Source organism: Arvicola amphibius, chromosome 1 (assembly GCF_903992535.2).
Source record: "Arvicola amphibius chromosome 1, mArvAmp1.2, whole genome shotgun sequence".
NCBI classification, from domain to species: Eukaryota; Metazoa; Chordata; class Mammalia; order Rodentia; family Cricetidae; genus Arvicola; species Arvicola amphibius.
In genome coordinates, this window is record NC_052047.1 from 12,332,122 (window position 1) to 12,404,210 (window position 72,089).

At 44.6% G+C, this 72,089-nt stretch overlaps 2 protein-coding genes and 1 long non-coding RNA gene across 5 annotated transcripts in view; 1 reads left to right on the top strand and 2 right to left on the bottom strand.

The window, feature by feature from the left end:
* Positions 1-2,601: 2,601 nt before the first annotated feature.
* On the top strand, positions 2,602-8,287 carry LOC119801873 (cyclin-K-like). Its single transcript, XM_042054521.1, is given in 4 exon segments — positions 2,602-3,091; positions 3,094-4,273; positions 7,450-7,895; positions 8,133-8,287. Coding segments are annotated over 4 exon segments (2,271 nt in total).
* Positions 8,288-19,818: 11,531 nt separating this feature from the next.
* On the bottom strand, positions 19,819-50,181 carry LOC119815518. 3 transcript variants are annotated; one of them, XR_005285526.1, is made up of 7 exons: positions 50,069-50,181; positions 41,753-41,842; positions 37,805-37,908; positions 23,883-24,071; positions 22,189-22,889; positions 21,844-22,088; positions 19,819-20,104 (listed from the first exon to the last, which is right to left on the bottom strand). It is a non-coding gene; the product is annotated as an uncharacterized LOC119815518 (long non-coding RNA). The 3 variants fall into 3 exon arrangements; XR_005285525.1 differs by lacking the exon at positions 19,819-20,104 and having other exon boundaries at positions 20,944-22,088; XR_005285527.1 differs by lacking the exons at positions 19,819-20,104; positions 23,883-24,071 and having other exon boundaries at positions 20,944-22,088.
* An 18,718-nt stretch (positions 50,182-68,899) lies between these two features.
* Ccng2 (cyclin G2) overlaps positions 68,900-72,089 on the bottom strand; it is a 9,000-nt gene continuing 5,810 nt past the window's right edge. Inside the window, exons 7-8 of the mRNA XM_038334739.2 lie at positions 72,008-72,089; positions 68,900-70,223 (exon numbers count right to left, since the gene is read on the bottom strand). The exon at positions 72,008-72,089 is cut by the window's right edge and continues 124 nt beyond it. Coding sequence (XP_038190667.1) covers positions 70,100-70,223; positions 72,008-72,089 — 206 coding nt within the window. The 3' untranslated portion in view covers positions 68,900-70,099. The remainder of the gene's footprint in view (positions 70,224-72,007) is intronic.

Sequence of the window (72,089 nt, forward strand, 5' to 3'; positions counted from 1 at the left end):
TATCCAGGTTTAATAGGATTCCTGAACTCTTGGGTGGCCCTGAGGGGGAACCAGGAGGCTACAAATGATACCATGGGAGGTGGGGGAGGGGAAGAGACCACACTTGTTCCTCCTCTGGGAGCTTTCTTAAATACCCTATGGGAGTTTTCCTGACCCCCCCCCCAAGGGAGGGGTCAGGACCTGGCATGCTGGGATTTGGAGTCCAGACAAATACAACTCTCAGGCCTGGGTGCTAGGCTCACAACTTCACAGTCAGGTATTGTGGTCCAGCCTCGACAAAAAGGGTAGGGATATTGAGATTTAGAAATGTAGTAAAGAGTATGAAGATGTAAAAAGAATAAAATGAAGACATATAGAGTAGTATCAGGAGGGAGTTCCCGTGACGACTAAAATCGCCCATGTTTAATTTCCATTTGTTTAAAAACCCTTTACCCCAAAAGGTAGGAGTAAGAGAAAAAAAATTGCATTAACATGACACCAAATGAGAATCGAGCTGCATTTTTGGAGCGGCCACAGGAGCCTTTTAGAAGGCATTCACCATGTGACCCAGAGTCACAAGAAAGTGCAGAGGCTTTGACTTTGGCATTCCTTAGTCAGGCATCTTTAGATATCAAGAGGAAATTACAAAGGCTTGAACGCTTAGGAAAAAAGAATATGGAGAGTTAGTTGCAGTGGCAGAGAAAGTGTACAATGGAAGAGAATGTGCAGAAGAGAAGGAGATGAGAAAGAAGCAGAGCAAGAACCAGATTCTTACTGGTCTCCTGCTACCTGCTATGGCAGGGTGAGAGGAGACCAGGATGCCACTGAGTAGCCTGGATGCTGGAGAGGAAGACAAGAAACTGAGAGGCAATAAAGAAAGGCCCCTGCTGGGAAAGAATTGATGTGCATACTGTAAGGAGCAAGGGCACTGGGCTAGAGACTGCCCAACGTTCCCAACCAAGAGGACTAAGGGCAATGCCAAAATCCTTAGCCTGGGAATGGACAGTGATTAGGGAAGATGGGGTTCAGTACCCCTCTCTGAACCCAGGGCAATTCTGAGAGTGGAGGGGAAAAAGGTCAATTTTTCAGTGAATACAAGCGCTGAAAATTTAGGGCTATTGAAGGCATATGACAAATATAAAGACCCGAGTCCAAGGGCCACAAGAGCAAAGCCCTGCTTATGGACTACCCAAAGAACTGTGGACTTAGAAGTGGGCCGGGTAGCCCACTCATTTCTTGTAATCCCAGACTGTCCATACTGTCAGGGACCATTGTCCTAAAGAACGGATTTGTCAGGGACCATCATCCTTACAGGGATAGCAGAGGTCATTGCCCTAAGGATGTTTACAGAGATCCCACCCCTTATCCCAACTATCTTGAGAGCTATCTGTTAACGGAACCCACCCCTTACTCCAATGCTAATGGATCACATCTGTTAACTGAACCGCCCCTTTCTCCAATGTTAATGGATCACATGCTTCCGCTTACACCAAATGCTGGCTGATGACCTTCAGTTACCCCGGCAGAGTAACTGCCTGCCCCTACCTCCACCCCATTCAAGGGGTATATAAGCTGTAACTTTCACCCCAATAAACAGAGACCTTGACAATAGAATCTTGCTTGGTTTCCTTCTTCTCTCCAGATCAGGTCTTGCAGGTTAGCGCCCCTTCAGAGGACCCTGAATAGCTGACCCGCCAAGTGGGGGTTACACCATACTCCTTGTTGGACTGTGATCTATTGGCCAAGATGAAGGCTCAGATACATTTTTCTGATGAAGGGGCATAGTTGCTCCATAAAAATGGGAAACCTATTCATGTCCTGGTGGTAACTAGGCACTTGACTGAAGAACACAGGCTCCATCAAGCAGCTTGATCCCAAATTGGAAAAAAAGATTCCATTGGCATGGGCTAAAACAGGGTGAATGGATTGGCAGCACATCATCCCTCCATTTGTGTAGAGATCAATTGGGGGCAGATCTGGTTAAAGTCTGCCAATATCCCATGCCCCTAGAAGCCAAGAAGGACATCACCCCACATATCATGTGATTATTAGACTTGGGCATCTTCCAGCCTGTGCAGTCAGCCTGGAACACACCTTTGCTACCTGTTTGGGAACCACACACCAATAACTATACACCTGTTACACTTCAGTGTAACAATTTTGTTCACCTAAACCACTGAAGAGACACACAGCAGGGGTATAACTAATGACTGGAGAGACAGGTCGTTTTCCTCTTTACGGCAAGCAGACCCAAAGATGGTCTGCCTATCCTAGGTACAGCATCAATGACATATTGTGCCGACTCTTGTAGGAAACGAGACACTATAGGGCTGCCTTGTGGCACGGAGTGTATCCATGAGCTCTGAATTAAGTTGAAGAAATCTCTCATTGAGGACATAACCCTGAGGATCATACCACTCCAGAGGTGCAGGTTAATGTCTATACTCAATCATCTTTTCAGGTTCACTGTGTGTTGTAGATAATTACATTCACCAATTTCTGACAGAGTCGTTGGTATGGGGTTTGCCTGAAGTGAGGGGTTGTTGCTGGCCTGAAGAAAGATCTTCAGAGCACTGTTGTATTCCAGAGACCATTTTGGGAAGAACAAGGCTACTTCAAAAAATGAAGGCGAACAAAGAGAATTCAAGCCCTTCAGTCCCATCAGCAAACATGGACCACATAAAGCCATGTTGGTACTGGGATAAGAAGGACTTGGCTCATACACCCTCCCAGCTTGAAGGACTTGATCCAGCTACTGAGGCCCAGTACCGCCGAGAGGGGGCTAGCTTCATACTTGATATGGGCACACATTTGGGCTTACCCTATGGCACCATAGCAACAGGAATCAACTATTTTCATCGATTCTATATGTTTCACTCCTTCAAGCAATTCTCACGCCATGTAACAGGAGCTGCCTGTCTCTTTCTGGCTGGGAAAGTAGAGGAGACACCAAAAACATGTAACGATATCATCAAAGCAGCTCATAGTTTATTAAGTGATGTCAAGTGTGGTGAGTTTGGAGATGAACGGGTGAAAGAAGCCTTGGTGCTGGAGCAAATCTTACTACAGACCATACAGTTTGATTTAGAAGTAGAGCATCCATACCAGTACCTATCAGATATGCAAAGCAGCTCAAAGGTCATAAAGAAAAAATTCAGAAGTTGGTTCAAATGGCATGGACCTTTGTAAACGACAGTCTCTGTACCACCCTATCACTGCAGTGGGAACCAGAGATCATAGCTGTGGGGGTAATGTATCTTGCGGAACATTTGTGCAAATTCAAAATTCAAGCGATGACCTCCAGACCCATGTACAAAAGGTGGTGGGAATAGTTTGTTCAAGATCTCTGTGTTGACATTCTGGAAGACATCGGCCACCAAATCCTGCATCTTTACACACAAACAGAACAAGAGAGGCCTCATCATGCCCTTCCTCAGCTGCAGCAGCCCCCATCCCTTCAGCCTGCACCACAAGTCCCACAGCCACACCCATCGCGAGGCTCTGAGGCAGCACAGCCCCAGCAGAAGGACCAGCAGCAGCACCAGGAGCAAACACCGAAGCCCAAGACGCCGCCCCCACAGCCTAGTCCTCCAAGAGAAGCTGAGCACACCATGGTGGATTATCCCGAGGAAGAGAACAAAGCCACAGCACCACCACCTAAAATTCCCAGACATGAGACCACTCCCCTACCCTTGCCTCCAGACTGGAAGCCTCCCATTGCTCCTGCCTTAGGTGAGGCTGATGCCGGCAACCCAGTGGCAGCAAGTGACCTCCCCAAAGTCCAGATTCCTCCTCCAGCCCACCAGGCCCCTGTGTACCAACCACCATCACTGGGGCCTCCACCGCCACTGCCCTACAGCTATGTGACTGGGATGTCTAGCACCAGCTCTTATATGTCTGGAGAGGGCTGCCAGGACCTGCAATACATAATGGAAAGTGAGGGTCCCCACTACAGTGCTCTGTGCCCAGCCTATGGCCCACGTGCTCACCTTCCCTACCAGCCCCATGTCTACTCCCCCAACCCACCTCCACCTCCACCCCCTGTTCTTCCACCTCCAGCTTCCTTCCTCCCACCCAACATTCCTACCCTCATCCCAGGCTACCCTTCCACTCTCCCTCCCAACAACCCCAATTTCCCACAGCCACCCATTCATGTAGGCCCTCCTCACCCTCTTCGAGGTTTGGTTTTTCCACGAGTCAGCTACCTGCCTGCTGCTATTCCCCCTGAGGGGCAGCGCGCTGTTACCACACTTATCCCCCACCTGGCACACTGCCTGTCAGGGGGACAGGATGGGCAACTGGATGAGATAACAGGAAGTCCCTTTCCTTTTTTTTTATTTATTTTAACCCTGGTATACCATTACGACAGACTCATCAACAATACTAGGTTAAAGACTGGACTTGGACGGCCCACTCAATTTTTCTCCTGTGCACGCAGCTGCCTTTCTCTCTTGCCTCACTGCACCTGCCATTCGCAACACGTGTCCTCTTCTTCTGGGGGGGGGGGTGAGAGGGAAAAGGTGTCACCTCAGTGTGAAAATAGAGAATGACAAATACATGTTTTTAGATACTATGAAAATAAATTCTGTTATATGCTAAGCAGTGTTGTCTCCATGAAAAAACAGCAAAATAAAAAATGAGTTTCCACTGAGTTGGTAGTAGCAGCAGGGTGCCTTGTATGTGCCAGACACTTTCAGGGTAAGAGGGTCGGGCTAGGATGAGAGCAGTGCACCCTGGGTAGTGCCTGTTGTGGTGTGACCACATCCAGTCTCGGTTGCTTTCTGTGGCTATCACAGGATTACTTTTACTAGTGAAGATGGTAAGTAGCCACATTGGCTCAGTAAATCGCTTCAGAACCTTTCTTTACTGTCAAGCAAAAGAACCGATGATAAGGAGACCTGGTCAGCAGGAAGGACAGAGAAAGGATCACTCCTCTCAAGATCTGACAACATCCCCAAGGGTTCACTCACTCCTTCCACCTCAGCGCAGACTCCTTCCTGTCCACAGTGCCTCACCTGGACTGTGACCCACAACTGCAACGCCACGTGTGTCCTCCGTACTCATCCCTGCTGTGTTCAAAACAGACAAAGCTGAGTGTGGTGGTGCACACCTGTCACACCACCACTGTGGAGCTGAGGCAGGAAGAGAGAGGAAAGGTGAAGCCCATCCTGGGCTACACAGGATGACCTCATCTGAAGAAGCCACCTGAACTTCATGGGGAATTGATGCAGGCTCAGCACAGTGCTCTCACTCCTGGGAACTGTAAATGTGTGAGTCCTTTCCCTCCAATACCTTTTCTCTTTCCTTTCCCATCAATTCTCCTCAGTTTGCACACTTGCTGAGAAGGAGATCAGAACCCACTCTCACTAGCTCTCAGTCCAAAGCTGCCTTCTGACTATGGCATCCCTCCTAGACCACCAGCTGACGTTCAGCTCTACTCCTTCAGATTGTTGTATGAGCCCTCACTCAGGATGAGCAAACAGGAAACAATCCCCCATTTTCTCATGTGTCCAGCACTGCTAATCCACCAGTGGCTACAGAGAGCAGGTGCCTGCTAATGACTTAAAGAACAAGACTTTCTCTGCAGAGACAACTGCCCATCCTTCTGTACCAGAGCAGCGGGTCCATGTGACCCTTGAGGAAGTAGACAGTATCAAGTTGCAGCTTTTGGAGTGATTCCACATTGAGGAACTTCAAGGTGAACTGAATGACAACCCTGTTGCTTCTGCTCTGGAGAGTTAAACATGCCTGTCTGTGATGGCCCAAAAATGTGAGCCTATTCTACTCTGCTTGAACAGCAAAGAGTTTGAGGTTGCTCAAAGTTGTGACAAGAACTGTAGCTACACACCCTGACCTAGGGTGTGACTTCTTCATGTTTTAGACATAAAAATGGCACATAGAGGTGTATCTTCTCCACCCTGACCAAAGGTCAGAGAATTTAAGCATACTTCTGCTCTTTCTTTCTTTTTTTTTTTTTTTTTTGGTTTTTCGAGACAGGGTTTCTCTGTGGCTTTGGAGCCTGTCCTGGAACTAGCTCTTGTAGACCAGGCTGGTCTGGTCTCGAACTCACAGAGATCCGCCTGCCTCTGCCTCCCGAGTGCTGGGATTAAAGACGTGCGCCACCACCTCCCGGCTCCTTTTTTTTTTTTTTAATTAGGAGGTATGAACTAGGAAGTGGCTGCCTTCAGAATACTTACTCTAGGGTGGGTTCACTACATAAACAACAGAATGCTTTTCTCAAGAATTAATGACTTGATGTCTCAGAGTATTGAAGCAAGTAACTGTTCCGGTTATACTTTGTACCATGATAGAGCAATCTCCCCCCTCCCCCCACCGTGGTATTGGAGTATAAACTTACGGATGTAGACTGCTATCCAAGAAATCTTTGCAAACCATCTGTAGGATTAAAAGGCTAGAGATTGAACCATCCAATCAAACTGCAGCGTGGGTTGGAAGGTGGGACTGCATTAGGGAGGGGGAGGTGAGCAGAAAGGTATATAAAGAGCTCAGGAGGCCACTGAAGATACTCAGAGACCTGAGCCTGGAGGAACTACCTGGCTCAGCTGGGAAAAGGAGGCCCCCTGTTGTCAGGGCTCAGAACTGGTGAGTAATTGTCCTCCCTTGTGTCCTACAGTTTGATATAGGGACCTTCAGACCCAAGAAGGGACAGAACATTTTGATTTCTGTCTCTTCAGATGAACACATTGGAGCCAGTGGGTTTGATTCTAGATGAAGTTTTACCTTCATCTCACATGTCAATCTATGATAGTTTGTTGGTTTCATTATGGTTGATGATTGTTTTGAGACAAGGGTTTCCTATATTGTCCAAGCTGTCCTAGATCTGGGCCTGTAGTTAGCTAGGCTGGAAATCAAGATCATCCTGACTCACTTTCTCTCATACTGTGGTACATTCAAATGAGTATTTTCAATTGTTTTTGTGGAACAAGGGGTAAGGTAGAACTGTAGACCACCTGTCTCTGACTCCTTGGTTCCTCTGCCTAAACCTCCTTCCTAGGGAGGTGCATCTGTCAGGGTCTGAGAGAAGCCCCCAAAGAAGACCAATAGCCATGTATGAAATAACAAGAGAGCTTTATTGATTCCAATGCTGGGGTGACAGTTAGCTTACCCCAAAGAGGGTCACAAGCTCCCTTTAAGCAGAGGTAGGGGAATTTCAGAGAGGAGGGGTTAATCTGGGGCTGATTGGTGAAGGGAAGAGTAGCATGGGGGCTGATTGGAAGGTTCTGGTTGTTAATTACATTCAACAATTTCTGAAAGAGTCATTGGTATGGGGTTTGCCTGAGGTGAGGGGTTGTTGCTGGCCTGAAGAAAGATCTTCAGAGCACTGTTGTATTCCAGAGGCCATTTGGGGAAGAACAAGGCTACTTCAATAAATGAAGGCAAACAAAGAGAATTCAAGCCCTTCAGTCCTATCAGCAAACCTGAACCACCCATTTCAAGGCTCTGAGGCAGAACAGCCCCAGCAGAAGGACCCACAACAATTGACCCAGCTGTGCAGCAGCACCAGGAGCAATCAGAGCAGCCCAAGACACCGCCCCCACAGCCTAGTCCTCCAAGACAGGATAAGCACACCATGGTGGATTATCCCGAGGAAGAGAACAAAGCCACAGCACCACCACCTAAAATTCCCAGACATGAGACCACTCCTCTACCCTTGCCTCCAGACTGGAAGCCTCCCATTGCTCCTGCCTTAGGTGAGGCTGATGCCGGCAACCCAGTGGCAGCAAGTGACCTCCCCAAAGTCCAGATTCCTCCTCCAGCCCACCAGGCCCCTGTGTACCAACCACCATCACTGGGGCCTCCACCGCCACTGCCCTACAGCTATGTGACTGGGATGTCTAGCACCAGCTCTTACATGTCTGGAGAGGGCTGCCAGGACCTGCAATACATAATGGAAAGTGAGGGTCCCCACTACAGTGCTCTGTGCCCAGCCTATGGCCCATGTGCTCACCTTCCCTACCAGCCCCATGTCTACTCCTCCAACCCACCTCCACCTCCACCTCCTGTTTTTCCTCCCCCATCTTCCTTCCTCCCACCCACTATTCCTCCCCGTATCCCATGCTACCCTCCCCTTCTCCCTCACAACAACCCCAATTTTCCACCCCCACCTCGATGCCTGCTACCCATTCATGTAGCCCCTCCTCACCCTCTTCGAGGTTTGGGTTTTCCACGAGTTAGCTACCTGCCTGCTGCTATTCCCCCTGAGGGGCAGCATGCTATTCCCCCTGAGGGGCAGCGCGCTGTTACCACACTTATCCCCCACCTGGCAAGCTGCCTGTCAGGGGGATAGGATGGGCAAGCTGGATGAGATAACAGGAAGTCCCTTTCCTTTTTTGCTTATTTATTTTAACCCTGGTATACCATTACGACAGACTCATCAACAATACTAGGTTAAAGACTGGACTTGGAAGGGGCACTCAGTTTTTCTCCTGGGCACGCAGCTGCCTTTCTCTCTTGCCTCACGGCACCTGCCATTCACAACAGGTGTCCTCTTCTTCTGGGGGGGGGGGGGGTGAGAGGGAAAAGGTGTCACCTCAGTGTGAAATTAGGGAATGACGATAATGTGTTTTTAAATACTATGAAAATAAATTCTCTTATATGCTAAGCAGTGTTGTCTCCATGAGAAAACAGCAAAATTAAAAAAAGGAGTTTTCTAATCGACATGAAGAGTCTATTGAGTGGATGGGAGCAGCAGGGTGCCTTGTCTGTGCCAGACAGTTTCAGGGTAAGAGGGTCGGGCAGGGATGAAAGCAGTGCATCCTGGGGAGTGGGAGTACCTGTTGTGGCGCGACCACATCCAGTCTCGGTTGCCTTCTGTGTCCTGCACTGGGTTACTTCTACTAGTGAAGATGGTAAGTAGCCACATTGGCTCAGTAAATAGCTTCAGAATTCAGTGACTTTCCCTCTAGAAATCAGGGCCTGTTTTTCCTGGGTACTCAAATTTTGGTAGCTGTGTTTGGCTGTTCGTTTGTCTTCCATTCAGCGCTTCTCTCTGTGACCCTAGTAGGTGAGGCAGCCTCACTTAGCTTGGAACTCTGAATCCTCTATTGTCTGGAGGGGCAGCCTTGCTGGGTTGCTGACTCCTTTCCTCCAGGGAGAAAGAGGTGAGTACTGGGAAAGTAATGTTGTTCATGTCTCTTTGAAAAGGCTCCTACATGGAGATGCATTTCTAATTGTCTCAAGACATTTGAAAAAGGCTCAAAACTGGTGATTTCTGGCTAGTCTTGTGGAATGTAACACAGCAGTTCGAAATTTACCTCAGAATCTGTGCCTTTAGTAGGGCTGTGACAGTAAACATTTTTCGTTCAGTATGGATTTTTTTATTACATCGTTTTCCCCTCCCCTTTTCTTTCTCCAAAGCCCGACGTATAACCCTTTCCTCCACCTTCACATTCATGGTCACTTTTCTCATCAGTAACTCTTGCACGCATATATGTAGTTACGTAGACATAAATATTCTTCAATACAATCCATTTGGTCTTAAATAAAGGCTTAACCATGAGCATGAATTGGGGAAGCCTAGCCAATCACCCTGTTTGTAAGGCGTGTCCCCCTTAGGCTAATATTTACTTATAAAATCTTGCAGGAGTGCAGCCCGCGCTCTCTTTGTTTTTCTGTGCTCCTCTCTGGAACCTTGGCTTTTGTAAGTTTTCTTTTCTTTCCTTTATTAAAGCTGAATATTATATTAATTTAATAATTAATAATTTAATAATTAATTTATTTAATAATTATTGAATAATTAATTTAATAAGCTAGTTTAATCATAGTTTAATCAGGTTAATCATAACTGCCGATCGACCACGCCCCTTCACATGAATCTATCGCTGTGGTGGGAGGAGAAGACTCAAGGAGAGAATCTAGTTCTTGCCCAAACAGCCTCCTGTCCAGCATCACTCGGAGCCAACAGCACATTTAGACTCTCCTGGTGTAGTCACTGAGAACCCAGGTGAGAGCTTGACCTTTGCTGCTTCCTTGTGCTGCGCAGGTCTGCTTCTGCCCACGGGCTCAGATGCGGACTTCTCCCCTGGTACAGAGTAGAGACTGTAAGGAGGTCTGTGCCTGGTGTGAGTACAGCAGCCACACTGGGGCTCCTGCTCAGCCTGTCAGTCCTCCAGCCCCGCCCCGCCACCCTTCACGTGGGTGGAGCCTTCCCTTCCTCTTAGCTTCATGCTCTTCAGTCAGCTGTCACTCCAAGCATCCTGGTGAAGGGTGCCAAGTGAAGGATGAGAGACAGCAAGGGAAGGAATAACCAGAAGGTACGGCAGAAAGGAATTTCCAGATTCTCTAGCGTTTCTTCCTTTGTCTCACAAGAGTTTGATCTCCTTTTATTCCGTGCGTGTTTTCTAAAACAAGATTCACGAGGTGTGACCGTGGCTGGGTGGAGATGACAGGAAAACAGACCACTTCTGTTCTTACGCCTGAGCTCTGGACTCTCTACAAGGGAGGTAGGAACATGGGCATCCTGTCAATGCACATATGGGATCTGGAACCAGGACAGCCTGCCTTAGTCAGGTTTCTACTGCTGCGACAAAACATTCCGGCCAAAAGCAACTCAAGGAGGAAAGGATTTATTCCCTCTGAAAGCTCTCAGGTCCCAATCCTTCACTGAGGGACATCAGGGCAGAGACTCAAGCAGGAACCTGGAGGCATGAACTGCACAAAGTATCAGGGAAAAGGGCTGCAAACTGGCTTGTTCCCACATGGCCTTGCTCTGCCTGATTTCTTATAGAACCCAGGGTCACCAGCCTAAGGACCACATCACCCACAGTGAGCTGGGCCTCCCTCGGCAATCATTAATCATGAAAATGCCGCCACAGACTTGCCTACATGTAATCTGAGGGGGACATTCTGGCAATAGTGGTTCGCTATGACTCTCGCCAACTCTGTGTCAAGTTGGTGAAAACACAAGACAAGAAGAGGAAATCTGTCAGCATCCAGCATGCTTCGGGTGTTAACCCTCTGCTTTCTGAAGTCTGCACCGAATCCCTGAGGGGCTCCTGCTCTCCGGGATGTGCCATGGCCTCACTTGGTCTTGTAGTGGATCACAGACATGACATGAAGTTCTACACGTACATCCCTATGCCCTATTCTAGGCTTCCTGCTCTGAGAAATTTCTGATCTGTATGCAGGCGGCTGACCAGAAAGCAGAGCACTGGACATGGCCCAGGCACCAGCTGTTGGTGGGCCCTAGTCCCACTGGCAGACCTCTTGTTATGGTTGCTCAGGGAATGAATGGCATTTGTCGCAAGTGGTAGAGATAAATTCCTTGTCCAGTTGTGAGGTCCTATTTCCTTCCTGACCAGTGATATTTCATCTTTCTTCAGGATGGGATGGAAGTTGTAGCAATGAATTGCATCCCTGGTCCTAATAGGTTGTAACTAAGGTCTCTTTGTCCTAAGTTTGGTATAGATGTCACCTCACCAGTTCTGTCAAAAGATCCCTGAGGCTAACACAAGCTCACAGCAGGAAGGGGTCAATCGAGCTGTGTGGATAGGGAGTTGCCACACAGACGCTCTGTCTTCCCTGCACAGAAGAATCTAAAATAGCTGAAAGACACTTAAGGAAATATTCAACATCCTTAGTCATCAGAGAAATGCAAATGAAAACAACTCTGAGATTCCATCTTACACCTATAAGAATGGCCCAGATCAAAAACGCTGATGACAACTTATGCTGGAGAGGCTGTGTGGAAAAGAGAACCCTTCTGCATTGCTGGTGGGAATGCAAGCTGGTACAGCCCCTTTGCATGTCAGTGTGGCGATTTCTCAGAAAATTAGGAAACAACCTTCCTGAAGATTTAGCAATACCACTTTTGGGTATATATCCAAAGGAGGCTCAATCGTGCCACAAGGACATGTGCTCAACCATGTTCATAGCAGCTTTGTTGGTCATAGCCAGAACCTGGAAACAACCTAAATGTCCCTCGACCAAAGAATGGATAAGGAAAATGTGGTACATTTACACAATGGAGTACTACACAGCAGAAAAAAATAATGACAGCTTGAATTTTGCAGGGAAATGGATGGAGCTAGAAAACATTATTGTGAGTGAGGTAACCCAAACACAGAAAGACAATTATCACATGTACTCACACATAAGTGGTTTTTAAACATAAAGCAAAGAAAGCCAGCCACAATCCCAGAGAACTTAGACAACAATGCAGACACTAAGAGAAACTTACATAGATCTAATCTACATGGGAAGTAGAAAGTATAAAAAGACAAGATCTCCTGAGTAAATTGGGAGCATGGTGACCTTGGGGAATGATTGAAGGGGGAGGGCTGAGGCAGGGACGGTAGCAAAGAAAAATAAAGAGCCCAATAAATATTAATAAAAAGTATTTAAAAACCTAAAAAAATTAAAAATGCTGCTGGACTAATCAAACCTATATATTTAAAAAATATTTTGACGTCAAAATTTAAGTCATCAGTTATATTACTTTGGAGGAGAGGTTTTTCTTGTATTTCCACAGGAAACAAAAGGATGTTGGTTCATTCCAGGTTAAGATAATCAGGTTTGATCGAGGAAGACCCACTCAAATCCTGATTGCAGATATAAAAAAATAAACCGAGAAGAACTACAAAACACGTGATGTATATTTTACCTGTTCCAACACATAAGAAAATATTATCTTTGTCTGACTCATGTACAATGCATAGCCTATATATGTATTAATGTAGACATAAAAAATGCATTTAAAAGTTTATGCATTTTCAGAATAAGGGGATCTGATGCCAATTAAAATTACCCAGGTGATCCAGCATCCAAAATAGCTTCAAGGCTACTGACTGAGATAATCTAGCCTCACAAAATTTCTAGTCTTAATTATTCTAATTTCCTCATGATTCCTCAAAGATTACCAGCACCCACCCAATCAACATGATATCATCTAGAGAACTATATCCACATTCCATAAAATAAATCATGAATGTTTGTCATATTTAGGGGTTTGGTTCCTCACTAGTATGTGTCTTTCTTAACACTTTGTTCATGACACAAACACCTGGAAATTGCATCATGGGACATCATGAGACCACCTCCATTAATAATCCGGTGACCCATAAGGAAACTCCATCTTGCTCACACACAACCATTCTCTGGGATCTATCTCAAAAAACTGCAAACTCAGAAAACTGAAAAAGAAAAATAAAAGAACCATGTTAGGTAGAAGACAAATGTTCTACTGTTGAGTTGGATTATGTTTAGGTTTGCTTTTTAATCTTTGTTAATATTTTATGTCTAAAATGTTTAATTATGTATTTTTATCTGTGGGTAAATGAGACGGAAGAGGGTGATGGATTCCCCTGAGCTGGAGGTACAGTGGTTTGTGAGTTGTGAAATGGGTCCTGGGCACCCAAGTATGGTACTCTTACATAGCAGCAGGTGTCTTAATTGATGAGACAAGTCTTTACCCCCTGTATTTTGTTATGTTTTCATATTTTAAAATTATAATATAATCATACAGTTTTGCTTTTCTCACTCCACTCTTTCTATGTATGCACCCAGCATACATAGAAATTCATTGCTTTTATTTTCAAAAATGTTTCATATATATACACATAGGTATAAACACACAAACAAGTGAGTGAGTGTGTGTGTGTGTGTGTGTGTGTGTGTGTAGATTACTAACATATAAATACAATCTGCAGAGTCAATCAAGTATTACTTACCTGTATATGATTTCAGGTCTGACCACCTGGAATTCTTTAACCAACTAGGAGGCTCTGGCTTTTGTATGACTAATTACCCCCTCTCTCAGCTGTCCTTACTGAACCGCAGGTTTTAGCTGGGGGAGGGGTCTTAGGAGATTTGTCCCTTCCAGGATAGTGCCTGTATTGTGATTGCCCCTGTTCAGAACGTATTCAGACACCCATACTATTGAGGTGTCCTGGCTGTAGATTCCCAGTCTGTTACAGGAGACACACTCTGACCTCACAGTCCACTTGCTGGTCCTCTGGCTTTTGAAATATTCCCAACCCCCTCTGCTGTGTTTGCTGAGTGTGGGGGTACATTAAATATGTTATAGATTTACCCCCTGAGTCTGGACAACCCACAATCATTGGTTTCTTTCATTTTTTCCAGTTGCCTAAGACTCTATCTGATACAAAAAAGAATTCTTGATCTGGGTGCCAGCTCTTCTGATCCTCTGCTTCTATGTGAAGCTTTCTGTTTAAATTTTGTGTTTCCATTCGACTTATTTAGTGTGTTGGAGAGGGAAATGCTATGGTACAGGAGCAGAGGTCAGAAAGATTCTGATCTCTCCCTCCACAACATGGCTCCCAGGGATGGAGTGCTACTCATTAGGCTTGGGGCAAATGCTAAAGGATCCACCTGTGTTTTTTCTTTTCTTTTTCTTTTTTGTATTTTGTATTTTGTTTTTTGACAGGGTTTCTCTGTAGCTTTGGAGCCTGTCCTGGAAGTAGCTCTTGTAGACCAGGCTGGCCTTGAACTCACAGAGTTCCATCTGACTCTGTCTCTGGAGTGCTGGGATTAAAAGCGGGCACCACCACCGCCTAGCTTTGTTTTTCTACTGATCAAGGGGGTGCAACTCTATAATGGTTGGAAACTCTTTGTAGAACAGGCTAACACCAACTTCCAGCACTTCTGCCTCAGCCTTCTGGGTGCTGGGGTGATAGATGTGAACTGGACACTCAGATTGTTTTGTATCTGACATGTAAACCAGCATTAGCACAAGACTACAACCCCATCTACTCAGAGGCCTGAGTTCTAACACACGACTGTAAATTTCCTTTTTAACCTCTCTCCCTTTGAATACCCCTGTACATCCTACACACAGGTGTAGAACAAGAATACATCCCCATCTACTGGAGAAAGCGGGATGTGAATCTCAGGTTCCAAGGGACCTTGGAGAGACTGTAATGAAAATACCCGCTAACTAAGTTCAGGGACAGAGCCCCTGTTTAGCACATGAGGGCCCTGTGTTCCATTCCAGGCACCAGGCTTTGAAAAGAAAAGGAACAAACAAACCCAAGAAAAAACGAGGACATGAATTTGGAACAGAGCAAGGAGTATGAGGGAGGGCTGGGGAGGGAGGGGAATAGAGTAGTGGGATGGATATGTTATAATCTCAGAAATGAAAACAGAGAGCTGCAGACACCGTTAATGTGGGGCACAGCCATACTGTGCGTGGTCTGCTGTCCTGATCTGCCCCCAGTGTCAGGGCAAAAGAGGCAACATTTGAAGGAAAAAGGTTGGCAGGAGTGTGTTGCTTGGTATGTTGCTAACTGTGCACATGTGTGGTTGTGCATTCCACCTACAGCGCCAATCAAAGGAACAACAACAACAATAATAATAAATCACAGGCTGTTGTGATTGTTGTCTTTGTTTTTTATTTTCCATTTGAATCCTCTGCTATTTAACCTTTGATCTCCTGCACACCACGTGTGCACCCTATGAATGACTTGGGTCCCTGGCCCTTTATTTTATCTTTTAAGAACAGGCCTTACTCTGTAGCTCTGACTAGCCTCGACTTTGCTATATAGAAGAGTATGAAAATCAATACACTAGATCCACTTCTCTCCTGAGGACTTGGATTGAAGGTGTGCACCACATTGGTCAGCAATAGATTTATTCATGTTGAGGTAGGGTCTGCCTAGGTGCCCAAGCTGATATAAAGGTCAATCTGTGCTTCAATTTGTGATCCTCCTGCCTCTGTCTCCAGAGCAGCTGGGATCACTGTCCTGTACAACAGGTATGGCTGCCCCACTGGCTTTAACATCACCTTGATTCTCAGGTGATCCTGCTACTGTTCAAGGGGCTGAGGGCGTTTCTTGGGGCTCTGGCTCTCCAAAGGAATAGAACACTATGGGGGGAAGGGACCCTTCCCATAAAGGCAAAGGCTGCAGGGGTCAGGCCGTGGCGTCAGGACAGCGTCCCTGTCCAGGTTGTTTCTAGCCATCAGGCTGGAGTGCCACTGCTTCCCTCTTCGTGGTCTCCAGGCTTGGAACCCCCATTCCCCTGGTGCGGAGGCCAAAATATGTTCTGGTTTGGGTCCCAGCCTGAGCTACATCATGTGATCCTGAAGTTAAGAATAGCTGTAAATAAACTGAGCATTGAGGTTCACTAGTATTATCCTATCACATGGGAGCTTGAGGCAGAGAAAAAGGGGACCAATGTCTGCTACACAGTTCGTTGTCAGTTGGGGTACATAAAAGCCCTGTCTAGAAAAAAATTTGATGAAATGGAAAGATAAAAGAGAAGAAGAAAGGAAGACAAATATGATTGTATGGGCTATGAATGTATGAACGAGTCCTTGTATGTACCAGAGTCTCAGTTCATTCCCTTTCCTGCTAGTAGAAGATCTGACCAGACACACCTGAGCTCCCCAAAGGATGGATGAAGAGGATGGAGCCTCAATCATCGAATCAAACTGTAGCTCGTGGGTGGAGCTGGGGCGGCAGAGGAGAGGAGTGAGGAAGAAGGTGGATAAAAGCTTCAGAGGAGCCAGAGAAGATACCCAGAGTTCCAGAGCCTAGAGCCAGCTGCTGGCCCTCTCGGAGTAGGAACACTCTCACCTCTGGTAAGTAACACAGCTTCATCACCCAGCTCAGCCACTCCCTGCTGAGGACAATAGACCCAAGATGGCACAGGACACTAGAATTTCTGTCTCCATATCTGGAGATTCGAGATTGGTTTTAAACCCACAAGCGGTTTTGTCTTTAACTCAAATACTGTGTTCTTTTTTGTTAATTTGTGATCTTTTAATTTTGAGCCAGTGTTTTGCTATGTTGCCCAAATTGTCTTAGAACTGGTCTGATAGCTCAGGCTGGTTGGGACCTGCAGTTCTCCTGATTCTGTCTCCGGAATGCTAGTTCATTAGCATGTGTCACCAAAGATGCCAGCCTTAGCTCCCAGTGGCTGACATTTCAGGCTGTTAAGTATCTTCTAGAGTTTTTTTTTTTTTTATTCATCTTATTTTAGTATTTCTGGCTACGTTGCTTGTAGGTTTGGTTTTGCTTTCCTGAAACATGGAGTCCAGGAGCCCAGGCTAGTCTATAGCATGATTAATAAAAACCCAAGACAGATACTTGGGTCCAACCTAAAGATCAGAATAGCAAAGTGACCAGCCACTAGATCTTAGCTCTATCTCAGACCAAAACGGGTGATCCTGCCTCCAGAAATCCTGAGACTGCTGAGCTCTTTTCCCCTACAGCCTTACCTTCTTCTTTCCACCCAGCCTACCACCTGTCTCCACCTACTCAGTGCTGTAACTTCAAGGCTGTGACTCCGGAGTGCTGGGACCATCTTCGGGTGAGTTCTGTTTCTCTTTTTCAGACAGGTTCAATCTCATGAAATGCGGGGTTGGCCTTGTCCTGGAACTAAAGGTATGTGTCACAACTCCCTGGCCTATAGTGGCTGACTAGTGTGGCTAGCTGTGTTTTTTATTCTGGAAAGCTTTATTTATTAAAACACAAACAGTATACCATTATACTAGTCTGGAACTGTTGGGACCATTTGGAGTCCTGGCCTTCAGCTGTTCTTCCCTGCTAGAGCCATCTGATTGGAGTTACTAGAAGCTGTGCCTTGCCTAGAGGATCAGAGAATGGGGTTTTCACCTGTTGGCCCACTTGACTGCTGGGTATTTAAGCCTCCATGGTGCTATGAAATAAAGGGCTTCTTACCAATGATTAGATGTCTGTGTGTCTGTCTGTCTCTGTGTGTTTGTGTATTTCAACCTCCAGCCCTTGCCCGAAGCTCGCTGCGCACTGCTCCCACGTCTGTGCTCTATGCCCTACAATACAGTTCGCGAGCTTCGGGCAAGGGGCTGGAGGTTGAAACACACAATGACACACACCAACAGAGACAGACACATGGACGTCTAATCACTGGTAAGAAATCCTTTACCCAATAGCACCATGGAGACTTAAATACCCAGCAGTCAATGGCCAACAGGTGAAAATCCCATCCTCTGATCCTCGAGGCAAGGCACAGCTTTTAGTAACTCCAATCAGAAGGCTCTAGCAGGGAAGAGCAGCTGAAGGCCAGGACTCCAAATGGTCCCAACATGGAACTATATGTGCATCTTAGACCCTGAGCAGTGACCTTCGTCCTCTACCTCCTAAGCGATGGGACACAAAGCTCAGTCCCTGGCCTGTTTACGCAGTGTGGTGATGGAGAGGGTCCAGGACCTCATGCCTGGTAGGACACTCACCTACACCCCCAGCTTCTTTAGATTTTGTTTCCTTTATTTTTGTTAATTTCAGTGAACATAGATTCATACAGGAAAATGAAGGTCTGGAGGGTGAGACGTGTTCAAAGGAAATCACCTGAAAATTTCTAGAAGAGGAAGCTTTCTCTGTTGCTATTGAAGTACTGTGGGATTGGAATTTTTTTGTTGGATAGTATTAAGTCAACTTGACACAGGCTAGGATCATCTGAGAGGAGGAGAAAGAGGGAATAGTGGTTCAGAAAACACCTCTATAAGATTGGGTTGTAGGCATTCTTTTTCTTTAGTTTTTCCAGACAGTTTCTCTGTGTAATAGTTTTGGCTGTCCTTGACCTCACCTGTAAACTGACTGACTTCACAGTAAGAGATCTGCCTGCTTCTGCCTCCCAATTGCTGAGTAAACGTGTTCACCACTGCCCAGCTTGTAGGTATTTTTTTCATTAATGGTTAGTGGGGGAGTGCACTGCCTATTATGGATGATTGTGTAGATTTTATCACAGCAATGGAAGCCCTAAGACAATTTGTTATGCGCATAGTGAGATATTGGTTGAAATATCTGACCTTGTTTGGGGGGGCCAATTATGGAAGAGCTTGGGAACTTTGGGTTAGATGAGCCATTGAGTGTGGGGAGCTCAGCGGGATGATCTGTAGGAGTCTGGGAGATAAGAGCCTGGAGAGCCTCGCAGATGATAGAGGCCTGGCTTGTGGGGTTTCAGAGGGAAGCAAAGACTCCACTGGCTCTTTGAGTTAAGACTCTGTGGTTCTGATTTTAGCTGAGGCTGATGAATCCACTGTGATTGACAAGGGACCAGAACAACCCAATGAAACCTTTGCTTTGCTGAGATAAGGATGCTGGTAACCTGGGGCTTCTGAGATTTAGAAAAGCCCAGCATCACTGAGATGAAATCCTCTGGAAGTGTTTGCTCAAGGGCGTGTGTGCCTCGTGCTGGCAGCTGAACATGGTAGTGCAGGATTCAACAGGTGGTTCTGGTTTTGAAGACTCGAAGGGGTTGTGGAGAGAAGCTGAGGCTCGGCACTGTGGGTAGGGCTGGAGTTTCCAGAGAACCTAGGAGAAGCTATGGGTGAAAGGGCAGCCCAGGTGAAGCAAGAGAGCCAGCATTTTGGAGATACCAGTACCTCAGGAAGAGCAGCAGCGGCAGAGGAATGAAACTGGCCTGAGCCTACAAGAGAAACTGTGCTGCAGACAGCAGAGCTCAGAAGCGACCTGAGTCCTTTGGTTGAGGCCAGAAGATAGTGAGTGGATCCAGATATTGGCCATCGAGCTATTTTCACTGTTGGAGTTGGTTTTTGTTTTGTTTTAATTGTGACTGCGCACTTGTCCTGTAGTCTTGAAATGAGAAGTATTTAATTTTCGATTTTTACAGGAGCCCACAGTTGACCAATTGAATTTTTAAAAGGGATTTTGGATTCTGAGAGACAGGCTATTTTATTATATTCTCCATTTCTCTCCAGAAAAGGGCAGGCCTCCCAGAGATGTCAACCAAACACAGCATATTGAGTTGCAATAAGATTAGGTTCCTCCCTTTTTCTTAAGGCTTGAAGAGTTACCTCCCTTTTTCTTAAAGGATTGAAGAAACAACTCAGTATGAGAAAAAGGGTTCTGAAAACAGATACTCCCTGTTTCCTCTGCCGGGAGTCCCACAGGAAGACCAAACTACTCAAGTGTCACATGTATACAGAGGGCCTTGGTCAGTCATACAGGCTTCCTGATTGTGACTTCAGCCCCATGAGCCCACATTAGTTGATTCTGTGGGTTTTCTTAGGGTTTTCTTAACCCCTCAGGTTCCTCCAATTCTTCCTCCCCTTCTGGAGGTTTCCGTTAGTTCTGCCTAATGTTTGGCTGTTGGTCTCTGCATCTGTTGCTTATTGAATCCTCTGACAGCTGGGCTAGGCACCAATCTATGAATATATCAGAATAGCATTAGGAATCATTTCATTGAATTGAATTTCTTTCATTGTTTGTTTTGGAGGGGCTTGGCATTCCAGGCAGTTTCAGGGGTACACTCCCTTCCATAGCATGGGTCTCAAGCTGTTTGTTTGGCAACCCCTACAATTTCCAAGCCGCCTATACCCCAGCACATCTTGTAGGCAGGACAAATTGTAGGCCAAAGGTTTTGTTGCTGGGTTGCTGTTCCAAGGCCTCCACTGGAGGTCTTGTCCGGCTACAGGAGACGACCGTTCAGGCTCTGTATCCCTTATCCCTGTTGCTAGGAGCAATGTTCGCTAGAGTCTCCCCCGTGCACTCCTGGAAGTTTCCATTGCACTAGCTTTCTAGCAGGTTCCTGAGTTGCTCCTCCATTCCCGTTGTCTCTCCCAGTTCTGAGAGGTGGATGGGGTCAGAGGGGAGGTGGGGGCTGGGGGAGAGGAAGGAGGGCAAACAGTGGTCAGGATGCAAAGAAATAGAGTAAAAAGAGAATGCCAATAAGAAAAACTGAATTAGCAAACAGGGTGAGCAAAAAGTAGAAAATTATGGTTTTAAGAGGCACAAACTCTGCTCTGATGTGTTGGAAAGAAGCACGGTGGAGTTTACTTCCTCCTTGCTGAACTCCACCTCAACCCCCTGATCCGATGCCAGACAATTTAAACTGTCTTCCCAGAGTTGCACTGTTTCAGGCTCTCACCTGGAGGACCAGTACTGGTGAGATCCAGGCAGCAGGATGGGAGTTCAAGGTGAGCACAGCCTGGGCTGCAAAGCTTTGTCTCAAACATAACACACCCACCAAATCTAAATCTACTGAAGCTCCTGGAGCAGGTGAAGGAGGAGGATCTGAAGGACGAGGACACGGTTGTCTGTCTTGAGGGACTGTCCTTGGAGCCTTTCCACCACTGTGCCAGGAGGTCTTCACTCACTCAGATTATGAAGACTGTGGTCACAGCCTGGTCACTCCCCCTACCTCCCTGTGTGGGCCCTGATGAAAAAACACTACAAGGAAATCTTCCAGGCTGTTCTGGATTGGCTGGATGTCCTACTGACACCAAATAGTCACCTAAAGTGGACAAGACCCAGGTAAGGTCAAAGGGAGGATTCTGGGGCACAGGGGAGAGAGAATCTGAGGTTGAGACCGTGGACAGCTATAGGTAGATCAGAGGCCTTTGGTAGCATCAGTTTGGAAGACAGCAGAAGCCTTGACTGCTATTGAGATCTGATAGGAAAGGACAGTTAAGTGTGGGGAGGAATAGAGACGATGTGGGCACAGTGAAAAAAGCCTGTCCCTGTCTCTCCACGGGCACTAGTAGTACCAGGTCTAGAGTAACTGAATGGAGGGAAGTGAGACAGAGCTACGGATGCAGCTCAGAAAGAGCCATTGCCTGGCACCATGAGATCTTTGTTGGATGCCCCATATTAGGGAATAACACAAACACTGCCAAGATCCAGAAGGAAGAAAGTAAGAGCTGACATTAGAGATGTGGAAAGGAGCTGATTAAATTGGGTCTTGTTTTGTCTACTGACTCTTCACCTGTTTACCCACAGCAGGTGGAGACTTGGAGTACTCCATTTGCAGAATGAGCACCAGGAGTTACGGAATGTATGGGCTGGAAAGGAGGAGGATGGCTGCTCCTCAGAAGCAGAGTAAGAAGCAAGTAGAGAAGCCTGATCCAGAAACTGAAAAGGAGACAAACGGATGGTGGTAACTGACCTTTGCTTAGGGACACATCTGCAAGAACAAGACGACTTCTTGGGTTGGGCCTGAGAGAAAAAAAAATTTCCAGTTCCAATGTAAAAGGATGAAGTTTTTGTAACTGTGCATACAGACTTTCAAGAAAGTTCTGCAAGTTTTCCATCCAGAGGACATCCAGAAGTTGGACTCTGAATAAACTGGGTTCAGTCTACCATGATACAATTTGCAATTTTTCTGGGTCAAATGAAGAAACTTGACCAACTCTGTCTCAACAAAGGAGAAAAAAGGGTTCAGTATTAGAAATCCAGTAATGAACTCAAAGAAGCATGCCAATGTGTTCGTTTCTCAGTTACCCAAGCTTACCTGTCTCCAGCATTCCTAAATGAAAGGTATCTCATCTTGTAAAAGTCTGGGTGCAACAATTGGCACAACAATCACTGAACAGACACACAAGACGACTACAACTAATGACCGGGACAAGGAAAAGAAGTGACATTCTTGTCTCTTCTGCAAACAGAAACAGAATCTGCTCTGCTTGTCATACACACAATGTTATATGACATGTTGCATAGAATCTTGATGCAAAGATGACCTTCTTCGTCTGCCTTATGGACCTGAATGTACCCATGAACTCTGAATAAAGATGATTACTTTGTTTTCTGTAGACAAAACCCCAGCGGTGATAGCATTCCAGAGGAGCAGGTTACTGCTCCAGAATCATCTTTTCAACTCCCTGTGTGATCCAGATCTTCACTCAAGACTTGGCTTGGAGATTCTATTATCATGGAAATTAATGTTAATGTGTTGGTAACGTTGGTTGAGGGAGGTATGAGGACACTGATCTGAGTCTGTCGTCCCAAGGCCAGAAAATCCAGTGTTTTGAGAGTACCTGCAATATTGGCTCTCAACCTTTGCAGAGCCCCAAGATGTAAAGGGAATTTGACACCAATATATGCAGATATTTCAGTTGCCGGAGGCTCTGACATTGAGCAAGCTGATCCAGGTGGGCTTTCTAAATCTGGCTGGAAGTGATGAGGCATGTTTTCAAAGGAGTCTTGAGGTTCCTAGGCAGAGACCAAGAGGTGAGTTTTGGAAATGGCATTGGAGAGCATATTTGGTACAGCATTGTCGTCTTGCTCTTCTGTTGGTGACTCTCTGACTCTGCCCTTTCTCTTCCCAGAATTCTTAGTCTGGCTCTTGCACTCAATCTCTTCCTGCTCAGCTATCGGCCAATCAGCTTTTATCAGCTATGGGCATAATCCACATCATTTCACCCTTTTTAATTAAAAAGGAAGGCATTAACTGTACCTTAGTAAAATTATATACAACGAAAACAGTTATTAAGAACTGTGGTAACAATATCCAATCAACTTGTTTTGCAAAATTAGAGAAAGTACTGTTATCTATCCTACCTTGGTGAGTCTAAAGTTTCTCATTTAATTTATCTTATATCATAACTGAGAAAAACTATAACTAGGGCTATCTAGTCTTCAACTCTATCAAAAGACCCCAGAAGGGTGAAATGTTACCTTATGCCAGGGACCTCAAGCTGCCTGACAGTCACCCAAAGTTCCTCTGCAACATTGGGGCATCCAACTGGAATATCTGAAAGTTTTCTATGAAGCAGGGAACTTTGAAGGACTGTCCTTTCTTGTCTGGTCAGAGTTCTGCAGTCACCTTTTGTGGTGATGAGGTGAGCAGGCCTGCTTTTCATCCCGCTCGGCTCCCACACGGCTAGCTTTACACCCGAAATAACACACAAATTGTATTCATTTAAACAACTGTCTGGCCCGTTAGTTCTAGCCTCTTATTAGCTAACTCTCACATCTTGATTAACCCATTTCTAATCTGTTGTAGCTCCACGAGGTGGTAGCTTACCGGGAAAGATTCTAGCCTACGTCCATCTTGGGTCAGAGAATCATGGCGTCTGACTGACTCGGCTTCTTTCTCCCAGCATTCTGTTCTGTCTACTCCACCCACCTAATTTTCTGCCCTATTAAAAGGCCAAGGCAGTCTCTTATTAACCAATGAAAGTAACACATAGACAGATGACCCACCTACATCAACCTTTCTTGTGTCCTGCTGGTCCAGTTTGGACAGTGATTGTCAGCAAATGAGATGAGGGCAGTTTCTTTGCCCAGTGACTAACTTTTGCCACAAAGAAAGTAAACTCCATGTAGAGGCTCTGCAGTGCTGATCATCTTCTTTGAAGTAGATTGATGTTGCCAGGAGCCAATGTGTCTTTACTATTGTGAAAAGCCTTAGATTGTTAAATATATTAAATACCATATGCTGTAAGTCTTTGATATGTCTGAAGATTACTGTCTCTCTAAAATCTCTCTGTATGACCTTGAAAACATCCCTAAACAGCTATCAATTTGACTATTATAGATGACAATCTGTATTTCTTCTTATGCATCTCATTCAAAATGTATAATACCTAAACAAGAGTAAAAATATACATGCAGTATAACAAAATTAACATTAAATTTGTAACAATAAACCAAAATTCATGCCAATGTAAAGTATAAGATTAAAAATTGTTTTTGGATGAAAGTAGATTCAATAATCCACCCTTTTATTCTATGTCCCCCCTTTTGTTTAGGAGATTCCTGAATCTGATCTTTTATATTTAACTTTCTTCTTGAGCATTACCAATAATAACCAACCCATCTAAATGATGACAAACATTCATAATTTATTTGGGGAGGGGATGGGTGTAGTTCTCTAGAATACTTCAGCTGATCAGGGGTGCTGGCAGTTGAGGGACCCTGTGAAAACTAGGATAATTCTAAAGCTTGGATGGTGTGTTTTCTAAGGCTGGATCATCTCAGTCAGTTGCCTGTTGCTTTGAAGCTGTCTTGGATCATCTGGGCCATTTTTGTTGGTGCAGGATCCCCTTGTTCTGAAAATAAACTTTTAAAGGTAACATAAAAATATAGGCTGTGCATTGTGTATAAGTCAGCCAGAGATAATTTTTTGTTATGTGTTTGAGCAAGTAAAATATACATCATGTGTCTCGTAGTTCTCCAGGTTTATTTTTTTTATATTTGTATTTGGGATTTAAGGGGATCTTCCTCAATCAAACCTGATTTCCTTTAACCTAGAATGAATCCATAGCCTCTCATTTCCTGTGGTAATAAAGCAAAACCTCTCTCCCAAAGAAATATGCCTTGACTTACATTTTGAAGTCAAACCATTTTAAATATATATACGTTAATTTAATCCAGCAGCATTTATAATCAAATGTCTCTTAGCAGCTGTTGCTGCTTCCTCAGCAATCACACAATTCAAAGACAACACAATAACATGCAGTGCCCAGGTTCTCTCTCTCTCTGTGGCCAGGTTTCTCTCTCTCTCTCTCTATGGCCAGGATTCTCTCTCTCTCTCTCTCTCTCTCTCTCTCTCTCTCTCTCTCTCTCTCTCTCTCTCTCTCTCTCTCTCTCTCTCTCTCTCTCTCTCTCTCTCTCTCTGGCCAGGTCTCTCTCTCTCTCTCTCTCTCTCTCTCTCTCTCTCTCTCCCTCTCTCTCTCTCTCTGTGGCCAGGTTTCTCTCTCTCTGTGGCCAGGTTTCTCTCTCTCTGTGGCCAGGTTTCTCTCTCTCTGTGGCCAGGTTTCTCTCTCTCTGTGGCCAGGTTTCTCTCTCTCTGTGGCCAGGTTTCTCTCTCTCTGTGGCCAGGTTTCTCTCTCTCTGTGGCCAGGTTTCTCTCTCTCTTTCTCTGTGGCCAGGTTTCTCTTTCTCTCTCTCTGTGGCCAGGTTCTTTGTGTATTTTCCATCTTTACTTGCCTTTACACATCCTTAGAAAGAAGTAAAGGAATAGAATATATACATTATATATAATATATATATTATGTATATATTATATGTGTATGTGTGTGTGTGGTGTGTATGTTGTATGTGTGTGTGTATATATATATGTATATGTATATATATATATATATATATATATATATATATATATATATATGCTGCTTATACCTTCTCTTTGTCCTCTACAGCCTATGGAGCTCTTATCAATGCTGTTCTAGGAGGTCTTCACACTCACTAAGACTGTGAACATAATGGAGATTGTTGTTTTGTTTCCCAGCTGTCCAGACCCAAATAATCACACAAAACTATAAATTCCAACACCAATGGACCGATGTCTTAGGTGTATTTCTAACTAGCTCTGACACTGTAAATTAGCCCATTTGTATTAATCTGTGTATCACCACAAGGCTGTGACTTACTGGTAAGATTCCAGCAGTGTGTCTCTCCTTTAGCAGCTACATGGCGTCTCCTTGACTCTGCCTTCTCTCTGTATCTCTTCCAGTCTGGCTATATTCTGCCCTGCCATAGGCCAAAGCAGCTTCTTTATTAACCAATGGTAACAAATCATATTCTCATCATACAGAGAGGAATCCCACATCATGTGAAGCTATGATCACAACCTGGCCTTTTTGCTGTCTCCCTGTGGGGTCACTGGTAGGCCTCACCCACAAGGAAAACTTCCAGGCTGTGTTAGGTGGGTTGATGTCCTATTGACACAGAATGTTTGCCCCAGGTAACAAGACCCATGTAGGGAAAAGTGGACGATTCTGGGGTACAGGAAGAGATGTCTGAGGTTGAGAGAATGGAGTCAGAGGTAGATCAGGCCTTTGTTAGCATCAGCTTGGAAGACTTCAGAAGCCTTGACTCTGCTATTGAGATCTGATGGAGAAGGACAGTTGGGTGTGGGGAGGAATAGAGAAGTGGGTGCAGTGGAAGGAGCCTGCCCTGTCTCTCCACAGGCACTGGTAGTACCAGGTCTAGAGAAACTGAATGGAGGGAGTGAGACAGAGCTATAGATGCAGCTCAGAAAGAGCCATTGCCTGGCACCATGAGGTTTTTGTTGGACACTCAGCACTTGGGAAAAAAACACTACCAAGACCAGATGGGAGAAAGTAAGACCTGACATGACAGATGTCAAAAGGAGCTGACTAAATTGGGATCTTTTTTTTTTTCTATTGACACTTCACCTGTTTTACTCACAGGACATGGAACCTTCAAGTACTTGATTTTCAGAATCTGTACCATGACTTCTGAGCACATGAGCTGGAAAAGATGGAGGTAGTTACTCCGTCTCACCACTAATACTGCCCTGTTTGATACCTATTCCGGAATCTACAGATGTTTCAAAATTGAAGGTAGTAATTAACTTCCATTAAGGAATGCATCAGAATCTTCAAAAAACGTACTTTTTGGAATGGTCCTGGGGAGGATGGAGATCCTTTCCTTGTTGTCCTTTGACATTATTAGGAGGGTTCTGAGAGTTTCCTGACAGCACATCCTTGCATTGGAAGTGGAAAGAACTGAAGTCAGTCTACCATGGCACAATCTGATGTTTTGGGTCAGATGGTTAATCTTTTTTTAATTATTTATTATGGGTACAATATTCTGTTTGCATATATGCCTACATGCCAGAAGAGGGCACCAGACCTCATTACAGATGGTTGTGAGCCACCATGTGGTTGCTGGGAATCAAACTCGGGTCCTTTGGAAGAACACACAATGCTCTTAACTGCTGAGCCCAGACGGAAAATCTTAATAAACCCTCTATTTCAGAAGATGACTACTGGGTCCACACTAGACGTGTAGCAGACAGTAGGAGGCATATCATCATGTTCATTTCTCAGGTCTCCAAACTCCCCAAACCTCAGCATCTCTACATGGAGGCTGTCTGTTAGTAAAGGCCACATTCAACAGTTGTGCAGGTAAGCAAGGGTGGACACTGGCTGCTCCAGAGCAAGCCTTTCTCTTTTCCTTTGAAAATTAGTGGGCACATTGTTACTGCCAGTCACTGCGGAATGAATAGCGAGGGAGTCGTCTGAATACCTAAGCATGGTCTTGCTTCCTTGTTAAGGGAATAGGCTCTCCCAGGATCACTCATGAAACAGAAGCCTAAACTAGGGTAGGACATGTGTCTAGAGTACTAGGTCACAAGTCAGGTGGGTGGGCCAGATCTAGTGTGGGTGGGTTTGTACATTCCTCCTTAGAATCCCGTCTAAGATAATGGGGATGGAAAAGAGAAGATGGCACAAAAAAGACAGGAACAGAATACCTGCATAGTTCCCCAGTTGGTCTGTGCTTAGATCGTGCGAACAGCCACCCCACTGCCTATAATTTCCCATGTGGTAAATGGATCAAGCCCAAGTGTGTGATGAACAGATCAGAGATGGTTGACAGCAAGGCTGACAGAGTCAAGGTGCAATCTGGGAATCACCATGGAGGTGGTGACAGGAGGCAGAGGGCAGTGAGATCTGCCAGAGATGTGCCAAAATGCTGCCCTAGATTTCTCGGTGGCATTGAGAAACGGTGCTGTGGAGCTGTGCACTGAGCCATCCCACAGTAATCGTGCCTGCTGGGGGTGTGCCGTGAGTGGACAAAATCCAGCAGGCAGCACCACAGATATTTACTTCCATCCTTTGATGCAACTGACCTTGGGACATGTGGGCCCTTGTACCTCTGTGTCAATCCCACCAAATGAGGCAAAACTAACCCCATGGTCTCTGCCTAGGAACCTGAAGGCTCCTTGAAGACCTCTGTCACTTCCAGCCTGAGCTAGAGTGCCCACCTGGATCAATTCTCCTAGTGTCTGAGACTCCGGCTACTAAAATATCTGGACATGGTTGCTGTTCCATTCCCGTTACCTCTAGGGCCTCTTCATAGGTTGATAGAGAATGCTGCCAGAACTCTGCAGACTTTGGATTTTCTGGGCTATGGGATGATGGACTCTCAATGTCTTCCAATGCAGCTGCCCTCAGCCAATGTTCCCAACTCATTAGCATCAATTTCTGTGACAAAAGAATCTCCAAGCATGTGCTGAATTCTGGACTACACAGGAAACTGCAAAAGGTGATTCTGGAGCAGTACCCCACCTCTCTGGATTGTTCTCATGCCGGGGTTTTGTCTTCAGAGAACAATTTCATCAACTTTGTTCTGAGTTCATGGATACAATCAGGGCCATTAGTCCATGAAGGTCATTCTTGCCTCAAGAATCCGTACAGCGTGTCATGGACACTGTGTGGAAGTCAAGCAGAAAAGATTGTTTGCAGTGAAGAGGAAAATGTCTCCTCTTGTCCTCTGCCCAGTCTCTAGTTGTATTTATCCTGTGTGTTCATCGGTTGTTGTGCACAACTATTTCATGCAGACTTTACAAAGTGAGATCATTCATGTAGAGAGGCTGGAGATGAGTGAGTTTGGGCAACTGAGAAATGAACGGGCTGGCATGCTGCTTTGTGTCCCTTATTAGATTTCCGCTGCCAAACCCGTTTTCTACTCTGCTGAGACAAGAGTTGGTCAAGTTTCTTCATCAGACCCAGAAAAGTTGCAAATTGTATCATGGTCGACTCAACCCAATTTATTCAGAGATCCAACTCCTGGCAGGCTCTGGACGGAAAACTGTCAGAACCTTCTTGATTGTGTCTATGGACATCTTGTGTGTCTGTTCGGTGACTGCTGTGCACAGAATTGTTACTCTGAAGTAGTGGAGAAACGCCCTCTAATGGAGGTTTGGAGGGATTACAAACAATTGAAATCAAACTCAGGACAGGAGCCCTGTGTGTACATCAAACATAGCTGAAGGAAAGACAGTACAGAGCAAAAGGAATTTGCCTTAGGTTATAGTATTCTTCTGTGTCTTTTCGCATTTTTAATATTATATTCCAGGGAACCTGTTAATCTTGAAGATTTTCATACAATTTTCATTCTTAACTATGGGTGTGTGTGTGTGCGTTAATACTAGTGCAAGTGCCAGAAGCTTAGGGTACTAGAGACATCGGATCCCCAGGGTTAGAGTGACAGACAGTTGTGAGTTGCCTGACTAGGGATAGGAGCCAAATTGTCTCCTCTGGGATAGAAGCAAGTGCTCTTCAGGGCCAATCGCTCTCTACCTTCTCCTTCTCTCTTTGAAGTCTTGTTTCTCTTGTTGATTGTGCCTCTACCTCCTAATGGCTGAGATCACCAACATGGATCACCATGTGCAGCCTGCATGCCATATAGAGCCACATTCTCCTGGGCTGCTAAATTCAGCAGGGCTAATAACTGGTAAATAAAGGACTCCAATGCACAACAAAAGTCCTTCAACTATCATAAGGCACTCATGGGACCTAATGGCCGGGAGCTGGGTGGTGGGACGCAGCCTGCAGCTCCTTCTACAAATGTCTGTATTTTAATGCTTCAATTATAATATATGTTTTATTATAAAAATCCCCCAAGTAATTATACTTTTTGTGGACCTAATATAGTAAGAATAAAAGATTTTGCTCATATTCCTTTATTTCTTTGTTTTTTATAATATAGACTGATGGTTTCCTTATCATTCTTGTCTATCTTCTATAAAGCAATTGTAAAGATCTCTCTCTCTGAAAAGAATTAAAAACATGAACAGAAGCGATTTCCATGATAGCAACTGAAACGGTCTTAAAATTAACGCTTGCAGGAAACCTGACCTCATCTGATCCTATTATCAGCTGAGTACCACAGGCCAAGGTGCGCAGTGGTCGCAAGCTGTCTCCTCCTGCTCCATGTTTTACGTTTTCCCTCCAGTGCTCTGTCCTCACAGAGCAACATTCTCTAATGACAGCACAGACTGGACCTATTTAGTGAGCAGCAGCTGCTCTTCTGAGCTACTTCTCTGCAGAGGACATGCCCCCTAAAAGCAGGTTCTGACAGACTCAGACACGGGACAGTCTTCATATGCTGCCCAGTGAAAGAGAATGGACTTACAGCAGGGGACATGCGTTCATCTGCATGGTGACATCCTCCAGCCTCTGGCTCTCCTCTAGACCAGCTTTGGTGTGAGGCCCTGGACCCAGAGCACAGAGACTCCGGGCCACTACTTACAGGGGATGTGTCCTGGTCTCCCTTCCATATACATTTGATTCATTTTTGAGTCAGGGTCTGATGTAGACTAACCCAGCCTGCAGTCAGCTGTGTAGCTGAGGCTAGCTTGAATCCTATCCTGATGCTGCCACACTCTGAATGCCAAGGGTAGATGTACAGACCACCACGGAAACAATTTTCCATGGAATTTCATTCTATTCTGTTAAGAGAAGTTTGTGTGCAGAAAGCTACTTTCTGTAGTTTGTATACTGGAAGCTACTGATTGAAATGGGAGGTGTGATTTCTAAGGTCATCCAAATCCTTAGTGGAGGTTGGGCTTAATCCATCCCTCTATTTCCATCACATGGAAGGTAGAGGCAGGAGGATCAGAAGTACATGGATGTTCTTACTACACAGGCTGTTTGAATCCAGACAGGAACACAAGGGAGACTGTCTGAACAGCAACAGAAAGTCCCAGAGGAGTAGAATCTGACTCCCTGGGTGTGGCCACTGTTAGGCCTTTTGGAGACCGCGCTCTGTGAACCTGGTTCACACATGTCCACACAGTGACCATAAAGGAAAACACCCAGTCCAGATCTCTAGGTTGTTTCTAAGGCTCACACACAGTCCAAGTCGACACACAAAATATTCTTGCTTGTCTCCTCACATGAACATATTTAAGACACTGATTTTGAGCCCTGACTGGTGACATAAGAACATGAGGCAGGAGGGTTGCAAGTTTGAACAAACCCGACCTAAGGAACATGAGTGACCTCTAGTCTGGGATGAGTAGCAAGACCCTATCTCAAACCCCAAATCTGTGTGCAACAACGCACACCTCTTAGCCCAACACCCTCAAACCTGAAGCACATAAGTATAAAATGTGGACTACATATTGGCTTCAATGAGCCTCGGCTGCAGAGTAGGACTCTCTGTAAACACCAACTTACAAAAATGAACAAATGGGTTGATTAACATGAAGTGCGATGTATCTCAGTGGTGGGTGTTTGCTCTCATGTATGAGGCCCTGGGGCTCTGTCCCCAGCCTCACCCACTGTGAAAAGGTTGTGGACTTTTCAGACTTGATGGTTCAGCTCCAGGGCTGAGCACTAGGATGGCTTATAACTGGTTCCAGGTCTTTCTCTCTATACCGTGGGTAACCTAAGGATATGAGGAGTTTGTATACGCAGCGTGCTTGGAGATACAGATCTACAGGAATCGTGTGTATTTCACACAAAGTATCGCTTAGGAATCATTGCTAACTTTTAGTTCTTAAGATTTTTTTGTTTTCGTGTGTGTTTGGGTTCTCAGTTTCTTCAGACAGGATCTGACTCTGCTCAGCCTACTTAACAATACCCAGGGACTCAATCTCCCTCCAAAACATGGTTAAGTAACTTAAGTAACTTCCTTAAGGATCTGAATTCGTTCTCAGAACAACATGACTGGACATTATAGTGTATCCCTGTAATTGAATCACTTTGGAGATAGAAGTAAAGATTCGGAAATTCAAGGTCATCCTAGCTATGTAGCCAGGTCACCTGAGAGCCCGCCTCAAAGATCAAGGAACTTACAAGGAATAAGTATCGTTTTTACATGCAAGGCAAATGCTCTACTTCAGAGTTAAGCCCCAGCATGTTAGAAAATTTGTGGGGTGTGGGTGGTATTGTTACTGATGTTTCCTGTTACTTGGTTTCTTTAATGACCTTGAATGCTTTATCCCCATCTGAGGGCTCCATCTAGGCAAAGTATGGCCTCTTTCCAGACACATAACATTGAACCTTCACTTTCCCATGTCATGGTGTGTCATTTTAGCTAAAAAGCTATTTATTTGTGATGTCTTTCACATGCACCTCTATATTACAATCATTGGTTTTGGTGATTGTTCTTCCAACCATTTTCAAACAAATATATAGTATTTATACATGTGTATGTCTTTTTCCAAAATATTAAATAGGTTCATGATTGTATAAGTTCTGTATGTTTTTTCCACCAAACTGTCATGATCAATTCCCAAGTCAGCATATGCAGTTCAATACTTCTTAAAACTGGATGCAATGAGCATCCAATTTTCAATTAAAAATGATTTCCCATGTAGTGAAGTCTTTGGTGCCCAGTTCTAGCTCTTGTAATCATTCCAATGAGAGGAGTTATCTCCTTATACAGTATTGTAAGTATTTTTGTTGACAGGATATCTAGCAGTGCAATAGAGTCCTATCAAATAGAGGAACTCAGGTCCAGAGGGCAAAAATCTGGTCTGGGTCCAGGTTCAAACCATAACCGATGCCAATGGTCATAAAATGTCCACGATCCCATCAGCTGCTGTTCTGCTGGTTCAGTTAACAAGGAAGGAAGGACTCTTGCTTTGTTAGTACGATTGATACATTGTTTCAGAATAGTGTGTCAGCCAAGGCAGTAATTGTCATGCGTTTTCATCCTGTCACTCGCTTCATAATATGGTTCTTAAATGTCAGGGACATTTTTCTTGGCAGAATGAACACTTTAAATATATTTGCAGAATAGAATTGAGCTCCTGGGACTCCAGGCTCTTTCTTTCTTCCTCTTCTTCATTTTTAATTCACTCCTCCCATACTCTAAAGACATTATTTGATTGCTCTACCAGTCTAGCCCGTGACATGGAATATAATAACACTCAACATTAGAGAAGTTAGGGGAGATAAATGCTCTGTTATGTAAATGAGGCTAAATAATTAACAGTACAACAAGAAATGAATGCCAGGTCTGTTTGGAGGTTCTCATCGTATGTGATATTGAACTGGACTTGATGGGTGCATAGATACTCATCCAGTGAGAACAGCATATGGTCGAAAAGAGCTGTGTGTAGAAGGGCTCAGGTTCTGAAAATGATCAGTGTGGTCAGAAGAATAGCTCAAATTTTCAAGTTCTGTGCTTTTTTTCAAAGGGGAAATTACTCTTGGATGGGCAAGACAGGAGGATGGGTATGGCTAAGTGTTGATTCCAGAGCCTAAAACTATGACCCCAGAAGAGATGAGAGGAAGCCTGTTTTTATTCTCTTATGATAATAAAACTAACGCAGGGCAAAGGAAGCCTAACCTCCGGGCTGCAGTTTCATCAGTTAGAGCTTTAAACACATCCACCAATAGGGGGCACCTGGGAACCACAGAAAAAAGGAGCATGCCTGACTTGAGACCAGGACCGTCTTTTTACAAATCCATCTAAAAACTGAACCGTCTTTCTTTCAAGCAAGCTCTAGTTCTCAAGGTCAGGACAGCAGATGACTAGACCCACCAGGGCCGCAACTCATCAGAAAGACAAAGGGAGCTTCAAGGGCTTTGCTTGGACAAAAGTAAAGGACATAAAGGTAACAGCTGATGAGGTTAAGATCAAGTAAAATGATCAACAGATGGGGGACAAAGACAACAGTTTTAACACAAGTGAAGGATGAACAGATCAGAGCAGGTGAGCAAGACAGCCAGGCCACTTGGGAGGGCAATGACCGAGGTATTAACCACTACCAAGAAGAAGTAGAAGAAGACATGGGCAAAGATGTGACCTGATGAAAGCAGGTCCTATGAATTCAGGAGCGATTAACATGCATGTAGACTAATAATGCCTAGGACATCAATGGGAAGAGATTCCACAATGGTTTGCTCTCATCTTTTATCATAATTCATGGCTTTGGAACCAGATCTGGGGTTCACACCCCAGCACTTTTTATTCATCCTCTACAGAGGTACCTCTGGTTAAGTAGTTGAGAGGTGTGGCTTTATTTCTTAAATGCCATCTCAGATTTCAGACACCATAAAGAATGCTTCAAGCCCTGAGTGACCTACTCCGCCCTGTGATGTCTTTATTGGTCATGTAGACGGATACGAACACAGTCATGACTCAGCTCATGACAACCTATCATCTTGCCACACCACACACTTGTGCTCACCTAATAGAAACCCTGCATTTCCCAGTTGACGTCAGAGTCTGTGTTTACAATAGTCAGATAATGCTTTCTGTGCTACAGGAAGTGAGTATTTCCCTAATACACCTAGCTTCCTTCTGAGCAAGGTAAGAGTAACATCCTCCTGACTACGGTTAAGGGTGTAGCTTTTTGCTCTTTAAAAATGACACTTAACCCCTTGCTAGCACCTTAGGTGAGACATTCCAACTGAAGAGTCTTCATTAAGTTACTTGAATTGGATGCAGAACTATCTCAAAAGAATCTAAAAATGAACATTTTAGTAGGTGGCGAGAATAGGGAAGTGACTTAACCTAAGGCTCTTACTTTTTTCTCTGGGATAGTAGCTACCTTATATGATTGTTCTAATGACAATCCTGACACAGTATGTTCGAGTTCCGATTAAGAGTAGAGGCTCAGCCCCTATTATCTATTGTTTTTTTCTTTCCACACACATACACTTTACACCATTAGGCACGACCCTGGTCTGCTTCTCTTATACTCACCAACATGGCCCCACATTTTGGGATCAATTAAAATGCACATAAAACTAAAAATGTCTATGAAATCAGAATGATCAGAAGCATCTAGCCTCACTATTGTCTGAAGCAAAGTGGTAAGATTCAAATGAGTAGGGACAGGAGCCCTAACCTATGATGGCAAGAGTTGCAGAGAGTGGAATAAAATCAGACAAGTCTGAAAAGCCAACAGCCAGTGGCCCATCCTCCCTCCTCCATCCACCTGCCAATCAGTCAGTGTGGCCCATCCTCCCTCCTCTCATTCTTCTGTCTCAGGCTCCACCATTTCTCTCAAACCCAGCTCATTTTAAGGTTTTCCAGAAATTCAAAGAGCTTCGACACAAGCACAAACTAAATGTAAAAAGAGATCCAGGAGGATGTGGAGAGAACAGAGCCAGGAGAGACCCCAGCCGTGGAGCTAGGCTGTTAAAGTCTGCTTTGAACTGACCACAAAGGCAAGAGAGCTACAAGTGTCAGGACCTAGTATAGAGAAAAGGAGCAGAAAGCAGTGATCCACACTGGGAATGTCTCCGCTGTGCGCTGCGTACACTGGATAGAGTGAGCTCTGACCTTCACCCTGAAGAGTTTCTTTTAAGTTGTGCAAACTGTCAGCACCCAGGCTGGGAACATGGCTCCTTAGTAGACCTCTTGCCTAGTTCCCTGGGAAGTCCTGGGTCAATCACCAGCATCACAAAAACAAAAATAAATAAGTAAGTAAACACACATCAGAGTTCCCTATCGTGCCTGTGGCATGGGTATAGTCCTTCTGCTTTCCAGCTCACCTGGACACTTGTGTCTCCTACTGATTGGTCTAATGAATCCTCCTCACCCCTGAAACATGAATAGGAACTTACAGATAGTGGGCATTAAAAAAAAAACAGACTGGCACACACGAGCTAGCACTCAGTTCTTAACTGAGCAGACCCAGCTGATAGGGAGTATTCCAGAGACATACCAGCTCCCACGATAGTGAAATGCACGCAATCTAACGGTTTAGAAGCAAAACCATTCCTGCAAAATCAGAGTCCATGCACTCTTTTTTCAACTTGGCTCTGTGACTTGTGGTTGTAATTTTGAGTTATCTATAGAAGAAACCATTCACGCAAGTCTTCCACGTTCTTAGATAAAGCAAAACAGCAGTTGGCTTATTACCTCGCCAAGTAACAAACTGAGACAGCAGGTTAAATTTTTTTCTTTTCTAAGTCTTTTTTGAACTGAGTCAATAGACTCCAAGTAGTGACGTTTTGTCTACTTCTCAGGTTAGGCGTCTAAACTAGCTATTTCCACTGGCAATGTTGCTCACACAGGAGTAAATATGGGACCGTCTTTATCAGTAGGCCATATGTGAACAGCCAGTCTTTTAGAGTGTCTTTGTTTGAAGTGATGTTTGCTTGCCTCAAGAAGTGATGATTAATGCCAGGCAGTGGTGGCACACACCTGCACTTGGGAAGCAGAGACAGGAAGATCTCTGTGAGTTTGAGGCCAGGCTGGTCTACAAAGTGAGTTCCAGGACAGCCAATGCTACACAGAGAAATCCTGTCTTAAAAAAAATATTTTTTTAAAAAAATGATTGGCATTTACAGATTGATCTTTAGGGTTTTATTTTATCACTTGAGTAGTGGCTCAAAATCTTTTCTTGGGTAAAACACTGAAAATCTAAAAGTTGAAGGAATTATAGCTTTGTGATCTGGAAGTTTGTAATTCAGAGATTTGAACCCACCCCCATAAAAATACCACGAAATTTCTAAGAGTTCTACTTATTAAAAATAGTAACTTCAACCGGGTGATGGTGGTGTACACCTTTAATCCCAGCACTTGGAAAAAGAGGCAGGCTGCCAGACTTGTCTACAAAGTAAGTTCCAAGACAGCCAGATCTGTTACACAGAGAAACCCTGTCTCCAAAAACAAAAACAAAAAATAGTAACTTCAGAATAAGTCTGAATTAACTAAGGATCCAGACCCCATGACTAGACTCGAGAATGCAGTGGGTCAACATCCAAGTTGTTGGCTCAGTACTAAGTCTGACCAAATTCTTGGCTGCCAGATGTGTCATCAGTATACCAACTGACAGAACTTCCAGGCCCAATCCTCCGGTCAGAGGGATGAGAACACACAGGATGACTAGCTCCCACTGTTCACAGGGTTAAACAGTGGGGAAGCATTTCTCCTGGTGAGCTGCATCCTGTAGGAGAGCTTCTTCACCCAGGGCACTTCTGAGAATGATGGCTCTTGGAGAAGCAAAAGCTGAATTTCAAATTTGATTTTTTTCTTCTTTTCCATTTTTTTTTGTTTGTTTGGTTGGTTGGTTTTTGTTTCGTTTTAGTATTGGTTTTACGAGACAGGGTTTCTCTGTGTTGCTTTGGAGCCAGTCCTGGAACTAGCTCTTGTAGACCAGGCTGCCCTCGAACTCACAGAGATTTGCCTGTCTCTGCCTCCCAAGTGCTGGGATTAAAGATGTACACACCACCGCCTGGCTTCTTTTTCTTTCTTTCTTTTTTTTAAGGTTTATGGATTTTTGAGTACTTTGTCTGCATGTACACCTGTACACTGGAAGAGGGCATGAGAGCCCATTACAGATGGTTGTGAGCCATCATGTGGTTTCTGGGAATTGAACTCGAGACCTCTAGAATAGCAACCACTGAGCCATCAAGTTCCCACCCACCCAAAATGGATTTCTTATATTGAAGTCTTACTTTTTGGATCAATTATCTTCAACCTTTTTCTACTTCTATTTAACTTCAAACAACGCTTCAGGCACCAATGCTTCAAGAGTCCAGATCTCATCCTCCAAGCGACTCTACGGTAAGAGAATTGCCAGTCACGACTCCTGCATCTGTAGAACAGAGTACCTACTTGAAGCCCTGAAGGGAACTCTCCACCAAAGGGCAGAGACGGCAATGCCACATAATCCCATCCTTGTGCCTGTTTAACACTTTCAGGTTTATTAAGTAAAAAGATATTTGGACAGAGAGACCTGGGGCTGAGATGCTTAATCTGCAATTTTCCGCATAGTAACTAAGCCACTCTCGTCTGGACAATGAACATATCCATCCAACAGTGTGTTCTTAAGGAGCCTGTCAAATCTCCTGGGACAGATTTCCCATAAAACCAAGGAAATCTTGTAACCCTCACACACTCCTAATTACTCCATCCATGGAGCAAGGGGGAACTTCTTCCTCATCATCCAATCCACAAAACCTGGTTCTTCCTCTATGGGTACCTCTGTTCAGATGAATTAAACAGGTTAAACAGATGCACGAGTCTTGGCTGGCAGTTCTCTTGCCATAGTATCTCTTGGAGGATGAGAGCTCAGCTCTTAGAGACTTAGTGCTTGTAGGGATGCTGTTTTTGGATGAGCCAGCGAAGGACCTCACAGCCTAAGATGAAATAAATACATCTCTACTACCTTCAGGTGGGAGATAACAGACAACTGGTTATGTAATTAGTATTTCTTGCCAGACATTTATATGCATGAAGGTAAAGGGAAGCTTAAAAGCCACACAGTACTTGGAGTTCAATCAGAACCATTCGTCAGACATCAGAAAGAATATCAGCTTCCCTCGAGATAATCTCGCTCAATCTCTGTTTCCCTCCCGTGGCATCAGGCTGCTCTCTGAAGGTCAGCTTTCAGACACTTTCTACCATCGTCCAAGCCAGGTTCTAGTGTTTAACAAAATCCAAAAGACTCCAAGTAAATATCTGTGGAAAGCCGGTTACAACCTGGCCCAGAACGGAAGATAGGGATCGCTGGACTTGCTTTCAACATAAAATCTCTAAGCCTGTTAGGGCTTAGAAAACAGAAAAGGGAGCTTGCTGGAGTAGTAATTGTTTGGGTTAAGGCTTCACCCCAGCTCCTGGCATCTCTATACCCAAAGAGTCTGGAATGTTTGGGTGGAAGTGTTACCCCAGCTTCTGGCATCTCTATACCCAAAGAGCCTGGAATGTTTGGTGGAAGTTCCATCTCAAGCTTCCCACCCCTGGGAGTTGCCTCAGTCCAGACTCCACCTCCCCCCCCCCCCAAAGAAAGCACACCAATGCTCAAGGCCACTCCCACAGGGCATTTAAACTGCCCCCCAAGAGAACAAACACGTGGTTTTAGTCATCCTTCCTGGTCTCTTCTCTTGGGGTGTGGGGGGGGGGGGAATTGGAAGGCCACGCAGGAGTGTTGGTATCCATTAAACCTGGGCTTTTTCTAATTCAGTTTGAATTGGTCTGATTTAGATTATTGTGTAGGGTGAGAGGTTTATTGGGGCACAGAAACTTTTTAGTAATTTGTAATTAAACAGAAGTAGAAAAAGTTTGTAGGTAATTGTAAAATTAGGGCTACAGAGTTAAAATTTTAGACGGAAATCCAACTTTAGCTTTTCCAAGAGGCAAAAACTGGACTCTCAGAAGTCCCAGTTACTAGGGACTTTCCTCCATCTGCGTCTCCAGAGAGGGCCTAAAAGGACGACTTCAGGGAGCTGCTGTGACCTCCTACACGGTATTTTCCACAGCCACCAGGATTAGTTCCCCTTCTTTTGAGGCCTTTAACCGGTTTGCTCAGGTTCCCCTGCCTCTCGGCTGTTTCACTTCTGCAGTAAGCTAGCCAAAGATCCCCTGGAGACCGACCAAAGATCGGTCCTTCCCACTCGCTATTCCTAACCAACAAAATCCCCGTGAAGACAGAGGAGCCTCTAAAAGCGGGGACTGCAATCTCGATCATCCAGACCAGCCCACACCCACTAGCGTCAGCAATCCAGCCCACAGAACTGTTTCGGATGACCAAAGGCCCGCCTTCTTGTTTGGTCCAGACCAATCAGAATGCCTGGGAGCTACACGAGCTCTACAATTGGCCCCTGGTTGCCCAGGTGAAACCAGGCTTCCAAAGGAGCCAGGTTTTTCTCTCTAGGCTCATGATTTAAAGAGACGGACATTGCTCGCTCGTCTCTGCACTGCCGCATTTAAAGACTGAGTTCTTAAAAATGTTCTTTAAGGGAACAATTCATTCATTTTTAAAAGGTTGCTGAATCCAATTCCCCTCCAATACCTTATTCATTTTATTTTTGGTTTTTCAAAACGGAGTTTCTTTGTGTATCCCTGGCTGTCCTGGAACTAACTCTGTAGACCAGGCTGGCCTCGAACTCACGAGATCTTCCTGCCTCTCTCCGCGTGCTGGGATCAAAGGCGTGAGTATCTATTCTCCAGATACTGGTGTTGAGAGTTAAAAATCCTTAACCTCAGACAATGCCAGAGGACATTGTTGCTCACCTGCGGGTCACTCATTCGTTGATGGACTCAATGGTATTATTGATTCTTAGGGTTCAACAAGGAAGGAACCTAGTTAAGACTTGGGGTCTTGTCTGTTGTGACTGCATGAAGGAAGTATGAGAGTCCCCAGCCCACAGGAAAAGCGGATCCCATGTGTGCATTGGAGGAAAAAAAAACCCACTGGTTTATATTAAGAAACTATTACTCCAAGCCAATATAAAAACATAATGTAGCGAGCTGGAGAGAAGGCTCAGTGCCTAAGAGCAGGGGCTGCTATTGCAGAGGACCAGGTTCGATTCCTAGCACCTATATGGTGTCTTACAACAGCCTAGAGCTCTACTTCAGGGGAGTCTGAAATCCTCCTTTGGCCTCTGTGAGCACATGTGGTGCTCAGACACACCCAGGCAATACAGCTATACACATAAGGATTAAATTTTCAATGTTTTTTAAAAGAAAGAATCTAGTTACAAAGAGACAATAAATCTTCCCTAGAAAGGACTTTCAAACAATATACCTATGTTCTCCCCCCAGAGGAGGTAAATTTTAGCCCTCCCCCCATTCGGTATACGTGGGTCTCAGCACACAACGAACATAATAGAAAAGGTTTGGGAAACACAGTGAAGAAACCCAGCAAACACATTAGTCCTGTGGACCAGGTCAGTGTCACCACGGCAGGTCATGCTTCACCCTGTGGTATACTTCCCTAAACAACCACAGGGAAAACACAGACCTGACCAGCTAGACGGCCAGTCTACAAACTCCTCAACAGCTCTTTCAAAAGAAGGTCATTCAAACTTGGGTCCAGGGGTACCCAGCACTGAGGAAGCTTAGGGAGGAAGACAGCAAGCTCAAAGGCAGACTGAGTTACATAGTGAGACCCTGGCTGAAAAAAATGAAGGTCGTGAAAAATAAGGAAAGTTGAGTAAAGGAAACAGTCAAAGAGACTGTGCTGGGCGGTTCTATCTCAATTGGACACACACTTCAGAGTCATCAGAGAGGAGGCGGCCTCAACCGAGAAAATGTCTCTGTAAGACTGGACTGTAGGCAAACCATTTTCTTAATTAGTGATTGACAGGGGAAGGTCCAGCCTATTGTGGGTGGTGCCATCCCTGGCCTGGTGGTCCTGGGCTCTAGAAGAAAGCAGGCTGAGGAAGCCATGGGGAGTAAACTAGTAAGCACCACCCCTTTATGGCCTCTGCATCAGCCCCTGCCTCCAGGTTCCTGCCCTGACTTCTTTCGGGGATGAATGGTGATGTGGAAGCCAAAGCCAAGCAAACCCTCTCCTTCTCCAAGCTGCTTGGGCCCTGGTGTAACAATGGCAACAATAGTAGCAATAGTAACAATAGTAGCAATAGTAACAATAGTAGCAATAGTAGCAATAGTAACCCTACCTAGGACAGAGCATGCCCAGACATGTTGACTAAATGCAGTGGTGTGTCCTGCTTAGGATCCCAAAACAGAACAGCATATCATTGGGAAACCTAGGGAGATGGAAACAAAAGGAGAGCTTAGTTCTTGGTATCAAACAAACACAGAGGTCTCAGATTTGCAAATGATCCCGGTGGGGTCAAATGCCAACATGCAGGGGAACTGGCAAAGGAGGTACAGACTTGCCACTATTCCTGGAACTTTCCTGTGACTCAAAAATTATACCAAGTAATAAACATTTGTTTCAAAAAATTAAAATAAAGAAATAGACTTTTGGGACTGGAGAGATGGCTCAGTGGTTGAAAGCACTTGCTATTCTTACATAGGACCCTGGTTCAGTTCCCAGTGAACTCCCATGGTGTCTCCCAACTCTCTGAACCTGCAGCTCCAGGGGATGCGACACTCTCCTCTGACCTCCACGGCACCAGAATTGCACAGGGTGCACGTACATACAGACAAAACACTCACACTCATAACATAAATACAGAAAACCAAATACACTGCTTTCAACACCACCTCCTGTCCGTGTCCTAGCTTTCCTCACTAGAATAAGCTAAAACAAAAGTTCAAAAGGCTGGGGGGATAAGTCTCCCGGCTGCCTGGAGGACAGAGGCAAGAGAGGCAACAGCAGAGACAAGAAGCCGGCTGGAACTCAGTCCAGCACCAGCAAACCTACGCCTGGGTGCAAGTGGATCCAGTCTGTTCTTGTGCCGCCGCTGGCACCTTCTGGAAATCCTCTGATCCCAGCCACTCACTTTCATCTTGTGTTTTCACATGTCTGTGCTCGGAGACAGGGGCTCTTCTTTGGAAGCCAGGTGGCATCCACTGGTTTGGGAAAAAAATGCTCAAGAGGCATGTGTTTAAAATAAAGTCAGCGACAAATTTTAAGACCATCCACTTCAGGACACACTGTCCGCAGTGGTTAAAAATATGTGATTTGTAATTGAAGGAAAAAAACTGGGTTTCAATTCTGAGCTCTACTACCTACCGGCTATGTTGACACTGGTCAGCCGGTCTAAGCTTCATTTTCCTCATCTATAAAATGGAGATGAAACCAGGGCTTACTCACAGGACTGTGGCTGTGAACAGCTCGCAGAGCAAACAGAGCTCTTATTATCCAGATCTATGTGCAATACACATCCTGACTCAAGGCAAACAGCAATCCAGTTCATTAGTCCTCGGGCTCCACCTGAAGAACTGGAGCCACGGGAGGATGAATATTGGCTCAGGGTAACAGAGCCTAAACCCAAGCAAGCTCGTTCTAGAATGTCTGCTCTTAGCAGGCTGTGTGGCATTGCGACTACTGTTGTCAGTAAAGAAAAAGAAAATGAAAGGGAAAAAATAATCCCAAAGGTTGAAGGTCAGATCTACTGAGAGCTCTGAGTAAATAAAGCAGTTCAGGAATGAATCTGGAACGCCACCAGATTCCTGAGTGACAGCCAACAGGGGCTGCATTTGACTCAGTGGCAGGGAGGACTTTACATCTAAGATCACGTAACTGCTCCCTAGTAAGAGAATCCTGCTCCCATCACGCTTATCCCAGGATTTTCTCAGTTCAGTTCCTAGACAGACAGCTCAGAGACCAGGTAGGCCAGGTCACAACAAAATACTAGACAAGCCTCTGACGTTCAGGAGCCAGCCAGCATTCCAGTTAGTCATCCTTCTTCAAGGCCAAAGGTCAGGGCACTAGAAGAAGCCTGGGGCAATGTTCTTGAAGATTCCACTGCTTTCCAGACTAGATGGCACATACAAGGCACAAACTTGACTTAGGCTCCGAATTTGACTATCCTATCTCCAATTTGCTACTTAAATATTCAAAGGTGTCATTCTTCTCATGATTCTTTAACTGCCTTTTCTCCTGTGTAAATGGTTTGACAGCCTTTGTTGGAAATGAGGAAACTCTGATCTAACCTGATGAGGTAGCATTTCTCATTGTAATGGTTCACACTGTCAGCTAGATAAGACCTAGAGCCACCTATACCCTAGGTCCCAGGGAGTCAAGCTGCTGGCACGCTTGTGGGGATTGTCAACACTAGGTTAGGCTCCAGGCCTGCCTTTGAGGGATTGTCCACCTTAGGTTAATTGAGGAGGGGAGGCTGTCTTAGTTATGGCTTCTATTGCTGTGAAGAGACACCATGGCCACGGTAGCTCTTATAAAGGAAAACATTTAATTGGGGTGGCTCACTTACAGTTTCAAGGGTTCAGTCTATTATCATCATGACGGGGAGCATGGCGGCATGCAGGCCCATGTGGCGCTGGAACTGAGAGTGCTACATCTTGCAGGCCACAGGAAATTAACTGACACAGTGGACAGTATCCTGACGATAGGAAACCTCAAAGCCCACCCCCCACAGTGACACACTTCCTCCAACAAGGCCATATCCACTCCAGTAGTCACACCTCCTAATAGTGCCACTCCCTATGAGATCATGGGGGCCGACTACATTCAAACTACCACAGAGACCCATCCTAAAAATGGGGCACCGTTCCATGAGCTGGGGTCCTGGACTGAATGAAGAACAGACGCTGAGTCCTAGCTGTCACCCCTGTTTCCCAACTGTGGATGCAATATAGCCAGCTGCTGCTGAGGCTTCCCAGGACTGACTGCGCCCTCAGACTGTGAGTCAAATAAAGCCTCCCACAAGTGGCTTTTTTTTTTTTAAGGTATCTTGTCACTGCAGCAGAGAAAATCACTAATGCTGGCCAGAGGCAGAGTTAAGACCAGACCCTTTTTTGGAAGAATTCCAAAGTCTTGCTGGGGCTGCCAAAAAAGTCCATTTAGAGGGATGTTCTTGCCCTAGAAGTTATCTTCGGGATGCTCTAAGACATGAGGAAAATCCATACTCCTATTTATGTCATGGCTTTGAGCCAAGGCAAACTGCTTTGGAACATTAATCTGACCGTCTTTTTCCCCCCATCCAAAACCTAAGGCACTGGAGGAAGAAGCAGGGAGGAGAAACATGTTTTGCACAGAGAATAGTTGTAACTCCAGTTTCCTTAGCTGGGTCTGAACTTAACTATTCCTAGGAGCCCACATTGCATTCTGATGATCGCAGGCCTGCTGAAGGGGGCACAGGAGCCAAGGGAGCAGGTGGACGGTAGCCCTATCCAACACAGCAGGCAGAAATGCTGCCTGGGCTCTGCATGTTGGAAATTAAGATGCATTGTTGCCCAGTTCTCTATTTGAATGAGTCTGCTGGTGCCACAATTGCAGATATGCAGCCGCATTTATTCTATCTTACAAGCTAAGATGGTGCTGAGCTGCAGAATGTGTGTACCTCGTTGGAATACAGTTAGTACTTCTGTGTCCTTCCTCCCCACTTTTAGCTAAGGATATATTTGTATATCCCTGTTTCAAGTGAAAATAGCTCTTGTATGTTCTACAGTAGTGGTGCTGCTGTTGCCCAGCAGAGACTTATCTCATGGTCCTTCCTGCCTCAGCAAATGCTCTGAGCTCCCCTAGCTTACGGACCTCATTTGCTCTACCCTCATTTGTTCTTATGACCTTCTTGGGCCAGCTCTCTAGACCACTGAGTGTACACTGTGTTTAGCGGGACCTTCCAAAGACACAAAACCGTTCCCTGCTTCCCATCGTGTTCATGACAAAGACAAAATCCCAGCCAGGTAACCGATCACTAAGCAATCATTCAGACGCCATCGAGGTTCTGAGCCCTTTCAGTTCTCTTCCCAGCACTTCTTCCCAATGTGCCTCCATCTGCCAGAACATCCTCGCTGTTTCTCTCCCCCTTCCACCTGGCTAATTCCCACTTGTGATTTCAAGGGCCGAAGCAGGCTTTGTATTCTTTACAATTCATTTCTCCACCTAGTCTACTTGGCTACCACATCAAATATGCACTCACTACAGTGGGTGGCTTATAAACTCTGTAATTTTATTTACCTCAGTGCTAGAGGCTAGGAAACCAAGGTGAAGGCATCATCAAACCATTTTATAGTGAGGGAGGATGCTCTTTGGTTCACAGATGGCACCTCTTTGTTGTGTCTTCACTTGGTGAGTGATTGGAGCAAGAGAAACACCTTGGGTCCTCTTTAATAAGCCATCTATCCCGTTCATGCAAGTTCTGCCCTCATAACCTCAAAGCCCCAATGTCATCACCTTGGGGTGAATATTCAATACATGAATTGGTGGTAGGAAAGCTAAACACCTTCAGACCATAGCTAGTTCCCAAAGACAATCTCCCTCGTATGCTCTCGGAACACAAATGCTGCTGTGGCCCTCACACCCTACAATATCTCCATCTTTTTCCTTCTTTGTTTCCTTCCGGCCCTGGACTCAAGGACAACAGACTCCTGTTTTTCTTACTTTTAAAAAAAATTATTTAAAAAAAGAAAACAAATTATCTTTTTTCATTTTACATACCGATCCCCATTCCCACTCCCTTCCCTCCTCCCATTCCCTCTACCTTCTTCCCACCCCACCCCCATCCACTCCCCAAAGAGGGCAAAGTACGTTGCTCCATGGAAAGACCAAACTCCCCCCCCCCCCCACTATATTCAGGCTGAGCAAGGTATCCCTCCAAAGAGAATGGGTTCCAAAAAGTCAGTACAAGCAACTGGGACAAATCCTGGGGCCACTGTTAGTGGCCCCGCAGTCTGTCCTAGCCATACAACTGTCACCCCCATTCAGAGAGGGTCTAGCTTGGTCCTATGCTGGCTCCTTTCCTGTCCGGCTGGAGTTGGTGAGCTCCCATTAGCTCAGGTAAACTGTTTCAGTGGGTGTCCCCATCATGGTCTTGACCTCTTTTGCTCATATTCTCATTCCTCCCTCTCTTCAACTGGACTTTAGGAGCTCAACCCCAGTGCTCTACTGTGGGTCTCTGGCCCTGTCTCCATCAGTTGCTGGATGAAGGTTTTATGGCGGCATTTAAGATAGTCATTAATTTGACTACAAGGCAAGGCCAGTTTGGACACCCTCTTCACTATTGCTTAGGGTCTTAGTTGGGGTCATCCTTGTGGATTCCTGGGAATTTCTCTAGTGCCAGGTTTCTTGTTAGTCTCATAATGGCTCCCTCAATCAAAATCTCTCTTTCCTTGTTCTCCATCTCTGAAGGACAACAGAATCTTATCTGTGTATCCCTCCAAAAATCACGTTCAGGACTGGAGAGGCATATTGTTCAGTGGTAGAAGACTTCCCTAGTATGAATGACTAAGACTCAAAACTTAATCCCTGGTACCCCCAAAGGGTGGAGATGGGCCTGCCATTGAGATGCATACCTTTAATCCCAGCACCTAGGAGGCAGAAGTAAGCAGATCTTTGTGAACTTGGGGACAGCCACGGCTACATAGTGAGACTTTTTTTTAACAGTTGGGGGTGCTGGAGATGTCACTGTAATGGTAGAAAAGGTAATGCCTTGTATACATGAGCCCTTAGGTTCGACCCTTGGTACCAAACAAGCCAGGTATGGTGTAGGCAGCTCTGTAACCCAAGCACTAGGCAGATGGAAGCTGGGAGATCAGAACAAGGTCATTCTGGGTTACACAGAAGGCTTGAGGTCAGCCTGCACTATATACAATCCTATCTCTAAAAACAATACAAAACAAAAGACACTGAAGGGCTGGAGAGATGGCTTGGAGGTTAAGAACACTTGTTACTCTTGCAGATGACCTGGATTTTGTTTCCAGGACCCACATGGTAGCTTGTGTGTAACTCTAGTTCTGGAAGACCTAACACCTTTTTCTGATCTCCTCAGGCATTAAGCATGCACACACGAGATATACATACATTCAGACAGCGATCATACAAATAGAATAAAAATAAATAAATTTTTTTGTTGAGCAGTGGTGGCACATACCTTTAATCAGGAGGCAGAGACAAGTGGATCTCTATGAGTTCGAGGTCAGCCTGCTCTACAGAGCGACGTTCCAAAGCTACAGAGAAACCCTCAAAAAACAAACTCTCTCTCTCTCTCTCTCTCTCTCTCTATATATATATATATATATATATATATATATATATATATATATATATAAAGAAAATCCTCAAATCTCACTTTGAGGAGATGGTGCAATGATTAAAGCACTTGCTATTCAAGTATGAGGAGGGGGATCCCCAGATTAGATTGGCTGGCAAGACTAGTCATCAGGGAGCTCTGGGTTTGATTAAAAGACCCTGCCTCCATGAATAAGGTGAATCCATAGCACCAAATAAACTGAGTGTGGTAGCAAGTACCTATAATCACGGCATTGGGGAGGTGGAAGCCAGAAGATCAGAAGTTCAAGGTTATCTTTGTGATACACAGCAAATTCTAAGGCAGCCTGGGCTACACAAGACCCAGTCTCAAGGTTTTTAAAATTTTTTAAAAAGGTAGGCACAGCCGGGCGGTGGTGGCACACGCCTTTAATCCCAGCACTCGGGAGGCAGAGGCAGGCGGATCTCTGTGAGTTTGAGGCCAGCCTGGTCTACAAGAGCTAGTTCCAGGACAGGCTCTAAAAAAGCTGCAGAGAAACCCTGTCTCGAAAAACCAAAGAAAAAAAGAAAAAAGGTAGGCACAGCAGTGCACACCTTAATCTCAGCACTCAAAAGGCAGAGGCAGGTAGATGTCTTTGAGTTGGAGGCCAACCTGGTCTTTACAGGAAGTTCCCTACAACCAGGACTAAATGGTGAGACTTTGTCTCAAAATAAATAAATTCAGAATATGAACAAAGGAACATGCTTATCTTTTCAGTAGCTGGTAAGCAGCTTGGTTCTAAGATAAAGACTTTGGTCACCCAACTGTGACAAAGAAAAGAACCATAGGCTGGCACACAATTTTCTTGCAGAAGAAGCACACAGCTCAGGATCACGAAGGAGGAAGAGGGAAGGAGAGGAGGCTTGGAAACAGTCTTGGGGGTAAGAAAGAGTGGGAGGAGGGCAATAGCTGAGGACCAGGAGAAAGACTTAGGAGGAAAAGCTCAGTCAAATGGGCTTTTTCCTGTGAAGAATGGGTGTTCCTTAAGAGGCATCTCCCTGTGCCTATTCCAGGAAAAGATGGGACAGTCAGTATGGTGGATTTCTGAGCAGAGCTAATGGGGGACTAAGGCTAGTGTAAGCAACTGTACAAGGAAATCACTCAACTAGTCCACTCTGTGGGTAGAAAGAGACGTTTATTGGGGAATCGAAACTGCCAGGGCTGTCTCTCCATGTGTGTTGGGAGGAAGGGAGCAGAGAGAACAGCAAAAGACAGGAAAAGTCCTGTTGGTTTTAAGGGGACATTGTTGTGATGCGGTGGGGGAGGGGCGCATGAGCCTGGGAACTACCGTGGGAACTCTGATCTATTATAGCCTTGTTTGAGTTAATCAGGAACTAGATGCCCATTGCCTGAGGCGGTTGGCTATAGGGGGCAGATAAGAGAAGTAATAGCTTTTCCTGACAAACAGAAACTCGCCCTACGAGATTTCTGAGGAACGCTGAGTTTATCGGCTAACAATCCTTCTGTTTACCCAGCCAGAGTCCAGCTTGAGCTGAGCCCAGACCGCGTCATTTAGGGCACTGTCAGCAGCAATGCCATTTTGGGGAGTATTCTTTGGACCTAACAGCTGCATCAACATCGCTACTGAGTAGCCAAAGGCAAGGGTTTAACAGTAAGGGTATAAACGGAAAAGCTCAGGGAGCTCAGACAGGTCAGGTGTTTAACTGAAGTCAAATACCAGAAGGGACAGGATCAAGCCCGAGGGTCTCCTTACGGGACAGTTTCGTCTGTCAAGCTGCCCTCTTTCCGTCACATCCTTAAAGGGCTGGCGAGGGACTGGTGAATGTGTCCCTCCGTAAAGACACAAGCAACCGTTCTGTCATGCGTTTCTTTTATAGATTCCTACTAAGACAAAGGCTACAGCTGCAGGGCACACTGTATGTCACAGGCCTTGTGGGTGTTAAGTTTCAACCCCCTGGCAAATGGCTAAAGTGCCTATTTAATATATCAAAACAGACCCGGCCACCAGGTTCTCCCATCATCCCTCAGTCCGTACCTGTTACAGGCTCTGGCAGGCAAACCCCTTCCTCCACCATGAATTCTCCAGCCCAGAGGCTGGTCTGCCCTTCCCCGAGGCTCTTCCCTATAGAATCCAGACATTTTGGTTCCCCAACCCTTTTGTACCTTTGGCCTCCTGGCTGCTGCACCTGGTGTCCTCTCTCCCTTCTCCCTGCCCCTTCACCTCTCCCCACAGGGCCCAGCTCAGCCAGGTCCTGTCCAGTTTGAACTCTCCCAGAGAACTCTGAGCTCCGCCTCTGGCTATGCTCTCTTCTGGGTCTTCCTTTCTCCCCAAGAACTTTGTTCTACACATACCTAGTAGCAGTCACGTCCTTTCCTTTCCTTTTTATTCTCTTTTCATTCAGGGTGGATCATCTTATCTAATCAGAGAAACTCCAGGTAGCTCCTGTTCCTCTCCCACTTTACAGATGATGAAACCAATCAGAAAGATGAAGCAACTTTTCCGCAGTTCTAACTTGTGCACTGGAAATCAGAATCCAAACTCAAGCAATCTTTCGAGATAATCTCAACAGCCACTCTGAACACATTTACTTGCTTTAAGCGTTTTTTTGAGAAGGGTGGGGTTAGGAGCTGAAGAGATGGCTCAGTGGGTAAAAAGGTTGCGGCATAAGCAACATAAGCATGTAAGGATCAGTGTTTGTATCCCCAGTACCATATAAGAGCAGAACACAGGGTCCACATCTGTAACCCCTGCAGTGCACAGTGGCCCACATCTGTAACCTCTGAAGAGCACTGTAGTCAACATCTGTAACCCAGCAGAGCACAATGGCCACATCTGTAAACCCTGCAGAGCACAGTGACCCACATCTGTAACCCCTGTAGAGCACAGTGGCCCACATCTGTAACCCCTGCAGAGCACAGTGGTCCACATCCTGCCCTGGAGAGCAGAGACAGGCAGACCACTGTAGTTCGGCCACTCTAACTGTAAGGAAAATGAGGCAGACAAACTTGATCTACACAGGCTGAGACTGCCGTGTAGGATCAGTGAGGGGGCCTCAACCTTTCCTCGGGATGAAGGCTAAGCACATTTAGAGGTGCTGGGGACATGTAGATAGATAGATAGATAGATAGATAGATAGATAGATAGATAGATAGATAGATAGATAGATAGATAGATACCATGAAGTTATAGCTAGTGTATGTTTGTGTGTGTATGAGTGTGTGTTTGAGTCTCTGTCTCTGTATATTTATGAGTCTCTCTCTCTTTCTCTCTGTGTATGTATGAATCTCTTTGTCTGTCTGTCTCTCTCTCTTTGTGTGTGTGTGTGTGTGTGTGTGTGTGTGTGTGTGTGGTTTGACTGGGAGTAGGACTGGTCATTTTCGATACACAGGCCTGTTTTTTCCGTAGGTGGAAAGAAACAGTCAGGCAGGGGTTAAGCCATTCTTTATGGCTAGGGGCTATTGCCTAGGACAGCGTGACTCAATTTCTTATGACCCCAGGCTATTACCAAACACCAGCCAATTAGTGAACTCCAGGTTTATTGAGAGACTCTGCGCCCCCCAAACTAAGGTGGCCAGTGATAGAGAAAAACACCCTACATCAGCCTGTGGCCTCCACACGTGCAGGCACACGTGAGCACCCACAAAAACATGCAAACGTTTGCTGCTGATGCTGTGTTGTTTTATTTCTGTTCTGTGGCTCTTTGACTCTTTGGGAGGTTCACCACCCAGCTCCCAAACAGCACACATGGAGGTTTATTATTACTTATAAAAGCCCAACCCTAGCATGATGTGTTTTTCCCAACTTTTCTTAATGAAAATTATTTCATCTATATTTTGCTTCTGGGCTTTTACCTTTCTCTATTTCTGTAAGCTGTTCTTTCCTTCTTTCTTTTCTTTTCTTTTCTTTTCTTTTCTTTTCTTTTCTTTTCTTTCCTTCTTTCTTTTTTTTCCCAGCTGAGTTGCTAGTCTCTTCTTTTCTCATTCCTTGATCTTTTTTGCTTCCCAATCCCTCTTTTTTCTCCTCTGTTTATTCTCTCTGTCTGCCAGCCTGGCCTATCCTTTTGCCTACCTTGTTATTGGCCATTCAGTTCTTTATTAGACCAATCAGGTGTTTTAGACAGGTAAAGTAACATAGCTTCACAGAGTTAAATAAATGCAATATAAAAGAATGCAATAGGGGGCTGGAGAGATGACTCAGTCGTTAAGAGCACTGACTGCTTTTCCAGAGGACCCAGGTTCAATTCCCAGCACCCACATGGCAGCTCACAACTAAAGCTGAACATGTAAAAGGAGGAGGGGGACACAAGTCAAATAATCACAAGCTAACTCCAAAAGAGTATTTTAACATTATTTTTATAGTAAGAGAAAAAGTCACAGAACAGAAATAGGGGGTCCAACCTCAAGGTGTGGAATATGGGAACAAGAGAGAGAGAGAGAGAGAGCACTGGGCAGGTGGGTGTTTTTTTCTGGATACCCAAAAAGTCACACCCAAACCTGGTCCAGCCTCCTAAAGGTCATTGGCTGACGGAGGTTCCCCATCACCTTCCCCTTTCTAAATAAGAGAGTTCCAAACCCAATACAAAACTATATACACTAGGAACAGATATCAAGTATAAAATTAGAATTGCAACCAGCACAAACAATATTAAGCAAGGAACATATGATAATGTTTTAATAAACATTCTATCCCAAGGAGTCTAAGTCTTACATTGGAAATGGTTGGCTATATCATAAGAGGAAGGTAACTACAACTATCTAATCTTCAGCCCCATCGAAGGCCCAAGAAGGGAGATAATATTACTTGAGTAGGCAGGAAGTGCAATCAAGCAGCTTCCAAGCAGCTTCCAATCTGTGCAGTATATGAAAGAGACAACTGGCTACCTGAGCAATCACCCAAAGTCTCATTTGCAATGTTGAAGCAACCAACTTTGGCTAAGGCCTAGAGTAACTGACAGACAGGAAAATTTTCAGAACCGTCTTACCCAGTCTTGGCAAGGTTTGGCAGTCTTTTTCTTGTATCCTTGCTTATCTATTCCAGACACCATGCACTTTGTCAGTATGGGCAGTTCCTTACCCAAAGGCCAGTTGTGCCAAGAAGAAAACAAACTCCAAATGGATTGTCTTTGGTGCTCAACGTTCTCTCGGAAATAGATCAGTACTGCCAGGAGCAATTGTGTCTCACATCAACAGAACCCTAAGTTATTTAAATGCCATATTCTAAAGATCTTTGAAGTTGTTGAAAATTACCTATCTATATAGAATACAATCTCTATGTATCTAAAAAACTTAATTAGTCCTACTATAAGTATAACAAACATGAATGACATTGACCTATAATACTTAATACCTATATAACTCAGAGACTAAGACTTCACTCATATCAGAATGAATATTAAACAATCTTTAAACAGCTGTGCAGTTAATGAGGACAATAACCTCAAAATATAAACAATGTATAAGTATCTTGATCAGAGGTAGAAATATATAATGCAATATGATAAATATAGCCTAAAAATTATATTAATATACAAATGTCTTAAACAGAGGTAAAAACATGCATGCATACCATCTGACACAGTAACTTTGCATAAGTGTACAAATATTATAAACAGAAATAGGAACATATTCAATATAACAAATATAATTTGAACTTGTATCAATATACAAGAATCTATACCGAATGTAAATTGTCCATAAATAATAGCTCACAAGTATTCACTCTATTATTCACTATTATTATTATTATTAGTGTAAGTTCACATTAATCTACCTATTATCCCATTCAATTTTCCCTCCTTTTTTTAATTTTAAGGAGATCTCTTGGTCTACATAATTTCCATCCCAACCCCCAACCCTATACGAGTAATAATCAACCCCTAAATGGTGTCTCTAACTTTGAGGACAAACTTTGTTGGGAGAGGGGACACATGTCTTCTAGAATTGCTTTTAGCTGTTATGGAGACGATGTGGTTTTTTTTGGGGTTTGTGTATGTGTGTGTGTGTGTGTGTGTGTGTGTGTGTGTTCTTATGGGCTCCTGTAAAGGTAAAACAATGGTTAAGTTTCAAGATTACTGTCTTGTATAATTCTAAATGATCTCTGAATAGTTGATAGGGTTTTTTTAAAGTTCTTATTTGGAGTTCTGGCCAGAACATTGTGAGAAGGTGCACCTTGGCAGCTGGTACCCAAAAACTGGTCTTATAGTAGTGCAATCAGAATCATGATGTCATCTCGACCAGATGGAGTTGTTGTGGAGCCCCATCTTTCTTTTGGAAACTTTAAAGATTACTGCAGGAAAATCTACTGTTCATTGTGGAAAACTTAAACATTATTTATATAGACACATATTTACAATTTAGACAAAATAGGCATGGAGAAAAGTAAAAAAAAAATTTTTCTGTCCCATACCAGATGACTCCTGACATGAAACAGAAACTCTGAATTTTTTTTTTAACAACATGCTTGGAGTTAGAGAAGGATAGCCATTGTCCAACTCCAAAGCCAGCTCTGCATACATGTATTGATCTCCTGTCCTCATAAGTCATATTTCTTTTTGCTTGGTGATCCTTTCTGTGTAGTTATTTTTTCCTCTTTAAACATCTAAAGATCCAGGATCTCTTGAGTTTTTGAAGATGTATATTTTCCTGTAAAGACAAGACCAGAACCCTGTCCCAACCCTATATGAGGTTTTCTTACCATCCGTATGGTTGTCAGCCCTGTGGATGAGTCGCCATTTCTCTCTATAGTGAATAATACACAACTGTCTATAACTCCAGTTCCAGGGGATCTGACACAATTCACAGACATATATTCAGCAAACTATTTATACACTAAAAGTAAAAAAATGTTTTTTTAAAAAAGAATGCAACACATCTTTGCATCATTAAAACAAATGTTCCACAAACATAAGCATAAACAAACATAATACCTCTTAAAATAATATTCCACATGTTAGCACATACACATACATACATACATACATATATGCAAAACAAAAAATTTTTAAGGGAAAACAGGGGGAGGATTTATGCCTTTTAGAATGACCTACAATTGGAGGGCAAGTTTGAAATGGATTGCTTCCAGCTCCAAACCTCAGGCATCTGTCATCCGGAGTCTGCCGGCTCTCAACCCCAGCCTCCCCCATCCCCAGGCCTAGCACACAATTGCTGCTGGAGCTGCTCTGGAGGCTTTGATGTCCTACAGAGTATCCCGTGGACAGCATGTGTTAGCAGTGGTCCTCCCGCTGTGAGATCAGCAGTCTCTCAGCAGGATAGCTGCAAGCCTAGGAGCTTCCTGTTAGAGGGGAGGACCTGCTAGGAGGGTCTGGTGGAGGAGGTATCATGTTCCTAACAGGAATTTACCTTTCATTACATTGGAATCCATTGTTGCTACATCCTACAGGACTGGTGGTGTCCTGCCTTCATCCGGGATGCTTTATGCTCTAAAATACTGGTTTGGCTGTCTTCAACTTTCCCCTAAAACACTTTATCCATAGATATCAAAGCACGAATTAACATTGTTACTACATTCATGAAGGTTGAGAAGGTTTTGTTATTTCATTTTATGGACAGTAATAAGATATTACCCAGCAAAGTACATGACTTATGTCAAGATGGTCCACTCACCAGTGCTCCTGATTTCAGGTCAAATCAACTCATCTCTCAAAGACAACCTTGTTTCCTTGTCCATAAGACCAATGCCATCCTTATCGATAAGATAATCTACCAGTCTTTTAAAGCTACCTATTGAGTAAGAAACCAGCAATTCCAACCCTGTAACACATGACATGTATAATCATGTGACAAAAAGAGGCCAAGTTGAAATCACAGTTCTATATCTTTTACTATCAGGAGGCTTGGTTAAATTGCTTTACATATCTGAGTTTTGGTTTTCTGTAAGATGATACATGTGCTGGCTGCCTTCCTGATGTAGCTCCCTTTTCTGTCTCCTATAGCAAACACAACTTGTTTCCGCATGACTTGTGTGTGGACATCACATGTCCAGTCAGAATACCTGCCTGTCCAGATTCTCCCTGCTGTGGCGGTGTCTTCTATCCAATAGGTTAATGAATCAGAACATGAGGTTTCGGGAGAGCTTAGCTTCCCTTGGTTAATGCCCACCACCTCCTTTCTCCTCTCAGCTTGCTCCCACCTGCTCCCCTCCCCTCCCTCCAGACTTGAATTCTTGTTGTCAGAATCTCTGTGTGTTCTGTGTGACCCACCATCTGAATATGGTCCAGACCAAAGTTCCTTATCTCTCTCTCTCTCCTCTTAGTCCTAGAGATGCTCTGTGCCATCTGTACCAGAGAGAACACAAGTAGGGTCAGGATGACTAGTCTCTCTTCCATCCACACTGCTCACCTGTTGGGCTTTCCAGCCAGCAAGCTGATGATAACCCCACACTGTGCTAACTTCCAGCTGGAGGGAGGGAGGGAGGGAGGGAGGGAGGGAGGGAGGGAGGGAGGGAGGGAGGGAGGGAGGGAAGGAGGGAGGGAAGGATGGATGAGGCCCTTGTATTTGGTCTGCTGGCTCCCCCTCAGGCAAGTTCTACCCTCTCAAGTGAGCCCCAGATTTCTCACGTTATCTTTTCTACACAGGTCTTCTCTTTGGGTCCCAGAAACCTTAATCTTCTTTTAAGTTTTGAGCCTACTCTGATTATGGGATGGCAGTTTCTAGACCTGGCTCACTGCACTATCCCTTGAGACTCTCTACATCCCCTCTGACCTTTGGAAATAGGTTAATTTTGGAGGCCTTGACGGCTGTCTACCACAATTCTGCAAATGCTGATATGGATAAGATGATCCATATCAAAAGCAGTTGCTTCAGCGCCACCAAGGAATTCCTTATCATCAAACACAATCAGTCCATTTGTGTTTCTACGTCATGCTCTACAGATTCCTCAGGGTCCAGAGCTCATACCCACACCATCCTTTCCTCAACCGTTTTCAGACTCGCCTATTCTGAACAATTTCCCCATGACTCCCTCTTGCTCTGACAGAGACTGAGTGATATTGTGGATGCTGATGCCTTCATGGAAGAAAGTGGGCACTTTGATAGTTTCCATAAATAAATGGCATCGTCTTCCTGGATGACACCGTAGGCTATAATAGTCTAAAATTCTGTTACTGTACCGGCGGAAAAGACTTACACGCAACTTCAGTATTTTACTAAATAAAAAAACAGAAAAGATTACAGGCTATTAATATTTAAAAATGGCTGCCAACCAGGACACATAACCTTAGCTTTTTCATAAAGTTTTGCTTTTTATCCAGATAGCTTCTCATAAGCCTCGTTAGCCAGAGCTGGTTATGGTGGTTTGAAAAAAAAATGTCCCCCAAAGGGAGTGGCACTATTAGGAAGTGTGGCCTTGTTGGAGGAAGTGTGTCACTGGGGGGGTGGGCCTTGAGCACTCTTTTGCTCAAGCGTCCCTTAGTGTGACTGTCAGTCAACTTCCTGCTGCCTGCCTATCAGGATATAAGCGCTCTCAGATCCAGCACCACATCTGCCTGCACGCCACCATGCTCCCATCATGATAATAATGAACTGAACTTTTGCGCTATAGAGAGCCAGCCCAATTAAATGTTTTCCTTTATAAGAGTTGCTCTGGTCATGGTGTCTCTTCACAGCAATAGAAATCATAACTAAAGACATGGGCTTTGTGGTTGTTCCAATTATTAGGGAAGCTGGGAAGCAGCCGTCTATCTGGCTACCATCCTATGGAATTAAAAAGTGTGGCAGTGACTTCAGGTAGCATGGCAGCTAAAGAGGCAGACCACACAGATCTGTTGAGGATAAAGAGTAGTGTTAGCTGAAAAACCTCCGCCTTCAGCACCTTCCGGCCATGATGTGTGCCTCCCAGGTGGTTCAGAAAATACTGTGTAACTAGGAACACCACACCTGGCCATCTCAGCCCACGTGAGGCTTAGTCCACAAGGCAAGCTTCATTCAAGATCATGAAGACACCTGAAGACACCTGTAGAGGCACAGACTGGAATTCTCTCCACCTAACCCTGCGTACTTCTTTCTCCTTTTACAGGTGTCTGGGCTGCAGCTAGGATGAGGATTTCCTTGAGCAATCCCATTTCCTCCCTCTCCATCATTCATGGCCATTGCACACCCATGGGCCTCTAGTCTAACTGCATGTCAGCATCCGCTTCTCAGAAGAGCTGAACTGGCAGCAAACACCTGTGCCTTCACACCCCATAAGTCAGTATCCATAGAAATAAGTAGCCTTTGTGCTGACAGAGTGTGGGATGAGAAGAAGCTAAGAGAATAGGCTCAGACCTCTTTGACTAATCCCTTTGTGTTATGAGGATGTTCCCAACCTGGTTGCGCTCCTCTCATTTCGGAGCTGGCATCCATGTTCCGGCCTTCCTTCTATGGTGAACAGTGGTAAAGCTCATCTGATATTCTCTGACTCCTGTTTTTCTGTTTCAGCTCAAATCATTCTTTCTATAATGTTGGTCCTTGTGGCCCTCACCATGCTGATTCCACAGGTTATGTTGTGGGCCTAGAAGACATTGTATTTTCTTTCGTTTAGTTGTTTGCTTGTCTTGTGCTTCCTGAAGGAGACGTCTCCAGATACTTGGTCCTTCTGTCGTGCGTTGGCTTTGCAGTTCCAGTGCTCAGTTAAGGTCTTTCACACAGCATCCATTCTAGAGCATGGTGCCCTCTGCAGAACCAGGGAGTTGCTTTCTTTGCCTGTTTGTTCATTTCCCCTTCATTTTCCATCGTCTACTCTGTGATTGGCAGTCTCGTGAGTATTGGCCATCCCACAATGAACAAGACACTTACAGAAGCTGTTTTCATTCCAAACAAATGAAAAGTCAGAAGCACTGAGTTTTAAGCTAAAGAAAAGTGGCTCGTTTCATCAGGTCCTCCCTGCAGCTGAAGACGTCAAGCTGAAACACAGTCAGAGACAGCCAGGCTGGCATGGCCTCTCGCCCATGAACTAGGTATTAAATACATGCATGAGTACTGCCTGCTAATCTGTGCTGTTTGTCATGGTCTGGTGCCACCCTCAGATCCCCTCTGCTGATAGCTGTCTCCTGAGATGGTGACTATAACCAGAGTTTGCAAACTGCCCAAGCAGTGGTGACGGGCAGCATGCACACTTTGTGGCATATTCACGTCTGTATGAAGTCTTTACTCTCTTCCTATCGGTTTCGGAATGGATTTGAGCTGAAGGCGCTCCTTCCTGTTTATCTGGGTCTGCCATTCCATTTTCCCACCACAGTTATCAATCATTGATCAGCTCTCCTCTTCGAAAGTAGAAATTAGCAAGATAGACTTAACTACATCACAGACTGGATATAATCTTTAGACAATTACAACTGGAAATAATGACAGTCCTCTAGTCCGGCATTTAAGAAACCTTTTCCCAGAAGGCAGGCATCTCAGGTGCCTTAGAAGGTTCGATTCTCTAAGTTTTAGAATGGGAATGGCAAGACTACAATGGGCCTCAGATAGTCATTATTCCAAGACTTTATTTTTATAAAGAATAAAATTAATTCCAGAACAGTGAAGTTGCTTTCTTAGGTAAACAGACCTGGGACTAGATTGCAAGACTCCCCCTGCTCTCCACCTGCATTGATTCCAACAGCTGCTCTGCCCTGCATCTGCCTGGTCTCACTGGCTTCCATGGCTAATCCTGCCGTACCATGCTTTAATTGTTAGCAAGTTCCTTATCTTTCATCCCCCCCCTTTTTTTTTTTTTACATTCTTGTCAGTCGGCATTGTTTCCCCGTTTGTGCAAAAGAAGAAACCTGGTATTTGTGTCTTTGGTTTTCTATATTCAGCACTTTAAAAAACAGATTTACATAGAGATTTTGAATGGCTTTAAAATATCAGTTCTATAAATACACCATAGAAGGAGTGCAAAATGCTGGGGAATCACAAGTGTTTTGGCCTTGAGTTGTTTTTGTTTCTGTTTTGTTTTGGTGGGGTGGGGTGAGCTCTATAATATTAGCCTATATATGATCAGACACCTTAGAGATGGGCTCCAAGTCCAAACATGAGCTTGGTTTAACCTCCATGTGCACCTTATATACATAACCCAAGGGTGACTTTTATATGATATTGTTAATCTTTATATACATATATATATAAAACATACATTCATTGTATGAAATGTTCGACTTGTATGGTCATGTTGGTGCTTCACGTTTTCAGACTGTGGTGTGTTTCGGGTTTCAGACCTTCTGAATAGGGATACTCCATGTGTAGATGTTGTCTCTGGAAACCAGCGCTGCTGGACTCCCCAGACTGAGTATTAGAGCATTTCGGGGTGGCAAAGTAGATTCAGGAATGATTACATAGAAGCCCTCAGGACTTTAGGAAAACATCTAAAGTTTTACAACCTTCTCTAGTTTCTTCAATTTGATAAAGTAGCATGCCCCTGTTGGCCATAAAGGTGTGGCCTTGAGCATGGCAGGCTGTTTGTTCTTGGAGCACAGACAATCTCATTGGCTAGCCCCAGCAAACCTGAAGTCACGTGTATTAGAACAGAGAAAATGAATGACTAGTTGAACTTCCCTCATGGCCATCTTCTCGAATGTTGTTCTAACAGCATCAAGAGACGACAAACCAGCAGTGAGCAAATGCCCAGTTTTCTCTGCTTCTCTTGTCTGTCCGGTAGCCTTGCTTATTTCTAAGGCTCAAAGGGCTGGAAACAACACAAAGGAGCAATGTCACTGATGCCCCAAAAGAGATTCTACCCCAAGTCCCTGTCACAGCTGTTCCACAGCTGTGCCAATGTGCTTGTGTCAACTGCACAGGAAAGGGAGCAGCCCCCAAATCTCTGGAGAAAACAGCTGGCAGATACCATGAAGGCATTTGTGCATCCGAACAGATGCATGGTGGGTAAGATTTAGGACAGTGTTTTAAGGATTTCCCAATGAACATTCTACATCCAAATCTTTTCAATTAAAAAAATTATTTAAAAAAGCAAAAGAAAAAGGGTAGAGCTGTGGCAGCTGGTATAACAAGGAAGGAAGGGCGTGTAAAATGCCCCGTCATCCTCTCCTCCTCCCCTTTTCTTCATGCCTTACCCATAAAAGCCTCGAGCAACCAAGATGAGTATCTGCGGCTGGAGCCAGGCCCCCCCCCCCCCCCCCCCCCCCCCCCCCCCCCCCCCCCCCCCCCCCCCCCCCCGGTTCAGGCACAGCTCTGCTTCTGACAGCTGGCAACTTGGCTGCCTTTGATCTCCGTTCCTGTAGTCAGCCCTGCTCCTCTAATGTTCAAGACAGGACAAGCGCTCAGTCTGGGCCAGCATAGCTGCAGGGGGGCCTTTCTTACTGTTAAACCGAAAGACTTTGGCCTGCCCAGGCCCAAGGGCAGCTGCAGGCTCCAGCTGCTTGCCTGCTGCATCCCACAAAGGAGTCTGGGTGTTCTGGTGACTTGGGATGGGTGTTGCCCAACACTGGGCAAGCTGGAACGTAGGACTAAATGGAACACAGGCACAGATTGCTTTTTGAGCCTAGCCTCTGGGGACCCAAGCTTCTCCTCTCTCACCCCTTTCACTGACATCTTCCTCGGGGCCTGCAGGAATCTAATGAGCTCACTTGTTCTTTGGAGTCCTCTCCATCCCCATCAAGAACCCTCTGGCATCAAAGTAGGGAAACTCACTGACTTGCATTATCAATAGGGGTGTAGGTCTGTATATCTTCCAGGAAAGCGAGCCAAAAGCACACTCATCTTAAATGTGTATTCTCATAGGCCCAAGGTTTTCACTTCTAGAACTGTATCTGAAAGATATGATTGCACGAGCAAGCAGAAACACATTTGCAAGAATACTTCCTGCTGTTGTATGAAAGACTGACCAATGAGAAATGACACAGGCATCCATGAGGGATGAATCAGTCAGATCATGCTCACACCAGTATTATTGTGTGAGGAAACATGCGTGCTGCAGCCATTAAAAGTAAAGCTGCATAGTGAGCACTGACCTGATAGATATGAACAGTAAAACTAGAATATGGAATATGCAGAGTGGGGCCCTACTTAAGTACAGACAGAGGATTCCAATGTTCGTACACTCACACAGACTAAAGTGAGAACTGACAGGGCGGCCAGAGGATAAATGTGATTGGGGTGCAAGCCAGACCACCTGAGGACAGTCCCCAGAACCTACATGGTGGAAGGAGAGAGCTGACTTCCGAGTGTTGTCATCTAATCTCCGTAGGCATGTACACACACTATACACACTACATACATACACACTACATACACACACTATATACACACACTACATACACACACTACAAACACACACTACAAACACACACTACATACACACACTACATACACACACACTACATACACACACTACAAACACACACTACATACACACACACTACATACACACATTACATACATACACACTACATACACACACTATATACACACACTACATACACACACTGTAAACACATTAAACACACACTATGCTCATGCACATGCACATACACACACACACACACACACACACACCAATGAAAGTAAAGATATGCACTCCAGTTGACAGCAGTATCTCAAAGAAGTAGCATTTTAGGCACTAGGCTAATGTGGGATTCCCCTCTGTATGCTTTTAATATGTTTTATTGCCATTGGTTAATAAAGAACTGCTTTCGGCCATTGGCTTAACAGAGTAAAGCCAGGTGGAAAATCCAGACATACATAGAGAGAGTAGGGGGAGTCAGAGAGATGTCATGTAGCCACGGGAAGAGACAGACGCTGGAACTTTGCCCGTAAGCCACAGCCATGTGGCAATACACAAATTAATAGAAATGGGTTGATTTAATATTTAAGAGTTAGCTAAAAATATTCATAAGCTAATAGGCCAAGCAGTGTTGTAGTTAATGTTAGTTTCTGTGTGTTTATTTTGGGCCTGGGAGGCCGGGAAACGAATGAATAGTCTCTGTCTACACTAGGCATTATCTATTTTTTTCTAAATGTTTACATTTTTACAAAGCAGATATATTATCAGGATCATGTATGACATTAGGTAGAATCAATCTTCCTCTCTCCACTCCACCTCTTACATTTTCTGGGAATTTTAAATCCCAAGACTACTAGCTTTGTTTAAAGGCATTTTATATTCCTGCATTCCTGTGATCTTATCCATGATAAACCATGCCCCTCACGAACGACCCTTCCATCACCTCTCATTTAGATTCTCCAAGATGGAAGACAATGGCTTCAGAAGCCACCCAAGTCCTACAGGTGACTGTCTTGAAATAACGACAGTGAACTGAGACTCTCCCTTGAGAAACCCGCACATGAACAAGAATGTCCTGCGCTTTCCCTAGAATCTCCTGTTCTTTCTTTCCCCGTATTCTTTTTCCAGGTTTATTTTACGAGTGGGTTTTGCCTGAATGTATGTGTGCCACATGTGTGCAACGCCCACAGAAACCAGAAGGAAGCACTGCATCCCCTGGAACTAGAGTTTTGGATGATTGTGAGCCACCATGTGTTGCTGGGAACTGAACCTAGGTCCTCCGCAAGAGCAGCAAAAGTTCTTAACTGACGAGCCATCTCTCCAGCCCCATCTCTTGTTCTTAACAGGCCCCACCAACTCCCGACACCTATGCTTAATATTTATGTTTAAAATGTCATTCAGCACACTGCAAGTTCTTCTCTGAGAAGCCCACGCCATGCTCTGGGGTATGTCTTATTTTTCTTCTGAGAACCCTCTTTCTCATGCTAAAGTCTATAGCAAAATACCTCTATTAAACTCCATCTTGGCTTCATACAGCCAACCTGTGAAATTATTTTTTGCATTTATGTCACCAATCTTAGTTTGGCTTAAGTCAAAGTCCCTAAAAGGTTGAGGAACTCCTCAGGATGCTGCAGGCTGCGCCTTTTTCCCTACCCCCCACCTTGACAATAACCACTGTTAGTTTTGTTACACATAGACGAAACTGAAGCGCCAACACTTTACCTAACACCATGTTTGATTGCCCTTCCCTCTGGCTGCTGGAGTCTAGCACTTGCTGGTCTTCATCTCTCCTCTGATATAGTGCAGGGCAGTATCCAGAGCAGTGGGCTAGGACCTCCCATGTGAATTTGAATTTGTCCTTACACACATAAGAGTCTACCTTTGCAAACTAGGAACTGCTGTAACCAAGAAGGGCAAAGACATGACCAGGCACAATTATCAACATAGAAAAATATTTTTCTCCAGAATTATGCTAGGCATATTGAAGGTGAAAAGGGAGACAGAATATATTGTTTTTTTTCTCAAAAATAATTCTCAATTTAGGCAAAAGAATAAACCATAGACCTGTGAAATAATTACTGGACATGCTCCAGCGGTAATTGCTATGTTGCAATACAGTAAAGAACAAGCAAGCCCTTAAAGAGACAGTTGCCTTACGGAGTTCCACTCTGGTTAACCAGGAGGCTCTAGACCCTGGAGCAGCATAAGAACTGGAGGGCTCTGTGTCTGGAAAGGTTCTCAGGCCTAGGAATCAAATTCAAATCCCTAGCTTTGGTAGAGCAAACGCTCGTCAGGGGCAGAGCACTGCATTCAACCCCAGCACCGACACACACATGCCCTGCTTTGGAGCCCTATCTGCTCCAGCACCAGAGTGCCCCGGACCACTCCATTTCTGCTCACACCTTGTTCCTGAGTAATGGCACCTCACTCTAAATTCTAACCACTCTCCTTAAGTGGGTGAAAGCACTTAAAAACAGAATGGGAGTGCTGGGACCATTTAGAGTCCTGGCCTCCAGCTGCTCTTCCCTGCTAGCGATCTTTACTTTCCTTCTGATTTGAGTTACTAAAGGCTGTGTCAAAGTTGTTTACCACCTCTGCTTCACGAGCACGTGTTACCTTGGCCTTGAGGATCAGAGGATAAGGTTTTCACCTGTTGGCCCACCTGACTGTTGGGTATATGAGCCTCCATGGTGCTACTGAATAAAGGGCTTCTTACCAGTGACTAGAGGTTCATGTCTCTGTGTCTCTGTCTGTGTGTCTTTGTGTCTTTCAATCTCCAGCCCCTTGCCTGAAGCTCGCGAACTGAATGGTAGCACACACAGCACAGACAGGCATTGTACGCTGCATGGGAGAATAGCGCAATTTCAATTTTGCTGGTATTTCTAATAGACTGTTCTTCATGGGAATTTCTGCTACTGAGTCAGTACAATATCTGCTTCAGGGAAGCTGCCAAGCACAGTATGTGGCAGGTAGATGGGCTTGGATTATAGCCCTGTATTTACTACATCTATGTCAATGTACCTGACTTCTCTAACATGCCAAGTATTAAACCAAGACTTTACAAGTAGCATTGGAACGAGTAATAAATAAGTCATGTTAGGCGCATTGTAAGTGGTCAGTATAGTTGTTTGTTACTGAGAGAGTGTGAGCCAGATATCGTACCTAGTGTTGGGCATTTGGCAAAAAGAAGACAGCAACAGTTTCTCCCTCCAGGGGGCAGACAGTGAGGAAAGCAGGCAAGGGGGCAGAAAACTGTTGAGAGAAGAAAAATGTTAACTTTTATAAAAACAACACACGGCACTGTTAAGAAACAGAAAGTCAGGAAGTTCTGGAGGAACTTCTTGAAAGGAAGCATCATCAAAGGCTTTTCAAACAACAGGATTTGCTGCAGGTTGTTCCATTTTACCTCTGGATTCGCTAAGGATGGGAATAGTAGGTTGAATTTGGGGTTACAGAGCAAGCACTTCATTTGGTCTTGGCACACAAGGAACAGTCCCACATCCATCCAGAGAGTGAATGAAGGGGAACCAAGACAGGGACTCTTCAAGAGATTGAGTGGGAGTTATCAGGGGGTGGTGACAAGGTGTTTCAGGAAGGTGTGCATGCACATGTGTGTGTGTGTGTGTGTGTGTGTGTGAGTGTGTGTGAAGCTACTGAAGGATGTCAAAGCATGACGAAGGGAAGGCACCAAAGTGCTGTAGGCCAAAGAGCTCACCTCTCTGACCGCCAGGAGTGAGGTTGAGAAGCAAGCAGAGCCGCAGAGGTGGGGGGCACTAAGTCACAAAAGGAACTTGAACTGGATGCTTAGAAACTGAGACTCTGTTAAGGGTTTCATCAAAGGAAGGAGTTAACCAGCGTGTGTGTTTCACAGTTCATTCTGTATTATGTAAAACATCATGACATAAAGCCATTTCAAGAATGAAAGAAAATACATTCATATAATCATCCCTTGGCCATGAATATTTTGTCTGTTATTTATTTCTGTGTAACAAACAAACCATCCCAAAGTCTAGCAGCTTAAAATGATGGTTTATTTCTCCTGAGTCTGTGGGTGGATTGTGACCAATTGTGGGGCTTCCTCTGAGAGCTTCAGGTGAGGTTGCAGGCTACAAACTGGGAGCACAGAAGGACCTCAAGATGAGCTCATTCTCCAAACCCTCTTTCCACACGGTCTCATCTTTCCAGCTCAGGACAAGCTCCTTTGTGGCAAAGCGGAGGACTAGAGCGCAAGAGACCTAGCTGCCAGTTTTCTTAAAGTCTACGCTGAAATTTCTTCCACCGCATTTTCAAGTAGGCAGGCAAGCCAACCACAAGAGTAGCCAAAATTCAAGGGAAACAGTCACTGCAGGCTAGACTCCCTGGCTGCCACTCTGGCAGACTCTCTACCAGTCAGAACTGACGAAGCACAGACAGTAAGTTGTCCGATATTCCTGGTCCTGCATACCAAAGAGACAAACGGAGGTTCCAGGGTAAAGGGCTTGGCTAACATGTACAAGATCTTGGATTCGATCTCAGCATTTAAAAATAAAATTTAAAAAAAAAAGGACAAAGTGAATGTCTTAATCGATATAAAAACTGAAGTGGACTGCCTGTATCAGGAATAACTTTTGTGTTGGGGGTGTGTATGATGGGATGCAGGGAAAAACACCATGCTGCAATCTAGTGTTTAAATGATGTGAGTTGAAGGAAAAAAGGCCCTAGACTAAGAAAGTGGTTTAAGTTTCCGTAAGAAGTATACATGCAACATCTCTGTAATTAACTTGATGTTAACTCTGGAGGGTTTATTGAAACACAGTATTCACGTACCATCACATCCTGGAACAGGAGGTGGAAGGAGGGTCAGATGGGTGGAGCCCCTGGCACAACACCTCACCAAGCACAACAGAAAAGCACACCCAACTTACCCCATAAACCACAGCATCAAAACCAAAACACTCAAATCTGTTGTCAGCACAGAGGTGGATCAACAATGAGGTCAAAACGGTAACCTCTCCCCAACACTGACAATGTGGGGGTGATGCTTGAGTCTCAATCTTACTCAGCACTGTCTTAAGAAAGGTGCCTGACTGAATGACACCAAGCTTGCGAGTCCCCAAGTAGACACACACACACACACACACAGCTCCATCCCATCTTCCACATAGCTGCCAGTTTGCCAGCTTTAACATGTTTTTGCTTCAGGAAACGACAAAGGAAAGAAAGGCCAGCAACAGGTTAAGAACATGAGACCTATATATCATGACATAGGTTTCCCCTTTAATGAGAGCTACCCTTTGAACAATTTTTCAAGACAGTCTTACTTGCATGTCTTAAAAGGTTGATAGCAAGTATGGACCAAAACCAACCAAAACTGGAATAAAAGATATTGATAGCATAGTAACCAAACTGATAGAAGAGGTAGAGGGGTCATCTGAACCAAACTAGTAGCAGAGAAAAAGGAGAGCCGGTATGAAGCTATACAGTACAAATGACATCCTCCAAATGAAGCTAGTGACTCTTCCAGAACACAAGCAGGAGACAAAGATATCAGCCAAGTTTCCGCCTTGAGTGGGTAAATTCTGAGTCAGTGAGACAGACATACAACAACAGGTTTAGGATTAATCAGAAACTTCCCGGTAGAATGGCCAGGGTGAATAATAACTCGAGACCTCAATGAAGAGGTCTAGGCTAAATATACCAAAAACTAGAAGTAGAAGAGATGGAACCACGGGCAGACCCACCCAGTGACAAGACCTAGTAAGAAAAGGGAGACAACCGGAGGGACTGAAGAGGTTCACAAGATCGGGAAGGCCACAAATGACCTCTACATCACAACCATCAAAATCAGAGCTAGAACATAGTGTGGTTTGCCAAAGCTATCCAATAAGGGTCACCCTAGAGCAGGTTCTTCACTGGGAAGGTAGGAAGCTGTGGTGGTTTGAGTAAGAATGGCCCCCGTAGGCTCATAGATTAGCTTGGTCACCAGAGTGGCCTATTAGAAGGTATGGCCTTGTTTTTTGGAGGAAGTATGTCACTGGGGTTGAGTTTTGAGGTTTCAGATGCTAAAGTCAGGCCCAGTGTCACTCTCTTCCAATCCAGATGTTGCTTGCCAATCCAGATGTTGAACTCTTGGCTTCTTCTCCAGCACCACGTCTGCCTGCACGCCACCATGAATACTGGACTAAGCCTTTGAACCTGTAAGCCAGCCCCAGATAAATGTTTCCTTTCTAAGAGTTGTTGTGGTAATGATGTCTCTTCACAGCAACAGAAACCATAAGACAGAAGTCATGCCCCTTACCTCCAGGGCAGAGACAACACATAAAAAATTATACTCGGTTTGTATGGTTTGCTAACCAACTAGAAAACAAGTCTATAAAATCCAACTAGAATGGGAAAGCTATACAAAAAAAAAATCATTTTTAAAATTTGAGAGTCCAGGTGTGGAGATGCATGCCTTTAACTTCAGCACTTGGGAGGTGGAAGCAGGCAGATCTCTGTGAGTTCAAGGCCAACCCAGTCCACATAATGAGTTCCAGTACAGCCAAGGCTAAATAGAGAGACACTATCATCTCAAAATAAATAAATAAGTAAATAAGTAAGTAAATAAATAAATAGTTGAGAGATACAAAAAGCAAGATGCTAAGAAACTAGTGGGACTCCATCACCAAACACACCATGCTTATTGACCCAGCAATGTTCCAAATTTGTACAGTGCACATAGTACTGCCTTTCACAGTGAAGAAACAAGCATTTAGATCAGTGTGCCATCACTGATGAATCCACCACCCCAGAGGTAGGCCAACTTTCATGTGACAGATTCCGTTTTGGTATTTCCAAAACTCAGGGCCAAATTGATGAGGAACCACACCTGGAGGGCTTTTTGGCAGCTAAAAAGCCGATATGGAAACCCCCAGCTTCACTTCAAGCCTTTTTTTTTTTTTTTTTTTTTTTTTTTTTTTTACCAAAAATCAATTAAAAACTACTATAAGGAGAATCCATTAATATTTTTATTTTGAATTACAATATACTCTGACTTCAAAAAACCTACTTTGGAAAACACCTCAGTGGTTGTTGACTTACTAATAAAAAGTAAGTCATCAATGTCTGGGAATATAGAATACACAATAAATTATATTTACATGCACTGACCAGATTACCACACACACAGGGTAAAAAAATACAGTATTTTATGTACATTTTTAAAGATTTACATTTTCACATAGGTTTATAAATTTAAAAATTCTCTGTACAAAATCTTCTGTGTACAGAGTGCACACTTCCTCATCCTGATGGCTGTATCACCACACAGAATTGCTTTGAACTAATACTACAAATGCTGGAGTTCTTTCACTTCATAGTCAAACCTTGGCACCCATATACAATACATTATGAAATGTGAAATACAAAACAATTAGAAAGTAATCATGCAGTTTTCAATACAAGAAAGTGAGATGAACTAAACCACTCCATTTCCTGTTCTGTTCATATCTGTTCCATTTCCTGTTCTGTTTTCATACAGACGCATGCAAAACTAGCAGATTATGGACCTTTTAAATAACAGAATAATACTACAGTGTGACAATATTTAGGTATTAAGAATGCAACTAACAACCCTAACCTGATGAAAATTTCTGCTTTAGAAGAAATCTCAAGACATTTAGAAATTAAAATTCACAGACATGTCAATATAACTCGCAATGTATAGGATCTGTATCAGACAGTACACTATTGGTGTTTGACACTCAGAGTCCTGTATAGTCTGTTCTGAGAACAGGGGAGAAGGAAATCGAGACAAACCACCAAGGCTTGTCCACTGCCCTGCTAAGGAAGCACTTGCACACTCCCGATCTGTTAAATAGACACCTGAAGGCTCTACAGATTACGATGAGTTACACTACTCATCTTGAAAAGTAACAAAGGTATCAGCACCTTCCTTCCTCCCCACAGATAAAGTCAACAAGAAAATAAAGTGCCAACGTATAAAGTACTGTTAAGAGGCACTAACCCATTTGATGGCTTAGGATTAAATATGAAAACAGGCCAGACTTGACCTAATAAATAGAAGGTAGGTATTTCGGTCTGTGTAATTCCTGTCTAGATGGGGGCTGCACTCTAAAACCACCTACTCCCCATTTATTGCTTTGAAACAGGTGCACATCCTTTAAATTGTGACACAGACCATGTGAATTCTAAGATGGAAAGCACAGTGTCTGAGCCACTTTGAAGTCAAAAAAGAAGGTGCACTCTTGATCCCCAGGAGGAGAACTGCTGAGACTCTCCTCTCCACAGCTCATGTCTTCACAAGAGTCCTCACTGAAAGGAAAGAGACAAAAGAGGGTGTCATTGCTCAATACACAGATGTCTGCAGGCAAAATAAAAAGCCTGGTGCAGTCCACACACCATATCCAAAAGCTAACCACTATTTACACAGCTGAGTTGAACTCAAAGTCAAGTCTATTCTCTAGAACACTTTTTTTTCATTAACAATAGTTTTCATTTATTTGTTTATAGGCAGTCTATCTACATAGCCCTGGCTCTCATGGAACTCTAGACCAGGCTGGCCTTGAACTCACAGAGATCCTCCTGCCCTTGTCTCTCGAGTGCTGGGGTTAAAGGCCTGCACCACCATATTCAGTTAACAGGTTTTGTTTGGATTTGATTTGGGTTTTTAAATTTTTTTAGACAGGGTTTCTCTGCGTGTAGCCCTGACTGTCCTGGAACACACTGTAGACCATGCTGACCTGGATCTCATAGAGATCTACCTGCCTTTGCCTCCCAAGTGCTGGAATTAAAGGCCTCGCCACCACCATCTGGCAAAAATAGTTTTCTTAAGAGAGCTACCTCATTACTATTTGCCATCTATTCTGCCTGTACCATCAAGCATTAGCAGAAGTAATTACAGAATTCTAAATGTCATCAGTCCAGCAGTGAAACTGTGGTCTGTTTAAAGGTCTTCCCTCTATTGGGTACTCTACCACTGGTTCTCTCAAATGCCAAAACAAGAACATTCACCATGAAACTGGAGTTTCTAGTCCTTACCTCACAGCAGAAAGTATCAAATTTAGTAAAGTTCAAATTACAAACAAAATAAGAGGTAACATTTGGCAAAACTTGAGCGTATCAGTGGTGAAGGGTCCCGGACTCCACCCTCCTCCCGCAGCACCACTAACACCAACAGGGAGAAGCCTGGGGACCTCGTCTGTGGCTTGTGTTTTAATAATGGAACTGTGTCTCAAAGAGTAAGGAGAGGACAAAAAGCATTTTTTTTTAGGTGGGGGTTTATAAGCTATTTATTTTAACCACTGGTTATTTTCCTGGCTTGGAAAAATCCCGACATGTGAAGAGGATTTTCTCTTACAACTCTCCACAGGGGATTCTGTTTACTCTTTTTCAGACAGTGTATCATGTAACAGTGGTCTTCAACTCCATCCACAGTCAAGAATGACCTCAAATGTCTGGCCTTCCCACCTCAGACTCCCAGTGCTGGGACAACAGGCAATGCCACCACGCTTGGTTTACATAGTATAAGGGATCAAAATCGATGCTTTGTGCACGAGAGGCAAAAATCTTCCAACTGTGGCTGGAGAGATGGCTCAGTGGTTAAGAGCATTGCCTGCTCTTCCAGAGGTCCTGAGTTCAATTCCCAGCAACCACATGGTGGCTCACAACCATCTGTAATGATGTCTGGTGCCTCTGTAGTGATGTCTGGTGTCTGCATACAAGCAGACAGAATACTGTATACTAAATAAATATTTAAAAAAATTAAAAAAACCCAAAAACAAAAAAAAAAACCCTTCCAACTGAGCTACATTTCCACTCCCAGGTCTTTCTTCTTTTAATTTTTTAATTACATTTACTTATTTTAGGGAGGGGGAAGGAGGGGAGAGGAAAGGAGGAAGAGTGATATGTGTGTGTGTGTGTGTGTGTGTGTGTGTGTGGAGGTGAGAAAAATAACTTCTCCTTCCACTCTGGGACTCAAACCCCAGCTTGTCAGCAAGTGACCTTACCTGCTGAGACATCTTATTGGCCCTTATGTTATTTTTTTATGCACAAAAGCTATCATCATTCTATTTAGTCTGTGGGAGAGGCCGGCTCACCTTTCGCTTCCGTCGAAACAGCCCCCCTCTGGGATGGTTGGCAGCTCGGGAATGCTGTAGTAACTGTTGTGCAGGTTTTGTG